The sequence below is a fragment of the Danio aesculapii genome, chromosome 19 (assembly GCF_903798145.1).
Source record: "Danio aesculapii chromosome 19, fDanAes4.1, whole genome shotgun sequence".
Classification (NCBI taxonomy): Eukaryota; Metazoa; Chordata; class Actinopteri; order Cypriniformes; family Danionidae; genus Danio; species Danio aesculapii.
Genome location: NC_079453.1, coordinates 43,614,024 through 43,686,112, shown reverse-complemented (window position 1 = coordinate 43,686,112; position 72,089 = coordinate 43,614,024). Strand labels below are relative to the sequence as shown.

Genomic DNA, 72,089 nt, shown 5'->3' with positions numbered 1-72,089 from the left:
TGTGTTCAAACAGGCACTGAGTGCTCCCGTGATGTAGACATGATGAAACAAGAGGTGAAAGGTCTTAATGATATCTGACCGTAAGTGGCCACCAGAGACACATTTGAATGCATGTTAATACCTAGTGGAATCTGGGCCGTAGTGGAAAACAGTTTTAGCATTACTCCCCAGATGAGACACATCAATACTTGTGGCGGGTAAACTACAGTTCAATCTTAATTTAACAAAGTCTGGAGTCAGTTATATTTAAATTTAACATAGAATAGAACAGAACAGAATCTTTATTGTTACTGTACAGAAATTCATTCATTTTCCTTCAACTTAGTCCCTTATGTATCAGGGGTCGCCACAGCAGAATGAACTGCCAACTATTCCAGCATATGTTTTACGCAGTGGATGCCCTCCCAGCTGCAACCCAGTACTAGGAAACACCCATGCACTCTCACATTCACACACATTCATATGCTACAGACAATTTATTTTCTTCAATTCACCTATAGCGCATGTCTGTGAACTGTGGGGGAAACCGGAGCACTCGAAGAAAACCCACGCCAACACGAAGAGAACATGCAGACAGAAATGCCAACTGGCTTAATCAGGACTCAAAACCTTTTTGCTGTGAGGCGATAGTGCTAACCACTGAGCCACCATGCCGCCTCATTGAACAGAAATATTATGTGCAAAGATTGAAGAATTGTATAGTAAAAACACAAGACAAGACATACCATTGTTAAAATTAGCTGAAAAACACAAAGTACCTGGACTTAAATTATTTTATTTTAATTCTTAATAGTTTTTATAGAGTTTTTTCTCTCTTTCTCTCTCTCTCTCTCTTTATAAATAAAAAGATATGAGTATGCAATGATAATTGGATGAATATATATATAGCGAATTAATAATTTTGGGCTTTACTGTGTGTGTGTGTGTGTGTGTGTATATATATATATATATATATATATATATATATATATATATATATATATATATATATATATATGATGAATTAAGTGAATCCTCAAAATTGAAGGTTCCTTTTCAGATAAATGCACCCTAAAAAGTCGGGCTGCACAATATGTCGTATTAGCATCGATATTGCAATGTGTGAATTTTTAATAGTCACATTGCAGGATCAGCAATGTTAAATTGGAATTATAGTCGATCAGCGTCACAGTTCAGAGCGTGATGTTTGGGGTCATCGCAAAGTTTAAGCCTATAATAGATCGAAAGATTTTCATTTGGATGTGTATTTACTGTAAGACCTGTGACTGCGTTTGATGTGTATTTTAAGTGTTTTTAGGGCCTGTGCTTGTGTAAGATTTAAGACAACATAAACCAATAAGTTCTAAAGGTATATAAACAAAAATTAATTGCATTTAATTACTCTAAAATATACAGTGTTATTTTATATATTATTATTGAATTTTGGTACCTTATACTGGTAGATTCCACAAAAACCATAAAAATTATTTGCATCTCTGTAATCATTTGTAATAATGTTATGCAGATACTCCTCTACAAAACAATCCCAATGAATATAAAATCATGAATTCATTACAAATTGAGTTATGTCATATTGTGAAATTCTTTTCATTTTGCAATATATAATCGTAGACAAACTAAATATTGCAACGTCAGTTTTGTCCAATATCGTGCAGCTCTAGAACAAAGTATAAACAGCTTGTCATGACTTTAAGGAATAATCAGTTTATTAATTATTTAAACCAGTTAATGTTACCACATAAAGCACATTTAAAGGTAAGTCGACAACAACCTTTTCCACAGAAAAGCAATAACAAAAAGGTTAACGGTCTTGTCAATGTTGATTTTTTCCGGGATTAAAGAAATCATTACTTCTTAAATGTAGCATGCTAATACGTTCATTAGGCATTCACAATTTACTTACCCAGCATACAGAAATATGCACAATTGCATTGGTGAATTAAGTAGACAGACAAATGTATAAGAATTTCACAAAATGATTAATAAAACAAACATTTATAAAAACATTTCTCATCATCTAACACTAAGAATCCTGGTGTTTGAAGCAAGAAACTGAGCAGATGTCTTCATTGTTTCATATGTCCGCTACAGTAATGGGTCACCAGCACTGATGACACAACAGACACTTTATTAACGAGCCGAAGAGAAATATCATCTGCCATTTCTGCTGAGCACAAGCTTTGGGAGAAATGCCAGACTGAATGAATCAGCCAGTGGCTACGCACTGTCAGAGGATGCATATTTTTTCCCATGAGCCTCTGAAAGGCCACTAAACACATCTACCAATAATTGGAGCCATAAATAGCTTCTAATACAGGCTGGGTGACGGCTGAAATTAACGCCGATGGGTCACAGCACTGATAATTTTTTTATGTATGAAGACAAGCCCTTGGCAGCATTGCCCTCATAACCTGCAGCGGACAAAAAAATTGCAACTTCATGTCGTATATTAATCAATATAAAACTGCAATAGAGAGCGCTTTGGTTGCAAAAGTCAACATGTGGTGCATAAAAACACAAACTAATATTCAAGGCACAACAGAGAGTGCGATACTGCATTTATACAACTGTTCAAACAATATTTGTGCTGCTTGTTCAAAGTGCTTACTTAAAATGAGCCGAAACAACACAATTCTTGAGATTTTTGGGGGACAACTTCATTGTTTTATGTTCAATCCACTTAAATTTATTAAGTTAACTTAGGGAGTACTCACACTATGCAATCCGAACCATGCCCAGGCCCATTTTCTGGATCATTTGAGACGTGTGAGAGCTCTGAATCGGGCTCAGGCATGGTTCAGTTAGCCGGCCCTGACCCGGTTGGAAGAGGTGTGCCAGAGCGCGGTTCACTTGGGCTCAGGTGCGGTATGCTTGTGAGTGCAAAGCACGCCTGAGCCCGAAACTGAAGACGAGATGTGACTTTTACGGGATGGTTTCATATTACTGTTCAATGAACGCAAACTGTCATAGATTAATAAAGACGCAAACCGCTCACTGCACAACAGCTGCACCTTTAGCAAACCTCCTAATTCCTGCAGCACAAGGACTTTATGATTGTTTACGAGCGTCAAAAGATCCGTTCAGAGAAATTTGACTGTGTGTCACTGCATCCTAAATGGCCAAAACAATATAACTAAAGAAATCTCCACTGTGCTGAGCGAGAGCGCTTACTGAACAGTGCATCATCGATGACGTAAGCGTGTTCAGGCCCGAATGTAATGTGAGTGAGGGCCGTCGGAAGAGACGGGAGGGGGGACAAGCGTGCTTCGGCCTGGTTCAAGGCATCTGTAGTGTAGTACACCCTTAAGGTGCTTTCACACCTGTAGATTGATTGTTTTGTTTCGAAATAGGCATTAAAATGGTTACAATGTTTATTTTTGTTCTTGGAGCGGTTCGCTTTCACACTGCAAACTTTCTAGAAGTAGTAGACGAGTCTTTTTATTGATTTTTTAATTGAAAAAACTGTTTAACCGTCATAACAAACTGAAGATCTTAACACAGCAACGCAAACGTATACAAGAACAAAGTACATGAAAAAGCAGTAGATAATACAAGGTGAAATAATATTAAATAAATAATAAAATAAATAAGGAAGGGGGAGCTTACAATTCAAGTATTTGGAATAAATCGGTCCTCAAAATATGACAGGAATGGTCTCTAAACTATGAGAATCTATTATTTGAGCCTTGGGTGCAATATTAGAGTTTTTCTAGCTTTAGATATGCATTTTCTACCCATTTAGTATGTGTTGGTGGTTTAGTTGACTTCCACAGCAGAAGTTTAAGCCTTCGGGACAACAAAGAAGAAAAAGCTAGTGCATTTCATTGACCTGCTGGTAGTGCAAAGTTTTCAGGTGTCACACCAAATATTGCTATTACTGGATCTGGTTGTATCTCGTTTTCACATATATAAGAAAAAGTCTCAAACACAGCAGACCAAAATGGTCCTGGGGATGGACACTAGGGTTGGGCCGATAGACGATACCATTGTCTATCGCCGATGGCCGATAAACTTCACGATGCTGAGCCGGCATCTCGATCCATCGCCCCGCCCCACATTCATATTGATTTACAACTTATTATTTGCATGTCATCTTAATAGCAATAACGGTCTTTTCATGAGCTGTTAAATTTTACATTTAGCTGCCGCTTGCACGGCTGACAGCATAGTGAGGATTAAATGAAGGATTATACAGTACTTCTCGCACTTAAAATATGTAGATTGAGTGGCAAAAGCTGTTACCTGCAAACCCCGGTCCACAGTTATTTTCATAGCAGACTTAAAGCCACTGGAAGTCTTTTATCATCGACTGAGTGATTGACAGCTGATATTAACCAATCCATTTGCGCTTAGTTCTAGAGCAGTGGGCCAATAAGAAGTGCATTGCGGGCTTTTTTTTACTTCAGCAAGTTCACATAACAACTGTTTTAATCTGTTCCCGAGCGCTGCGTTTGGCGTTTTTAGATGCAAAGAGGCATTCTGCAGAAATGTCTTCTAAATCCGTCCACGCGATAAGGATTTTGCAGTGAAAACAGGCACGACAACAATTTATGCACTCGCACAAATGCTTCCAAATATATTTTTAGGTCACATATAGATACAATTTCAGGCACATATGCAACCAAAACAGTCGAGTCCTAGCATCTTTACTTGTTATTATTTCCTCATGACAATAATAATAAATTAAGGAAGTTATCATCAATCACAATACAAATTAAAGTGAACTCCAAACAACCTCTCGTCTCCTTCACCAGCTGTGGGAAAAAGCCATTATAACAACACAGATCACTCTGCCTATTCATGCCAGAGTCCCGCAGAAAAAAGTGATTGACAGGTGGTAATTTGTGTGTAACTTTATTTATTTATGATCACAGACATGTTTCTATGACAAAATGCAACTGAGAATCACAACTTTTGCTGAATTGCAATTTCAATTTCTTTCAATTAATTGAGCAGCCCTAGAGTTAACACCCTTGCTGCATATGGTACCGTTTTTGTATATACTCAACACCATCATACAGCACGTAAGAGTCAGGATAAAGTTTAAAACTACTCCCACTGTGTTCATCTAAAAAAAGCAAGTTATATACACTGCGGACAGCTCCAATGTGTGTAAATTATGGGGTCATTTTTATTTAAGCCTTTAAGTATAAATAGTGCAATTATTATGTTGTTTTAACACTGAAAAATAAAACTTATAAAACCCTAATCCTAATCAAAAAAACTAAAATATAGAATATTGAACACTTGATGCACTTCACAGTCAAAAGGGGTTGATTTCACTGAAATGCTATCAGCACAGCAAAAGTAAATGCTTTTCTTACTTAGAGTTTTGTCTTGTTTCTAGTCCAAAATCTCTAGCAATTCTTAAAACAGGAAGAAAAGCAAAAAATACTCTCTTTTTTCAGAAATAAAATGTCAAAATGAAGCGAGTTTTTCCTTAAAACAAGCAAAATAATTTGACTATGATGAAATCAAAATAATCTTGCTTTGAAGTAAGTTTATTTTTCCATTGGCAGATTATTTAGCTTTTTTGAACGAAAAACTCACTTAGTTTTGACACATTATTTCTGAAAACAACACAACATGATTTTCTTGTCTAGAAAATGATTTAAGAATTCTTAGAAAAGTGGACTAGAAACGAGACAAAAACTCTAAGCGTTCTATTATAATGATCTAGGCGCAAAGTCTAAAGCGCACGACGCAAAAGCATTAAGGGCGTGTCCGAATCCACTTCTGCTATTTTATGGATGGAAAAATACGGGTCGCGCCACGACGCATGGTCTAACAGTAGAGTGCGTACAGAGTAAAAGTAAAGAGGTTGAATGGAGAAGCCTCTTTATCCTCGCGGAGATGGTCTGTTTAACTGTTCTCTCGCTAGAGAAGTGTTCAGTTTTTCCACTTTCAAAGTCCGCCATGTAAATGGTAAATGCGCCATGATGCGACACAACTGACTCTTAAAGGAAATGGGAGATAAGACTCTGATTGGTTTAATGCACGTTATGCTCAAAACACACCCATAACTCATTAAGAGAATAAGCACACACACATATATATATATATATATATATATATACATATATACATATATATATATATATATATATATATATATATATATATATATATATATATATACTAATATATAACTAATTAGTCTACATATTTAATTTCGCTAATTTAAAAGCGCAAACAATTGGTTCAAATCTATTTATAATTTCAGTTCTAATTTCCAGCAAATTAAGTTATATCCAAACACACATCCTATTCTTATGCCCCATGTGGTGATGCATACGTCTCCAAACTCGACAGGTTGACAAATCTAAATTTGTTTTTAATAAAACAATATAAATATGCATTTAATGAATAATAATAATAATAATAATTGTAATAATAATAATAATAATAATAATACTATTATACAAATGTAAAATGTCATTAATAAACTGAAAAAAGCCCCCCAGACATGATGAAGGCATGAAGGTAGTGTTTTTTAATGTAGTAAATAATATATATATATTTTTTTTTTTGTTCATATGTAAAGAAATTTGTGTATTGCTGTACATCCTATGTGTATTAAGTGGTTGAACCTGCATAGGTGCATAACTAACAAGCTCTGCGCTGGACTTCAAACCAGCTTTTACTTTGTAAATGGCGTGGTCTTTTTCTGTTTCTCAAAATAGCAATGCGCCAGCAATGCGCCTTAACACACCTCCTTTATAGACCGGAACACCCATGAGTCCACAAAGTGGCGCAAATGAATTTTCTATTTAAACAACATGGTGCAAAATGTGAAAATTAGGGTAGCGCTGGACTGAAAATAGCAACAAATCATGCCAAACATGTCTTGCGCTTTATTGCACCGGTGTATGATAGGGCCCAAAGTAAAGCATTTTATGCATTGAGACCATATTATATTATTTGTGAAAAATAACCTTGAACTTCATATATGGTTAAGTGCATGTAACACAAAAGTGTGTTATTTGAACTTCAACTATAGTGTAAAACACAAAACAGTGCATTTAAGTGGTTTATGTTCATTTGTTTGTGCATTGGTGTGACTAAAGCGCTACTGCTGCATTGGTCTAAGCCATAAGTATGGGTTTGTGTATTTAAGGGACTAAAGGAGACACAAAGGAACTCCACAATGTGACCACAAATGAAGGCATGTGGGAGTATCTTAAGTGGTCTGTGTACTTCAACAGTTTCACCTCATATATTACATTACCCAGCAGCTGCTGCTGTTTTTCTAAAAAAAAAAAGATGTTCTCATTAGCAGAACGGCTTCGTGACAAGTGATGTGTCTTCCTCAGAGAAATAATTGCAGTTCAATCTATGGACGCTCAAGGACAGAGCCATTTTGAACTTATGAAGGGGAAAGGACAACAAAGACTCATACGGGAACTGTGTGAACCAATGCAGGAAACACTGATATCGCAGTATGTGGGAAATGAATGTGGAGGATGCTGCATCTGGAGTGATGAGAACACAATGCACGTATCACATTGGGTGTAATGCAAAAAACACAGACATTGGTAAACTAATAACCTACAATTATGGCTGTTGTATATGGAATATCTGTCAAATCAGCAACCAGAGACTGACAGAAATGACAAATAAGAAATAAAAATAAATTTAACACTACTAATGAAACTTAATTTTGATTTACTAATTGATTTACTGCCTTAACTCTCCCTCCGGGCTTTGATTTTCAATTGACTGAGGTTTTGTGCTAATCTCTAACTGATTTTATCTGTACTAGAAAATCCTTTTTATGTTGAATTTTTTCTACTCATTTATCTGCACTGAGATCTGACAGCACTGGCAGGACACATCTGGATGAGTCTTTCTGATTATATTATTTTCAAAAAGCAGTATATTCAGCCATCTAATACGGAACAAAATGAGTAAACCACATGGGATACTAAATGGAAATAAAAACACTAATATGATATTATTTGGTTATTCAGTGGTGCAGTAGGTAGTGCTGTCATCTCACAGCAAGAAGGTCGCTGGTTCGAGCCAAGGCTGGGTCAGTTGGCGTTTCTGTGTGGAGTTTGCATGTTCTCCCTGCACTGAAAAAAGTGTTGCATGCAAAACTGTTGCAAACAATTTATTTGTGTTGGATTTAAACAAACAAATTAAATTGAGCAATGTTCAACTTAATTTGTTTGTTTAAATTCAGCCCAAATAAATTGTTTACAACCCCTTAACGTAAAAGAATTTAGTAAATCCAAGGAATCATCTTTGAATAATTTTTTTCAGTGTGCGTTCGCGTGGGTTTCCTCAGAGTGCTCCGCTTTCCCCCACAGTCCAAAGACAAGCGGTACAGGTGAATTGGGTAGGCTAAATTGTCCGTAGTGTATGAGTGTGAATGAGTATGTATGGATGTTTCCCAGAGATGGGTTGCGGCTGGAGGGGCATCTGGTGCGTAAAAACGTGCTGGATAAGTTGGCGGTTCATTCCGCTGTGGCGACCCCAGATTAATAAATGGACTAAGCCAAAAAGAAAATGAATGAATGAATGAATGAATGATATTATTGTTAGGTAAGTATTTTGGTATTTCATGAAGTAATTTTGTAAAAACTCATGTGATTGTTTGGTTGATGTTTTTGAGGTCCAAAATTTCTCTCTAAAATTGATAGTTTTCTTTAAATGCATCACTTTTAATAATGAAAATTTGAATATCCAAATGTTTGGCCCAAATTTGGGGATAACAAATTTGATGATACATTTTTTTTAAATGCAAAGTAAATAAATAAATTAATAAAGGAAGAAAAAACTGCATCTGCTTTAAGACCCCCTATATACTTGTATGAATATTGCCTTTTCCCCATATGTAACACACTTTTCAACTTACTTTATTTAATAAACATATACTGTAAATGCAAGTAAATTCTTTTTTTTTTTTTTTTTTAACTTCTCAGAGACATATTTCTATTGTGCAGAAGGTGTTTTGGTATGAATAAATATATATTTTTCATAAATTTGGGTTGATTTTGAGCAGTCATATGTGTACTGGGAATCTACTGAGATTTTCACGCACAACCATCTCTAGGGTTTACAGAGAATGTTCTGAAAAAGAGAAAATATCCTGCAAGCAGCAGTTCTGTGGGTGCAAATGCCTTGTTGATGCCAGAGGTCAGAGGAGAATGGCCAGACTGGTTCCAGCTGATAGAAAGGCAACAGTAACTCAAATAACCACTCGTTACAACCGAGGTCTGCAGAAGAGCATCTCTGACCGCACAACACGTCCAACCTGGAGGCGGATGGGCTACAGCAGCAGAAGACCACACCGGGTACCACTCCTGTCAGCTAAGAACAGGAAACTGAGACTATAATTCACACAGGCTCACCAAAATTGGAGAATAGAAGATTGGAAAAACGTTGCCTGGTGTAATGAGTCTCGATTTCTGCTGTGATATTCAGATGGTAGGGTCAGAATTTGGCGTCAACAGCATGAAAGCATGGATCCATCCTGCCTTGTATCAACGGTTCATGATGGTGGTGATGTGTGTGTGTGTGTGTATGTAAATAAAAATTTCAGGTCAAAATGGACAAATAAAGTAAACTGTTATTATCAGTCAGTGCATAGCAAATCCAAATTGTTGTTTGTTGTTTATGTGGCTTTATGTAAATTATACAGGCCTGGAATGGCACAAGGCTGAGCAAACAACAACCGAATTTTGCATTTCTGCATGAACTATAGGAGGTAAAAATGACATTACAATGACGAGATGCTGAACATTTCCTGAAATAACTAAAACACATGACAGGCATGAGGTGAGGCGACACAAGATAGACAGCATGAGTGCAAACAACAGAAAAAAAGAGAGTGATCAGATGGAGGAGAGCTGAAAGCATGCCAAAAAAAACCCTGCAGTTTCGTAAATAATAAAAAAAGACAAAGATCCACTTGGCAGTTTGCTGCATCTTAAGACAGCTTACCAGAACAGCCTGCTTGATCTCTGTATAAACATGAGTGTAATTACAGCACAGGGGCTCATTATAAGAAGAGAAAGCGTGTGTGTGTGTGTCTGTGGAAGACAGAGGATGATGATAAAAACCACTGCAGGACAGAGCAGACGGCAGCAGATCAGAAAGGGCAGAGGACACAAAGACAAAGATGATGTTTAGAGGTGAACTGGGAAAGATTCACAGAGAATGTCACATAACAGCAGGGCTAGAAGTCTGTGCCAAATGGAAAAAGATAAAGAGAATTAAATTGGAGAGTGCATGCTTACTCAGACATAAAATGCAAAAAAAAAATAATAAATAAATAAATAAAAAAGGTGCAGAATAAAACATGATGCCAGAATGGTGCTATATACAAACCCTCCCCATCACACACACAATACACTCCTCACACTCTTCTCTAGTGCTTTTTTATTTCTTATGAGGTGTTCATAAGGACATTTAGAGATGCGTCATTGATTTATTCCTCAGAGATAACCATTGTCATTGTGGATCAAACGATATGGATGTTATTCTCTGACCTGAGGCAGCCATTCTAGTAATGCTGCATATATAGTAGTTTGTGTTTATGTTTCTGTATTATTCATATTGTGCTGATGGGGTTATTTTCTGTCTGACCGATAAGATTAAGTAAATAAAGCAAAAAATAAATCAAATCAAATATGGCAAAACACTGCACATGATTGTAAATTGAAAAGTATCTTTAAAGATGGTTTTCATTTAGAAATGCCACAATATACAGTACAGTGTGTTATACAGAATTCAGTTTCTGGAAGGTTTTTTTTTTATTCTGAAAGCCTTTAATGAAAAACCTGCTACATAGTTGTAATTGCATTTTCACAGTTGATTACAACAGCTTTTGGCACAATATAAGGTGATAATAATCATTTAATTATTAAGTAATTTATTTTGTCTTTGACATGATGACAGTACATAACACTTTACTTTTTTTTTTTTTTTTCGCAAAATACTAGTATTCAGCTTCAAGTGCAAATTAAAGGTTTAACTAGGTTAAGTAGTTTAACTAAGACAAGTTAGGGTAATTATAGGCAAATTATTGGACAACCGTGGCTTGTTCTGTAGCCAATCGAAAAAAAATCAATAAACACACAAAGCATTTGTTAAGTGGGCTAACAATATTGACCTTAAAATTTATTTAAAAATTGCTTTTATTGCGGACAAACAAAACTAAATATGATTTTGCCAGAAGAAATATTATGAGAAATACTGGTAAAATATCCTCACTGTCTAACACAGCACTTTGAATTTTCTTCAAACTGGGTATGCAAATTTTCCATTACACTTGATATGGGATGGGGATGGATGGATGGATGTTTCCACAATGCAAACACATTAATAAAACATGCTGCATTTTCTCACAACACACAAAAAAAAAACAGAACACAACAGAAATGTTTAAAGGGGACCCAAAAATGTGACAGAAGCTGCTGTGTGTGACTATTGCTCAGTGAATCTTTGAAAGGTGAGTTTTTTTGTTGGTTTATTTTAATATCCAGATTTCCGTGTCTTTAATATTTATTAGCCTACATAACCATAACCTAAACAGCCACGTCCATCATATTTTAGGGTCTCCTTGAAATATTTCCATTGTGTTGTGAGAAAATGCAGCGCTTTTTCTTAAAATGTTAGGGTTGTGAGAAAATGCAGCGTGTTTTATTAATTGTTTGCGTGGTGTGAAAGTGCTGTGCATTTATTAAAAATGTGTTTGCTTTGTAAGGATTTGCAGCAAGTGTGCTGTTAAACTGATGAAGATCTTTTCCCAATTTGTTGCCGTTTTTTGTAACTGCACGTGTTTTCTTAAATTGTAGCACGTTAAGCTCTCTCAGCCACAGTATTGATGGATGGATGGATGGATGGATGGATAGAAAAGAAAAACAAACAAATAGTGCAATCTGTCAGATGTAACACAGTGCTCATTCAGTAAAGGCACAGCTGAAAAGTTGCAGTCAATCAGATTTATTTCAATGCTTTAACAAAAACTTTTTAAAAGTCCCTATGCAAAAATTAATTACCTCCAGAACTAGCACAGTTGAAAAAATAGGAATCATTTTACACTGTCCTTTATAGTGTTCATAAGCAATGTGAATTTTAATGTATTAAATCAATGCAGGTATAACAAAAAACAGGCAAAAGAGGACAAAGGGCTTACTATTGATTTGGGCAGGGAAACTGTACAGCAAGCAATATATCAGGAGCTGAAGAACAGGAACCCCATTCATCAGTTCAACACCAGAACGCCATAAAATGCAATAGAAATCCAGTCAAACGCAGCTGTTTTATATGCACCTCTATTGCAGCTTGTACAGTATCCCTCGTGCTGAAGTCAAGCCTAAATTTACACTGAAATAAGTTCAAACTTGAATAGTTTGGTCCAAATCCAAAATATATCAAGTAGTTTTAATTTGATATGTACAGCAATATAATAGCCACAATCCAAAGAATTTTTTTTTTGCTCATTTACAAAAAAAACTTATCTTATTTACAGAAATATTCATTCATTCATTCGTTCGTTTTCCTTCAGTTTATACTCCCTTATTTATCAGGGGTCACCTCTGCAACACCTCCTCTACTCGATTTGGTATCACTCTGAGGGGGTTCTACAGAATTTGGCTATACTGATTAACACTCTCTTGAAACAAAATAATATCAAGTGTAAACTTATATTTTCCACGTGTGTATGGATTTATCATCAAATAAACAAAAAAAAAAACATCAATCACAACAAAAAATAAACAAGGTATGCCAAAGTCAGAACTAAATAGTCTTTCTGAAAAAAAGGTCAGTCAACACTTAACATTTAGAGCACTTGAGAGCGATGCAATAATTACTTATGATGTCCTGTGACTCCTTAGAAGAGAGGTGGCTGTTTGTAGGAAAGCAGTCAATTTGCCTTGTTTAAGTGAGTTTGTGTTGCTCCCCAAGAAACTGGATGAACTTGGTATATCCCAGTTAGAACAGCAAACAAACAGACGCACAAGGATAGCAACATAAAAACAGTCCTTTCTAAAACAAGCAAACAAAAATGACATAAATAACTGTTTACACATAACACATCAAATAAAAGACATATATATACTCACAATTGAGTGATAACTTCAATAGTTCTCAAAACATTGGACTGAATTTGAAGGCCGGTAGCAAAAGGGATGCATGTGGTGTCCACTCTACCAAACACTCCTATTTACTCTATGGTAAGTGGCTCTTTAAAAGGGTGCAAATCAACCTAGTGCCCCTGAAGGTCGGAAGCAGTATTGCATGTCAACATGCCAGACAATACACCATGCAAAAAATAAATAAATAAATAAATCAAAAAATAATAATAGTAACATTTAACATGTTACACCACAGTGGAATGGACCGCCAAATATTCCAGCATTGGTTTTACGCAGCCCTTCCAGCCGCAACCCAGTACTGGAAAACACCTATACACTCTCACATTCCCACACACTCATACACTACAGCAAATTTAGCTCATCCAATTCACTTATAGCGCGTGTGTTTGGACAGTGGGGGGAAACTGGAGCACCTGGAGGAATCCCACGCCAACACCGGGAGAAAATGCAAACTCTACACAGCAATGCCAACTGGCTCAGCCGGGACTCGAATCAGTGACCTTCTTGCTGTGAGGCGAGAGTGCTAACCACTGAGCCACCATGCTGCATTTTCAGAAACAATATACCTAAATTATGTGAGTTTTTCCTTAAAACAAGCTAAATAATCTGCCAATGGGGTAATAAAAATGATCATGTTTTTCATTTTGACATGAGATTATTAGCTTACCCCATTGGTGGATTATTTAGCTTGTTTTAAGTAAAAACTGACTTTGTTTTGACATATTATTTTTGACTAAGAAAATTCTTCTTGATTTAGGAATCGTTTGATATTTGGACAAGAAACAAAACAAAAAAAATCTAAGTAAGGAAAGATTTTTTTTGCAATGCGAGTAGTCAGAAAACTTTACCAGACCGAAACAACCAAACAGCAGCACTCTTACAAAATCTAAACCCTCATCTTTCTCTCTCTCTCTTTTTCTCAAGCAGATGCATTCAGAGAAAATGGGACTCTTGAGATGAAATTGGATTTTAAAAATGCCACTTGATTTTGGATGGAAGCTTTCACAGACAAACAAACACACGCTCGTTGGGAGAAGGTTTAATCTATTTCTGTGCTGTTCCTCGACATCAAAATAATATTTGCTTCAATGTCTGTAATAAAGCAATAAACCTGGATAATATACTTGTATGAGCTGAGCTTTTGAATCATATTTCTACCAAACCTATTGAAGAGTGGAAGAAAATGAAAGGTGGATCGACTTTTGAAGTCAGAATTAAAGCACACAAAAAACATTCCTATCATAAAAAATATTTGGAAAACTTCTTCATTTTTACTTTAAAGGTGCAGTATGTAAGTTTGACACCCAGTGATTGAACTAGGCATTGCACATTTGGTTCAAAACAAATACAAGTTGCCAGATTGATGACACCAACAGAAGTGTGCCTGAAGACTGTCGAGCCTAAAGGCTGATTTAAATCTTGTTCTCAATAAACGCAACAGCACACAATAGAAGGAATATTTTCCATATTAAATGGAGTTTTTGTCCTAACCAAAACCAGAAATATATATATTAGAAACTGCTATTTCTCACAGGTGAACAACAGAAAACTACAATCACTTCAGGTACACCTCACGTGCCTAATTCAGTGTTAAATGCTAATAATGTGAGTTGAATGCCATTTTACATGATATTTATTGCCATACTACTGAAAGCAGCAGCAGATCTTGAAAATAAAATAAACCATTTGAAATTGAACTTTAGAACTGTGACTCAAAACCAGCACATATCAGTGATTGGGCATCTACATTTACTAATGTTAAAGAGGTTTATTATGTATTAATTAGATTATACACCTTACCATTTCATTGGAGTGCAATAAGTGTACATATATTCTGTGCTTCTGAATGGCTGTATTTAAATTTATATCACTGCAAATCTTATCACGAAGCATGTTGTTAGGACACCGGGTTACAATGTAACCTGCTCACCTAATGTTTAAGTTCATAATATTTATATTATTTGCTAATTATTAACCACCTCATGTGGAACTGAATCTGCGTCTCGTTTTGGAGTCTGCTACTGTCCACCGGAGGTTGCATTTCGGTCACAGACGCATACTTTCAGAGCCTTCCTGACTGAATGAATGAATGAAATATGTGGTTTTCCACCAAGGCAGCCCAGGGTGCTGAAATATGATTGGCTAAACTGGCAGTGGGCAGGTTAAAAGAACCAAAACTAAGACAGATGTTCAAAGCAGAATATCTGACTTCAGCATTGTTTTTCAGATAAACAAGTATGTTCACTTAGCATGTTTCTTAAATATCTGCGAACATATTATGGTATTTTTATGCTTCAGAAGAGTCAAACACTTACATACATAAGGTCCAATAAAATTAAAATAAAGTTTTTTAAACATTAGCATTAGTATTGTTAGTTTTTAAGATTTCTATAAGTTAATGTGCTCCAAAACATTTAGAAGATATTAAACTGATATGAACATGTCAAGCTTGTATTTTGACACTTCCATCTAAATGGATCAATGGTCACTTTATACTACAGTTTCTCATGAAATAATAACCATTCATTCATTCATTTTTTTGTCGGCTTAGTCCCTTTATTAATCTGGGGTCGCCACAGCGGAATGAACCGCCAACTCATCCAGCATTTGTTTTATGCAGCGGATGCCCTTTCAGCTGCAACCCATCACCGGGAAACACATACGCACTCATTCACACACACATACACCACGGACAATTTAGACTACCCAATTAACCTGTACCACATGTCTTTGGACTGTGGGGGAAACCGGAGCACCCGGAGGAAACCCACGCGAACGCAGGGAGAACATGCAAGCTCCACACAGAAACGCCAACTGACCCAGCCGAGGCTTGAATCAGCGACCTTCTTGCTGTGAGGCGACAGCACTACCTACTGCGCCACTGCATTGCCCCGAAATAATAACCAATCAAATGCTTTTTATTATCTGACATGCCCCGGCCCCTTCAAAACGCTTCTCATTTGCTTTTCATTTGATCCGCTTGAGCTGAACTACTCTCAATGGCAGAGCTGTTAGAAAACAAAACGCTATTGGGTGATTTTTTTAAAGGGAGGAGCTACACTATGCCCCACCCTCTCTTCGTGTTTCAGTTGACATTACTTCAAACCTCAAATAAAAATGCATATTTCAAAGCACTTCACGGGACCATTAAAAGCAATGATACAGTAAATATATATACTGTATACAGTTGTGCTCAAAAGTTTACACACCCCTTGAAGAATGTTAATATTATGAACAAAATAAGACAACATATACAAAATGCATGTTTTTTGTTTGTTTGTTTTTGTTATCCTGAGTATATTTTACATAAAAATGTTTCTTTGAAAAAATTTTGCTTTGTGATTGTTGTTTATGAGTCTGCACAACTGTATTCCATTACACACACACACTTGTACAGTCATCTCTATAGGGACTTCTCATAGATAGGATATTTCTTTACTGTACTGCATTTTTACAATTTCAGTTGCACACGGGGACCAGAAAATGTACTTTACACAACATTTACTGCCATTGTTATAACAAAATACACAAAACATAGGGAATACAAGGTACACACACAAACACACACACAAACAGAGAGTGCGAGAAAGAGAGAAGGGGAGAGAAAGGGATACATAGCCCTTTCTTTTATTCAAATATTTTATGTTTATTTTGTTGTATATTGCATATTGTGTTTGATGAATGCAAATGGTTTGTATGTGCTCCACATTTCAATCATTTGATTTGTGATAACAGAGTAAACATGATTACTGAGGAATGTGCTGGTGTTATGGCGGCTAATTAAATACAAAAGGCAACCATTCATTCATTCATTTTCTTTTCGGCTCAATCCCTTTATTAATCAGGGGTCGCCATAGCGGAACAAACTGCTAACTTATCCTGCATATGTTTTACGCAGCGCATGCCTTTCCAGCTGCAACCCAGTACTGGGAAACACCCATACACTCTCGCATTTACACCCACACATATACACTATGGCCAATTTAGTTTATTTAATTCACCGTGGTGCATGTCTGTGGACTGTGGGGGAAACCGGAGCCCCCGGAGAAAACCCACGTCAACACTGGAAGAACATGCAAACACAGAAATGCCACCTGACCCAGCCGGGACTCGAACCAGTGACCTTCTTGCTGTAAGGCAAAAGAGCTACCCACTGCACATCCTGTGAGTAGTCTGCATTTGTTAATAATTTTCAGTTCAGTGTTTTCCTTCTTCCAATTTGACATTTTGTCATATTGAAAAATGGTACATATTCACTCATTTTCCTTTGGACTAGTCTCTGATTTATCAGGGGTCGCCACAGCGGAATGAACCGCCAACTATTCCAGCATATGTTTTACACAGTGGATGCCCTTTTAGTAGCAACCCAGTACTGAGAAACGGAGGAAACCCAGGCCAACACGGGGAGAACATGCAAACTCCACATAGAAATTCCAACCGGTCCAGCCTGGACTCGAACCAGTGACCCTCTTGCTGTGAGGTGACAGTGCTAACCACTGAGCCACCGTGGCGCCAATTGTAAAATACTTTGGTTTTATAGTTTAATTAAATTGTGAGGTTCAATAAAAATTAAACTGGTGAATTCAAATAAAAACAGTGAGAATGTAAAATTGGAAAATTACTTTTTCAAACTACTATATCAAATTTTATATGTATTAATTATATGTTAATTAATTATAGGGGGTAATGGTACAAGTATTTGCACTAAAATTTGTTTCATTTGAGTGTTTCTTACTCCTAAAAGCATTAACAGTTTGGCATTAACAGAGATCATCACTAATGGGCGGGGCTTTCCCCCTCTGATGACACTTATAACAGGAGAATGTCGGTCAAAATGTTTCTGGAGACTGTTTTTAAGAAGTGTGATTATTAAAAATAAAATGTAGAAATTTTTATCATCGGAAGCTGGTTTATGTGTTACCATCAGAAGCTGGAAACTGTGTTTAAACCTCTTACAAAAGTGATTTTTAAATAATAGGTCCCCTTTAATATTACTGCAAGTAGGCCTCCCTATACAGTTTACAGCAGTATTATACACATATGTGACCCTGGACCACAAAACCTAAAGTCTTATGTTGCACAGGTATATTTTTGCCAACAGTCAAAATTATTGCTAATACTTTTATGACTCACTGGAATATTATAAATATACACATATACATATATATATATATATATATATATATATATATATATATATATATATACACACACACATATATATATATATACACACATATACATATATATATATATATATACACACACACACATATACACACATATACATATATATATATATATATATATATATATATATATATATATATATATATATATATATATATATATATATATATATATATATATATACACACACACACATATATATATATATATACACACATATACATATATATATATATAAATAATGTATTGTATTGTATGTATTGTAAATTTATTACAGTAAACATTTTAAAACTTAATATTTGATTAGCAACATGCATTATGATGCACTTTATTTAGACAACTTTAGGCAGTTTTCTTGGTATTTAGATTTTGTTGAACCCTCAGATTGCAGATACTCAAATAGTTTTATCTCAGCCAAATACTGTCCTATCCCAACAAACCACACATCAATAAAATCTTAATAATTCACATTTTAGGTGATGTATAAATAATTTTTTCCAAAGATTATAACTTTGTTTTGTGGTCCAAGGTCACATATAAAGAGCTGATATTGTGATACTAATAATCGCAATGCTTGGTTTAGAGCGCAGGCTTTCAGAAGCCATGCTGCTATTAATTATTTGATAAGATGTTAATTGGGTCTTGGTTAAACGACTATTAATCTAATCTCCTCTAGATGCTCTATTCATTGCTCCGAAACGGACACACCGTGTGATCATCTGAAGCCTCTTAATGGTTTATTGTGGAGTGTGAGGCCTAACACATCACCTCTATGTCTGACGCATGTAAAAAGATTCATTAAATACATTTCTGAGGGCTTGATGTTGATGCAGGATCAGCTTGTTCATCATTTAACACAGACCCTGTGGCTCTACAACTCTACAATGTGAAACAAAAAAACAATCACAGACAGCGCTGACCAGGCTGGAGACAAGACGAACACAGAGAGATTTCGAAATAGACACTGTCTGCACAAATAAATACCGGAAGCAATAATAAACTGCAATATAATAATGGGCACAAATTAATGTACGAGTAACATTGAAAGCAACATAATGATTTGTTGCATCAATTCAAAACTGGGATATTATGAACTGCTGCTATTTATATCACGTATCCAAGAATAAAATAAAAATGGGAGGTAAATCTTTTCCTAATAGGTCTCTGGCGGGAAGAAGAAAAAAACGTGGTGTCACATAAGAGACATCTCCAGGGTGGAGACAGGACGGGTTAGCAGGGCGAGGTTTCCATGGCAACAGCAAAAAGGGTCGAGAGACTTTGTATGTGTGTTTGAATGTGTGTGAGAGCAGGTTCAAAAGCACATTACACTTATCTGTCAATCAATCTCCAAACTATTTCATCATTCGACTGGAACAATCACATCAGACCAAAAAATAAATATGAATTAGAAAAGTGATATAAAAATGTAGTCTGAGGTTAAATATTGTTCAATAGAGTTAAAAAATCAGAAACACACACTTCATCGAACACCTGGGCCCGCTTTTTCAAAAGTAATCCACTAGGATTTTTGATAACTGATTGGATCAAATCTTGAAAATGGGTTTTTCAAAAGAAAAAACGGATTACATAATTGGATTAGATCATGTAATCCAATCTTGGTTTTGATCCAGATCAAACCTTTAGTTTGGGTTTTTCAGACCTTTTTTTGTAGGATTTGGATCACTTTGATCCAAAAATCTGGATTAAATTGATCCCATCAGGGCCCAGTTTTTCAAAGCAACACCGGATTGGATCAATCTGATCCGGATAGGAACTTTTCAGGATCACTAAATCTGGATAACCAGTGCTCAAACAGGATAGGAAATCACAATGTAGAACTATAGATATGTAAAGAGCAACAAGTAGCCAGTGTGCCAACTTTATTTTTATTTGAAATAAAAAAAACACACATTTAAAAAAACTAAAATCAAGAAAAATCCCACCCCATCCTCTTCCAGCAGTCCGCTCATCTGTGATCTACAACACAAACACTGTACATTGAGGATATTTATAACACGTTTCAAATAAAGATGTATTGAATTTAAAAAAAAACTTAATGTCAAAAACTCCACAATAATTTCTTCCTCATCTGATGTGGAGAGATGCTGAAGCCATCGTTCTGATGGGATCAGTTTAATCCAGATTTTTTGGATCAAAGTGATCCAAATCCTACAAAAATGGTCTGAAAAACCAAAACTAATGGTTTGATCTGGATAAAAAGCAAGATTGGATCAAGTGATCTAATCCAGTTATGTAATCCGTTTTTTCTTTTGAAAAACCCATTTTCAAGATTTGATCCAATCCGTTATCCAAAATCCTAGTGGATTACTTTTGAAAAACCGGGCCCAGAAGGGTGGATTCAGTGTGGATTTCATGCCCAAAATGTAATGAAAACTTTTTAGTAGAAAGAGTTTGGCCTCATAAAATAATCCCCCAAACAGCTGTTAAAATTGACCAAAAACAATACATTTTATTCTGTCACTAATTGATATATTCATCACAATGGAAAATATTTTTGCTTTTAAAATATGTATTAGTGATGCATGCAATGATTACAGAATAACCAAAAAATGCAAAGAATGGCAATCACAGACTTTTAAAATCATTTTTAACAATTGCAAAAAGAGACTGAACAGGCAGAAGCACCGCTTCATCTGGCAGAGGAACAACTGACCAAACTGCAGCAAACCAAGGCTAGACTTGAGATCCGCCTCCTAAAGGCTACGCTCAGACAAGCTGGTCTCTCCACATCAGTGAGATTTTGACATTAAGTCTTTTTTTATTCAATACATCTATATTTGAAACGTGTTATAAATATCCTCAATGTACAGTTTGTGTTGTAGGTCTCAGATGAGCGGACTGCTGGAAGAGGATGGGGTGGGATTTTTCTTGTTTTTAGTTTTTTTTAAATGTGTGTTTTCATTTCATATAAAAATAAAGTTATATTGACCCCACACTGGCTATTCTACTCTTTACATATCTATAGTTCTACACTGTGATTTCCTATCCTGTTTGAGCACTGGTTATCCAGATTTAGTGATCCTGAAAAGTTCCTATCCGGATCAGATTGATCCAATCCGGTGTTGCTTTGAAAAACTGTCTTGAAAAGTAAACTGGATTACGTGATCACGGATTGCAAAGACAGGATTACTAAATCCAGATCAATTTTATCTGGGTTAAACCTTTTGAAAAACCGGGCCCTGATGATAATTTATTTATCCTTAAGAACAACTTATATAGTCATTTAATCCAGAGTAAGTGATTTGTACGGTTTATTTACCGTCCTAAAGATCTTCTGGTGTGTCCTTCAGGTATCACGCAAAGGGCTGATATGCTGCGATGTGTAGCCTTGGGAATTGGATAAGAAGGTGTCAGATTTTTTGGTGAGGTTTCACATCTTGCTCCACCTCATGATCATCTTCACTGAATAATGAGGACATCCATATGCTAGCTTAAAAAAAAGCTAAATTCGTTTATAGCTGCTAGACACAGTGGCATATATTTGCTGATTTTAGCATATTTAATGTCAGATGCTACAGATCTCTGAAAATGTTGGCCTAAAAACGTTTTTTCCTCCCTTAGGACATATCTAAAATCCACACACCTACAAAAACCTTCACATCTAGATGGATGTTGCGTTTTGAATAAATTTTTGTTTATACTTATTGTCTTAATCCTTCACATTTTAATTATTGTATGCATGTTTGTACCTGGAACTCCAGAAGAAAATACGTTTTATATTTATGTACACACTGAGGTTTTGTTGTGCTGTGAGGACCTACTTTATTCGGTTTGTGCTGTCTGTCTGCAACAGTCCTGCCTACAGTTTGTAAGAAAATACATCAGCAAACTATATGTAAGTTTCAAACATGATATCTGAATAGACATTGCTTGACTTACCCCACTGGAAATTACCCCATTCTCGGCCGCAATAGAAAAGGTTTTCCGCGAATAACCAGTCGAAAAACATAAACTAGCTAACATTACACAAAAAAAAGTAAACAGGAAATTTCGACGAAGCTTATCTTTCCACTTACGCTCGCGAAAGATTCCTAGTGCGCATGCGCGAAATACGAAGGCGTCCCCAAATTAGAGTAAATAAATATTATAAATAAATGTTTTGTCAGCGCGTTTCCGAAAAAAAAATCTGAAGGGAGCGATATAAACTTAGAGTTGAGAGATATAATCTCAGAAGTCATACTCGCAATTACACTTTTGAAGTAAAAACTGATGAAAATCGTACTTTTTTCCCCTCACTCAGCTGTATGTAGTATGGGCTATATGCACAGCTGGAGTTTTAAAGCCCATGATAAACTTCCGGAGACAGCTTAATGTGAATATTTTCAATTTCACAAGTTTGTTTTTACAGCATCGATGTTGTAATGTAATTACAATACATTCAGTTAAATAGACTTAAGCATTCATTTAGTTGCTCAAGCGTAAAACAAGATGAAAGACCGGTGTAACTACTAGCGCCGTCAGCAACAGGCTAGCGCAGAAACTCCATTGAAAATACAGGGGTAAAATAAACTGTCATATTTTAAAGACATGGCGGTGGGAAATGGAATTTAATGCAGTGCTTCCTGTCCGAACCGAGACTTACTTCAAAACGTATAATAAAAACATTATTTATATATGTATCCAGGGCTTGACATGTACACCCTCCAACCCACCAAATGCGGGTAGATTTCAGTAGTGGCGGGTAAGACAGACACTCCCACTAGCCACTTTGGCTGGTTGAAAATACTTTTTCAGAATAATAATTCTTAAAAACAGGGTTCGACAATAAGGATGGTCCAATATGCATGCAAACGTGATCTTAGAATTAAGAAGCAAAACGACAAAAATAACTGTTCGCAAAGCAGATGAATACTGAATGAGGGGATAATCATTCGCGCTAACAGCTGAGGTGATGTGCGCGACTGTTTAAAACGCGTGTGCGCTCCTATTCCCTTGCGTGAAGCAACTGTGTCTAGAAACACAACTGATACGATCAGTTCTCTTTCAAATAGACTAGACAAAAAGTGATGAACATGTGCCCACAGTCTTGCTGCTGAACTATTCTTTGAACAGATTATTTATGGGTCAAACGGTAACCACGTGTGTCATCATCCTTTCATTATCACACGGTATGTTTTGTTTTTTTACCTGCTTTCTTTTCGTTAATATGGTTTAATTATCTTCTTTTTTTTTTTTTACAATTACATTGCTTTAATGGGAGATGAACTCCCCATTTATGTGTTAACTGGTGACCTTTAGCCAGAACAGATTACTGTGCATATGTTTTGTTAAATAAAAAGTATAGTATACAGCTATATTTTGCTTAAATAAAAATAAAAAAAAAGTTTAAAAATTTGAGGCTAAGAAATAATTAATTGTTTATGTTTGATGTGGTCAGAGATAAATTTTGAGCTTTGAAAATTATGTTAAATAAAAACTAATTGTAATGCTATGAAACCATGACCGCTTTTCTCATGATTATTGAGCAAGCTCATACTCAACATACAATGAGTAAAATGAATGAGCAGGCATGTGGAGAAAACGCAAAATCTAAATCAAGCAATTTTAGCATGTCAAAGTCATTTATATACATGTATAAAATATATTTTCTCCACAATAAAATTGTGGCTAGTGAAAATGGCGAGTGGCTAGTAATGTTGGAAAACTACTAGCCACAGTGGCTGGTGATCAATAAAGTTCATGTCAAGCCCTGTATGTAGCTCATATATAGCAGCAGTCATATCCATCAAACAGCTAACAAAACACTAGTTCTGCTTGTACGCTGCACACTTAACTAGGCTGTTACTGATGGAGCATGATGATATACTGTAGGGCCTGTTTAATATGAGTAGTGCAGTGGTAAAAGTAGGGTCATATTTCCTTTTATTCATGAGGCATGAAGCAGTGAAGGATCGGGCAGTTTTCTTAACTGGACTCCTATTTATTGCTGGTTATTTAGAATGGCAGGAAGCATTTGGGCTTGAAAAAAAGCAGGCATCACCCAATGACCTAAACGGAGATAAAGAGGGATTTTGTGAAAAGGTCGTTCTTATCCAGGTTACCGAATTGATTTGGAGGTTATAGGTGAAGTCATTGTGGTTATCATTGCTTCGTGACTATTAACCCAATAGATGAGTTTCGATTCCGCTGGACAATAGATTTCAGTCCCTCTTTCAGTCAAATGTCTACAGTTCACATGTGTATCTGATTATTTAAAATCAGTAAAATAATTATTTTAAATCAGCTTTGTCACTATACGTTAAGTTGGAAAGTAACACACACAAACATATTCTTGTTCTTTGTTTTTATTTGGTTTCAGGCGCTCTGGAATTTGAACAAATCAGAAAAAAAGCCGAGACTGTGCAATTACAATAGTCACCCCAATCAAGAGCTCAGCAGCGAAATCTCGAGACATTTCTAAAGACATTCCCATTGGTTGCCAGCAAATGGCAGACATCAATAACTCCCCCAATAGGTCTGGAATTTATCAGAGCACATCCTTGAGAATTCAATCACTACGCGATGCAATGATGACACCAGAAGGAGTTTCGTGAAGAGACAAAGACCGGCATGCCAATTTGAGAAATGCCAAAGAGCAACATGATCAATGTGAGTCCTGCAAACAGCTTCACTCTACACACAGATCCATTATAGAGGACGCGGTCTGTATATTAAGCTGTTAAACTGCAATACGGTAAATGTGAACAAATATCAAGTTTGGTCCATTTACTATCGCGCATTCATCGCAAGGTCTCTTGTAATTGTCCACTCACTGGACACCAATCTCTGTTTTTCCAAGGAACACTACACTTTTTATTTGGAAATAGGCTCTTTAATAAGTAACCTGGAATTAAACGTGTTTTACCATTTTTTTATCCATTCCGCCAATCTTCACATCTGGTGGGAGCACTTTTAGCTTAGCTTAGCATAATGCGTTAAATCAAATTAGACCATTAGCCTCTCATCCAAAACAAATTTTAATTAAAAATCAAAAAGGAGTCAAGCTTTAAACTGGAAAACTATTTAAACTTGATTTTTTTTTAACATTTTTTTGTGAGATGCTAATGGTCTAATCCGATTCAATGATTTATGCTAAGCTAAGCTACGAGTGTTCCCACCCGACCCGGAAATTAGCTGAATAGATTTAAGAAAGGTAAAACTCAACTGTTTAACACTACAGGACTTCTAAAAAGAGCCTCTTTTCAAAAAAACTGGAGTGTACCTTTAATCTTTTTTGGTTGGAGACATCAGTCTCAAAGTGTTTAAAGCTTTTGGGTTTTCAGGTTCAAATAACTCAAAAGGAAGTACACGTTAAAGCATTGTTTTCCTCATTGGTTCTAGCCCTTAAACTCTAGTTCTCAACTATTTTTTTTCTAACCAGTGAGTCATAATCCAAACAGATGGTTGATTCACTCAGTTATTCAATCTGCCTTGATGTTAAAAGGGATGGTTTACCTAAAAATAAAAATTCATTTACTCCCCCTCCTCTTGTTTCAAACATGAGTTTCTTTCTTTCGATGAACACAAAAGAAGATATTTAAAAGAATGTTGGAAACTGGTAACCATTGACTTCTATGAAATTTGGAAGTCACTAGTTAACAGTTTTCAGCATTCTTCCAAATATAGGCATCACTTTATTTTGATGGTCCCTTTAACATATTTTGTTGAATTTAAGTTACATTGCATCTAAATACCAACTAATTCTTAATAGATTATAAGTAGACTGTTAGGTTGGGGTTATGGTAGTGTAAGTTGACATGCACTTGCTAAGTTTCTTATAGTCAGTTAAATGTCTGTGGAAGGAGCAGTATCAGCAGATATTAAGCAGACAGTCTACTAATATTCAAATGAGAATGAATTGGCAGGTAGTTGCAATGTAAGTTTTAGTCAACAAAATGTGAAATACGGACCATCGAAATAAAGTGTTACCCAAATATCTTCATCGAAAAAAGAAACTCATAAAGGTTTGAAACCACTTTAGGCTGAGTAAATCTTAATTTTCAGGTGAACAAGTAAAAAATTGTGAATCCCAAATCGTATCTTAGCCCACCTGTTGCATTTGACCCACTGTTTTTTAGGTTTCTAACAAACACTTTCAAATTCTCTTTCATCTGCTACAGAGAAATGAACAAACAGGCGTTTATCAAAATGGACATAGAACAAAAAGCAATAACATTAATTAAAATATTAATAATAATAATAATAACAACATTACAAAAACAAAATGAAAATGCCATCTTTCCAAACCAAGGTAGGTACCGTGACAACTTTGTGAAAGAGAGTAGAAAAAAAGTTCTGCAAAAAGAACCAAATATTGTGTTTAAAATGTCAGTCATCTAATGTTTACCACGCTACAAATCACGCTATACAGCTACAAATCTAAAATCCTCCCATTTTGCTTCTGAAACACTTCAGTTCTTTCAAATTCAACATGAGGATGGAAGTTTTAGGCTATGGAGGGGCTGTCTGAACAGCAGTGATCATTGGTAAACAGTTCACACTCATTGTGTTCAAAAGGTCAACCTGGGGAATAGAAGAGTATCTTCACGAAAGCAGATTTCTTTGGATGTGTTCACACTTGTAAATCAGTTCTAAATGTATTAAGAAAATTATGCTATTTGTGGTTGCATCTTTGGTCCATGCTGTGTTCATGTTTCAGTAAAATGGCACCAGAGTTTTTGGGCTGAATTTCAATTTGAGTTTGTTTAAAGGGGTCATGAACTAAGAAAGCAAACTTCCCTTGATCTTTTAACATATAAGCGCTTGTAGTACTATAAAAACATCCTGTATGTTTCAGAACTCAACACTTTATGGTTGCTCTAAAATATTCTTAATTTGAAGGCTATCTGACAAAACAACAAGTTCTGTAATGTTCTGCTCTATGATGTAATAGACTGGATAAACTCCGCCTCCACAGAAGATCAACACCTACTTCTACTGCACTGCTTCTTTAGTTCTGTTAATATGCAAAACTGTCAGCCAATCAGAGCTGTGGGTGTGAGTCTACAATTGGCCACGCCCATTCAAAAAGGGTGTTCTTATGAGGATTAAAAACAGCACATAAAATAGTCAGTTGCTTTAAAATTATGATGGATTTTGATGTTAAAATTCTGGAATGTTCTGCTCTATGATGTAATAGGATGGATAAGCTACTGCACTGCCTGTTTAGCTTTGTTATAAACTGTCTAATCAGAGGACTGGGTGTGATTCTACAACTGGCCACGCCCATTCAAAACGAGTGTCCTTATAAGGGTTAAAAACAGCAGATAAATTAGTCAGTTACTTCAAAATAATGATGGATTTTGATGTTAAAATTCTGGAATGTTCCAAGTAGGTATCGCTGCAGTGCGGAGACATCCAAGTGGGAGGGATTACACCGCAAGTAGTTTGGGTGACCTACAAGAGGGATGGACTTACGCAAGTGGGTTGGGTATTGGTGGTGTTGGTGGAGTAGACATTAATAAAACACATCAGGTTACTGTGAGGTTGGGTTTAGGGTTGTAGATGTTAATAAAACACATCAGGTTACTGTAAGGTTGGGTTTAAGGTTGGGGTAGGTGTAGCCATTCATAAAGCAAAATATTGTGCTCTGTGTCATGTACAAGACATTAAATAAAAACTCCAGGTTAGTACAGCCCACTTGGAGCTCAGGTCCCACCCACTTGGAGCTGGTTCCAACCTCCATTTATACCCTTCTTGAATGTTCTGCTCTATAATGTAATATGGTGGATAAGCTCCGCCTCCACAGAAGAGCGACACCTACTTCTACTGCACTACCTGTTTAGCTCTGTTGTTATGCAAAACTGTCAGCCAATCAGAGCACTGGGTGTCAGCCTACAACTGACCACGCCCATTCAGAAAGAGTTTCCTTATGAGGGTTAAAAACAGCACATAAAATAGTCAGTGGCTTCAAAATTATGATGGATTTTGATGTTAAAATTCTGGAATGTTCCAAGTAGGTATCGCTGCAGCCCGGAGACCTCCAAGTGGGAGGGATTACACCGCGAGTAGTTTGGGTGACCTCCAAGTGGGAGGGACTTACGCCACAAGTAGGTTGTTTTTAGGTGGTGTAGACATTGATAAAACACATCAGGTTACTGTGAGGTTGGGTTTAGGGTTGGGGTAGGCGTAGACATTCATAAAGCACAAGACATTAAATAAATAAAAACTCCAGGTTTGTACAGCCCACTTGGAGCTCAAGTCCCAACCACTTGGAGCTGGCTCCGACCTCCGTTTATACCCTTTTTCGAATGTTCTGCTCTATGATATAATCGGATGGATAAGCCCCGCCTCCATGCAAAACTATAATCCAATCAGAACACTGGGTGTGAGTCTGCAATTGGCCACGCCCATTCAAAAAGAGTGTTCTTAAGATGGTTAAAAACAGCACATAAAATAGACAGTTGCTTAAAAATTATGTTGGATTTTGATGTTACATTTTTGATTACATTATAAGCGGACCTCAGAGAACACTACAAAATAAAGGTACTTCATGACACCTTTAAATCGAACAAGTGTGAACACACCCTAAATCTTAGATAGATCTTCACAGCTCAAAACTCCTTCGCTTTCTTGATGAGCATCAGTAAACAAGTCAAGTTCTTTGGTTCCATTCATATGTTACTGTATAGACATAGCTCCCTTGACTCTTTCTGAAAGGACATCTTTGATTTCTTCTGACCCCAGGTTTGACCCACCGTTAGCCAATCACAAAAAATGCTCACATTTACGCATGAATTCATACAAACACTCACGTACGTTCCTGTGCTTTGGTAATGAAGTGTTACAAAAGATAAAGGTTATGAATGTTAAATATGAAAGAGGTATTTGGTATTCATTCTACTATTTGGCAAATTCAACTCTATAATCATAGAAAGGACACAAACGGTCCTTCTCTCACATATAAAATCTCCTTGAAAATATATCCCATTTTCATTTGGTTATTATTTAAACGTTAAAAGGTTCTCAAACAAAAAACAAACCTTGACAGTTCAGTGTTAAAAGAGGGAAGACGTTTGACTATTAAAGCTTATAATGTGTGGAAAGGGTTTGTCGTTGAGTCCATTTTAAAGTAATTTCCCTCTTTGACATGAACTGCGAAAACGTAAAAACACGACGGCTTAGGACATGAATATGAAAACCTTAAAAAATGTACATCTTTGGATATCATAAAGCTTGGTTTTTCATATCAAAAACATTTTTGGATAATCTGCTGCCATGCCTGTTTTTGTTTGGGAGGGTGGGGGGTGGGGAGAACATGGTGGTTTTCCCAGTAAACCCAAAACCAACCATCATCTCGCAGCTCCTTCAGGTTCCCATGGCAACCGATTTGGCATCTGGAGAAAAGACCAGCTGGTTTGGCTGAAAACAATCCCTTTGGATAAACATCCTCACATATTCCTTGGTTGGGAAGCAGAGTAATCCTAAGCTTTTGGTTTAACAGGCGGCATCCGCGCGGAAAGGCCCGATAGTATCCCATAAGGGTCCATACTTTCCATGCTAAAATATCCGAACAAAATGAATCCCCCTCTATGCCTGCTGTTTCATGTTTTCTTTGGAGTTCAGCAGCATCAGAGCAGATCCAAATCATCACATCCGACATTTATGATGAATGGACTTGGAAACATTCGCATTAAAGGTGTTTCTGAAGCAGTGATGAAGGAGGGAGGGTTTCTCAGACAGCGTTTGTCTGCTAAGGCAATATCTGGAGGATGAGCAGCCGCGGTCGCACTCTCCATGGCAGTCGACCAGATGGGCGCCTGAACGCAGGCTCTGGAGACTTTGGCACAGGCACTGGCAGTTAGGAGGAGAAGCAGGTAACTGGACTTTTTTTTGGCTGAGGTAGGCATGCTTTATCAGCAAGAGGCTAATGTTAGCCCTGAACAACATTCTGAGGTAGCTATCTTTGGAGTTATACAGCTTTTGGTGGGTATTATAAAGAATGGGATAAGGGGATAGGTTGGTAAGAATCCATCACTTTTATGGTTCCTCTGGGTTAGCCTGCCTCGAGGCATGACGGTGAAAAACACAACAATCTATTTACTTGAACTCGCACACAACCACAAGCGAAGGCAAAAGCAAGGCCACATTATTTATCATGGTTTATCCGAGTTAAGGCTAACAAACGGAACAAAATAATGCTCCATGTAATAATTTCAGTGGTGAGTTTTGTAAATTACATCATTCATTATATCAGAGAGGTATTTATATTTGGCATCGACAATGTAAGGTTACACTTTATTACCAGAGGACGCATTGCAAAAGGACGTTTTGGTTATAGCAGAAAGCCCTTTGGTAATAAAATATAAAGCAGGTTTGTTTTCTTTTGCTTCCATTGTGTAGTTATCCATACTATCCAACTATTTTTCTTCTAAGGCTATCGTTTCTTGTGCAGACACATCGGCATATGGATTTTAAAGAGACAGTTCACCCAAAACTGAAAATTCTCTCATCATTTACTCACCCTTCACTTCTCACAAACTTGTTTAAGTTTCTTTCTTCGGATGAACAAATAAAGAAGCTATTCAAAAGAAACTGGTAAACATTGCTTTTTCTTTCTACTATAGGAGGTCAATAGTTACTAGTTTCCTTTTAAGTTCAGCAGAAGAAAAAAACGAAGATTTGGAACCAATTGAGGGTAATTAGAGAGTATTTTGGCGTGAACGATCCCTTTAAAGCAGTCAAGCTTTGGATCTAAAGGGAGGGAGAAATGCTAAACTCTCTATATGCATTTTTGTAGTTATAACATGCTCTTTAACACCCTTAAACAGTAGCAGCGGTTTAGAGAGCATGAATATGGGGTTTTGGTGGGCAGGCTGGGCAGAGGAACCACAATGAGCGATGTAACTGAGGTAATGCTAGTGCTAGCCAGTGCCTGTGCCTGTGCCCGTGCCTGGCAGATTGGACGAGTGCTGCTCAATAAGAACCTGGCACTGGGTCTGATCTTTATTATGACCCTGAAAATAGAGAAAACAGACGTTAATATGATTAACCACGTTTTTAAAAACGCTGACAATCAAAGTATAAGTTTGGGCAGGAGTTTCAAATGAACTCAGTGAAATGCTAAAGCAGAATTTTTGTTACTGAATACAGTTATGAAGCTACATAAAGCTAGACCTAAAGCACTAGTCTTACCTGAGGAACTAATTCAATGCCTTGAGCAGGTTGTGTTATTCCCTGTTTAGGGAGTCCGTTACCCTGAACTTGATGCCCTCCATCTTCACCATGTGGCACAGACCAGCTGTCCTGGGTCCCCTTCCTACAGAGGAAACTGAGACAAAATTGACATCTATTATACTTCAGATATCCATCGAATGTTGCAAATTGCTTAATATTACTTTTGTATTATTCATTGATTTAAAAGCAATGGCTAGAATGTGAAAAAAGTGTGAAGATAAAGATATACTGATACTAAAATTATTATTCATATTATTAATATAATCATATTTATACTAAACCTGGCTCTTAATGTATTTATTAACATTTCAGCACTTTTAAAATATATAAATAGCTTTTACTTGTGTTTATTTATAGTGTATAATGAATGTTGTAATTAAATGTTGCACTATGACTAAAGCAATTTATCCAAAAATATATTTTTAAAAATTATAATAAATTTAGCATTTAACAATTTATCAAAAAATGTAAAATAAAAGAAATAAAAAATGTAAAATATTACTGATACTGTCTCTATATTAAAAGTGCATCTCAGTTTATAGAATATATTATTGTATTTTATTTGTATCCGTATGAAAAGGTTTTATGTTTTAGATATGTATTTTCCTTTGTATATTCATATACAACTATATATAGTATAGTTATGTGTATATAGACCATTTCAATGTGGCAATGTAATTGGCCCATGAACATTTCCTGCTTGTTATCAAACTATTTCATAACTGTAACAAGAGGCAATCCAATCATAGCTTAATGTTAAAACAGCTTTCATAACATTATTTATCAATATGTGGCTCTTTTTGGATTCTCGGAAGCTACAGAAATTAAAAATGTAAAACAGGAAATACATTGGGACCATTGTTTTCGTTTACATCCCTTAACATGGTCTATATGTGTATATACAGTTGAAGTCAGAATTATTAGCCCCCTTTGATTTTTTTTTTTTTTTTTTATTATTTCACAAATGATGTTTTACAGAGCAAGTAAATTTTCACAGTATGTCTGATAATATTTTTTCTTATAGAAAAAGTCTTATTTGTTTTATTTCGGCTAGAAGAAAAGCAGTTTTAAATTTTTTATTAACCATTTTAAGGTCAAAATTATTAGCCCCTTTAAGCAAGTTTATTTTCCACTGTCTACAGAACAAACCATCAGTAACTTGCCAAATTACCCTATCGCCTAGTTAACCTAGTTAACCTGACAAAGATAAAATAAATCAGCGATTAAAAATGAGTTATTAAAACTATTATGTTTAGAAATGTGTGAATCTTCTCTCCGTTAAACAGAAATTGGGGGAAAAATAAACATGGGGGCTAATAATTCAGGGGGGCTAATAATTCTGACTTCTGACTATATATATATATATATATATATATATATATATATATATGCACACACACACACACACATAGATATACTGTAAATATATTGTAACAAAAAAATGATTAAAAATATTATCAATATTAATATATTTAAATATTTTTTAAGGTGCATCTTCATATGTTTATCAGCAATATAGAAATACGCTTTATACTATTAATATTTATTTATAACACTATTCATATATTTATTATATTGTATTTCTAAAATATATAATGATTTACAATTTTATATCTGTGAAGTCTATAATATAGTATATTTTAAACTATTTATAAGATTTCTACATAGAGATTCCTCTAAATGTTCCATTACCTGCGCCGATATCCGAACATGAGGAAGAGCACGCAGAAAATGATGCAGGCCATTCCAATGTGGATGCCGACCACAATGCTGCTCACTGAGCTCTCCACACCCCTGCAGTTACATTGAGCTTCCTCTCCTGCACAACAGAACATGATTATCATTCAGTCCACTAAAAAATAATAACCACCCAGAGTACGTGTGTCAAAGCAAAAGCTCATTTACCTGCTCTGGTTTTAGCACTAGTGCCATCCTCGGCCAGTGATACAAGCTTCTTTGAACAGTCACTCTCTCCATTACCGTTGTAGGCCACCAGTTTGACTTCATACACAGCGCCGGCGTCTATGGAGAAAGTGGAAGTGGTCAGTATCACACACACACACACCGCAAATCAATCATGGATACTCGAGCATTCGCCTCACACATATACACTGCGCTGCTTTTGTTGACTTTGCAGTCGCAGTATTGATCAGCTAAGGTGAACAAACTCCTAGATATTATGTCTTTCTTTTACTCTGGCTTTTTCTTTGTACGTGATGCAAGATGTGTTTTCAGCCATACTGCAATTTTCACACTCTTTTCCAAATTCTCTGAAATTCACGTACAGTATGTCAAGTACAAGTAGAAGTGCTTATTGCTCAGATATACAGTAGTATATCATGTCTGTTTAGTTCAAGGATGCATTTAGTTCACACAAAAATAGAAGTGGTCCCATATAAATCTGATAAAGGCAATACCTGTTTACAAATGACGGAAGTTCATATTTGGATTTCACAGACGTAAAATATATGTCATTTATGCAACATAATAAATATATAATTCAAAATACTGCACATATTGCAGTGTAGAGATATATAAATGTTCATTTTTGCAATATTTTGAAATATGTGTTATATATATATGACATATTTTTATATATGTGAAATCCAAATATGAACTTGGATGTCATATGTGAGAATTGCATATTTTCCACATGTCAGATTTCTATATGCGGTTCGAAACTTTTCAGAATTTCTTTCCTCTGTTGAACACAATGAAGATATTTTGAAGAAGGTTAGAAAGAAGCAGCTATATTAGACACAAACAAAAAAATCTATGGAAGCTAATGAATGTTTTTTCCAACATTCTTCAGCTTATCTTCCTTTGTGTTTAACAGAGGAGAGAAGTTCATCCAGGATTGGAACAAGTAGAGGATGAGTAAATGATGACACTTTTGGGCGAACTGTCTTTTTAAGGTGGGCTGAGCAGAGGGATATTTCAGCTGTCACTGACTGTACAGACATAATGGCTTCTACAGAGCTGATATAAAGGTGAGAGAGTATTTCAGTATAAAACACCAGAATAAGCAGAGCTGGATGGAATCTGATGGCGTGCTGTGCTGAGATTGTGAGAATATACAGTAAATGTGGTCCTTTGTATAGCCCCTAAAAGTATTTATACTTAATACTAAATGCCAACGATCTCCTAATGGATTCTGAGAGTAATATTTATGTTGTTTAATTAGAAATAAACATGTAGAATTTTTGAGTAATGAACTTTTGAAATGAATAGACTGAAATTTCTTTGAATAGAAAAACAGTACGAGCTTAAGAAAACTTCAGAACAAATGATGACAAAAAGTCCTGACAACAAATGTTTTTGTAAGTTGATCAGATTTTAACTAAATTCTTTAAGCTATACAAAGTTTAACTTAAAATGTTTTTCATTTTGATTGATGCAAGTTGAGATGACTAAAAAAGGTCATTTAATTCAACAAAAAAACTCTTTTTACAGTGTATTTCTTTCTAATAATAACATTTCTCAGTAATATTGAAAAATGCATACATATTTTTTTTAGTCATTGTTTTTGGAGTGGTTTAACTTTTAAAAAAAGTATATATATATATATATATATATATATATATATATATATATATATATATATATATACACATATATATATATATATATATCTATCTATTTATCTATCTATCTATATATATATATATATATAATGAAAAGCGTAAAAAAAATCAAAATGTTGAGAAAATCACCTTTAATTTGTCCAAATTAAGCTCTTAGCAATGGACAATACTAATTATAAATTAAGTTTTTATATATTTATGGTAGGAAATGTACAAAATATCTTCACAGAACATGATTGTTGTCATAAAATATTAAGAATATTGATTCATGCAGTGTATTATTGGTTATTCCTAAAAATATACCCATGCAACATGACACTGGTTTTGTGGTCCAGGCTCACATACAATTGAAGTCAGAATTATTAGCCCTCCTGAATTATTAACCCCTTTATATTTTTCCCCAACTTCTGTTTAACAGAGAGAGATTTTTTTCAACACATTTTAAACATTACAGTTTTAATAATTCAACATAATACTTGACTAAATATTATTCAAGATACTAGTACTCAGCTTAAAGTGACATTTAAAGGCTTAACTAGGTTAATTAGGGTAATTAGGCAAATCATTGTCAAAAAATATTGCTTAGGGGGGCTAATAATATTGACCCTAAAAATATTTTAAAAATTAAAAACGTCTTTTATTCTAGTCGAAATAAAATAAATAAGATTTTCTTTTTCAGAAGAAAAAATATTGTAGGAAATACTGTGAAAAATTCCTTGCTCTGTTAAACGTAATATGGGGAATATTTGAATAAGAAGAAAAATAAATAAATAAATCACAGGAGGGTGAATAATTTGGATTTCAGCTGTATATATTGCACATTTTGTCTATTGCTGCATCATATAATTTCTACAAACAACCAATTTTCCCTCACCAAGATGTGAGATGATGTGAGCGTTAACATGGCAAGGCAACTGAATGGGCCCCTGCATCTCTCCATGGGGGACCCTGCGGTAGGTCAGTCGGAAACCCTCCGCTTTTCCAGGCTTATTGGGAAGCTCCCACAGGACCTGGACCGCTGTGGCGTTTATAGCCTTAGTGAAAAATGTAGGTGGACTGGGCACTAAAGAAAGAGAAAAAAAAATCATAATGAGCTCACAGGAGCAAGAAACACTGTCAAAGTTCATTCTGTTCAAGCAAAAAACATAAGGCGGATGAGGAAAAAAGGTCATGCAATGACTGAAACAGATGCTCAGACATCTGTGCTGAAGCAAATCTGATCAGAGGGAGTTAAAAATGCTGACAATGGACAGAGAGGAGATTTAGAAAAATATAGTGACCCATGCAAAGTCAACCAGCATGCAGTGTGTGTTCTGTGTGCAGCTACATACCGCCCCCTAGTGTTGTGGAAACCACTGTGCTGGACTGTTGACTGGCCCCCAGCGGAGAATAGGCCTTCAGGTAAACAGAGTAGGTGGTCGCAGGTTCCAGGTTTGTGAGGTCATGCTGAAATGTTGTCTTGCTCACGGCCTCCTGTAGCTCTTTACTCTCAGACTCTGCAAACACAATGCAAATTATGTAGTGATTTACTAGAAAAACATCCATAGGTTAAGCTTCTATTAATAGGTCAGTGATTCAAACCTGCAAAGCCCCTTCATGTTAAAAAGTAATCTTATTTTAGGTATTGGTTATAAACAGGCTGACAAACAATCTGTGCACACAGGTATATACAGTGATGAAGCAGTGGCGCAGTAGTTAGTACTGTCGCCTCACAGCAAGAAGGTCGCTGGTTCGAGCCTCAGCTGGGTCAGTTGGCATCTCTCTGTGGAGTTTGCATGTTCTCCCTGTGTTCGCGTGGGTTTCCTCCGGGAGCTGCGGTTTCCCCCACAAGTCCAAAGACATGCGGTACAGGTGAATTAGGTTAAATAATCCGTAGAGTATGTGTGTGAATGAGTGTGCATAGATGTTTACCAGAGATGGGTAATTGGTTGCAGCTGGAAGGACAACATATGCTGAATAAGTTGGTGGTTCATTCCACTGTGGAGACCCCTGATTAATAAAGGGACTAAGCCGATAAGAAAATGAATAAATGAATGAAATTTGAACATAGGTGTATATTTTCCTTGATTAAAGAATAAATACAAGCAAATATTTGTATAATATTTGAAATATTTATTGCAAATATGACATATATATGAAATCTAAATATAAACTTGTGTGTAAATGGATATAGTTTAATATATCAAACGTAAATAAAGGACTGTTCTTAAAATATATTTGATATCAGAAAAATCTCTTGTTATTGTTTTGTATGTTTTGAGATGTGCGGTGGCCTATGTTTGGCTTGTGTGCCTTTTGTGTGATGGAACTGAAAAAAAGGGAAAAAAAGATTATATTTCTTCAATTAAAAAATGTTAAGAGACCCTCACCGCCATATTTGCGGATGTGCAGCACGTATCCGATGATGCCGTCTGTGACTTCGGCCGGCGGCTGTGTCCAGGAGAGCTGCAGGGATGTTTTGGACAGAGCCGTGGCCTTCAGGCCCTCAGGAGAGTCGGGCAGCTCTTTGGCCAGAGACACCGCCAGACGAGCGCTGGCCTGATTCGTGCCCGCAGTGTTTTCAGCAATGCACTGATATATGGCTTCATCCTCCGAGGTGATACGAGTCACGGCCAGAGTACTGAACACATTTAAAAAGAATGTTTGCGCTCTTAATTTAAGCCAGCCTTGCTCATTTTGCATTTACTGATTTTGGCATATAGAAAAAATTAAATGTAGATGGAAACTAATACCTTTTCAGATTTTGATAATAATGCAGTGATGTACAATTTGCTTTAAAACAATAATTATTGTGAAAAGCGCTATACAAATGATTTTGTATTGAATTTAACTGAATTAATCAACACTGACATCTAGCGGACAGAGGTTGGTAATGCATCCACAAAATGTATGATAGGCAGGACTAAAGCAGCTACTGTAATATTGCGCTCATTTAAAATATATATAATTATTATTTAATACTCATAAAATTATGTCACAGGAAATATTACAAAAACAATTGCACATTTTAACAAAAATTAAAGTTCACATTTTTTGGGATTTTTATATAGCAAATAAAATAATATTTTTAATATTTATAAAAAATAATTATTGTTTAACTTTACTAAAACAAATAGATAAATAAATAAAAATAAATAATTTTTAAAAATAACAAATAAAATTTGAAATAAATACAAACAAATAAAATAACACACTACTAAATTAATAATATTTTAAAGATTTTATAATTTTATTTATATAATTATATATAAAAAAATATAATTCGGTTAAATTATTTAAATTATAATAGTCCCTTAATGATGTTAAATTAACACCAGGGTTAGTATGCTTAGATAAAATCAAATGAAAGTGAAACAATTATTTTTACTTATTGATATTAAGTAAATTTTAACTGAAAAGAATTTTAAAAGAACCATTAAGCTAAAAAAAAGTTATCTAAGGTTTTCTGAGGGTTGTGTGGTAGTCTTTGTGAGTCTATAGTTTATTTGTGAGTGTGTGTGTGTGTGTGTGTACCTGTTGTTGTTGGTGAGTTTGACATTATCACCAGGCGTGAGTATCTTTCCGTTCTTCAGCCATATAATGTGCGGCTCCGGAACCCCCTGAGCGACACAGGTGAACACCGCACTGCCCCCTGCCGGCTTCGACACGGACTGCGGCCACTGAATGAACTCTGGAGGAGCTGAGGACAGACAACACAGTTATTATGGTTTACTCAAATAATTAAACAAATAATTACTACAAATACAAAGAATTTAACTTAAATAAGACTAGAATAGGCATTCCAGGTCCACTTTTTGAGAACAAAGAACCACCTTTTTCACCATGCCGGCTACAGGCCAGTATTATTAATGTTGAAAATGGGTTTTCAATCCATCAATATTTCTGCAGAAACTATAATACTTGATTAAAAGTATTAATAATTTCTTTAATAAAAAACTACTTTAAATATGTATTTACAGTTAGTAATAATAATAATATGAATTTGATACTCATAATATGAATAATATGTAATAATATGAACAACTTCAAAATGATTTACCTGTTTTGATCATCCAAAAAAGAAATATTCATTAAGCTAATTTTTTCTCTCAAGTGGGTCCCAGATACATTTATTACATTAATAATAACATTAGTTATTGTACATTAGTTAATGTATTTACTAACAAATTATGAACAATACATTTATTACAATATTAATTCATCTTTGTTAACGTTAGACACCAGTATTGTTCATTATTAGTTACATGAACTAATGAAACCTTATTGTAAAGTGTGACTCATTCTCATTTATTTAACAGCAAAACAAAATTGGGATCTTGAACTTAAACTCTGCTCTTATAAGCGTTAATCGGCGCAGAGGCAGGTTCACGGTTCCGCTTGACACCCTTTCAATGTCCACACAATGACCATGCATATATGTAGAGCTCTCCACAGTCTAGGACTCATGCATCTCATTGATCTGTGACACCCAAAAAAACAGCCCCACAAGAGCCCCTTCTCCCTGGGAAGAGGGTCCGAGGTGTGGGAGGTCAAGGGTCAAAGGGAGCCCGATTTCAATGGAGGGCTATTAATCAATGCAGACGCAGATCTTTAAAACAGCGCAGCTTCCTCTTCGAATGAGGTCAAAATATTTCAAACCGTCCCACAAAATATGGATTGGGCAGATCAATATGAGGCACAGTGAGGGGCTTTAATTGGGTTTCACAGATTATTGTTGTGTTTTTCATCATTGTGTGCTAAATAGTAAGAGTAGAGATACCTAAAAATGAAAGGATTATTAATGAAATCTACTTCAGAATCAATGTGGAGTCAAATTAGGATCATTTAATAATATTAAGGTCATTCATTTAATTATAAAGGAGAATATGAAATAAATAAGAGCATTTAATTGTGTTTTGCAGATTATTGTGGTGTTTTTCATCATTCTGTGCTAAATAGTAAGAGTAGAGATAACTAAAAATGAAATGATTATTTATGAAATCTACTTCTGAATCAATGTGGAGTCAAATTAGGATCATTCAATTAAATCATTAACTTCATTCATTTCATAATAAAGAAGGATATGAGATTAAAAATCAAATTTAATTGGGTTTTGCAGATTTCTGTTGTGTATTTCATTACAGTAAGTGTAGAGATCCCTAAAAATGAAATGATTATTAATGAAATCTACTTCAGAATCAATGTGGAGTCAAATTAAGGTGTATTAAAATGTAATTAACATCATTCGTTTAATAATAAAGGAGAATAGGAAATAAATAAAAGCATTGAATTGTGTTTTTGCAGATTATTGTGGTGTTTTTCATCATTCTGTGCTAAATGGTAAGAGTAGAGATCCCTAAAAATGAAATAATTATAAATGAAATCTACTTCAGAATCAATGTGGAGTCATATTAGGGTGTATTAAAAATTTAATTAACATAATTTATTTAATAATAAAGGAGAATATTAAATAAATAAGAACATTTATTTGTGTTTTGCAGATTATTGTGGTGTTTTTTATCATTCTGTGCTAAATAGTAAGAGCAGAGAAACCTAAAAATAAGAGGATTATTAATGAAATCTACTTCAGAATCAATGTGTAGTCAAATTGGGATCGTTTAATTAAATCATTAATGTTATTTATCGAATAATAAAGGAGAATATGAAATAAATAAGAGCATTTAATTGGGTTTTGCAGATTATTGTGGTGTTTTTCATCATTCTGTGCTAAATAGTAAGAGTAGAGATAACTAAAAATGAAATGATTATTAATGAATCAATGTGTAATCAAATTAGGACCATTTAATAATATCGTTTACGTCATTCATTTAATACTAAAGGAGAATATGAAATAGCTAAGAGCATTTTGTTAATAGGATTTCAACTACAATATATATTTAGTCAGTTTGATCGTTATAAGTTAAGATGACAAAAAGTTTGAATCAACTAAAAAATGTAAGAGAGCTAGACTTTTTTAATATCACAATTCAGAGTTTACATCTCGCCAACTACAGTATGACTAAATTATCTCCATTTCTGAAACTTTATTTCAAATGTGTATTGGCTCTCCCACAATTCTGACTTTATTTGAATTCGATTTCTTGTTTGTATTTAGCCAACAGAGTGAATCATTTAGGCAGATGAAACATGTTCTTCCTTATTTAGTTCCTCCTCGGTTTAAATCATTTCTCTTCAAGTCTGTTCAACAACAGTTCTACTCGGGTTCAAGTGTGAATAAAGAATGAACGACACACACACCGTTCATTCTGTGTGAAGTGACCTCAGTCTTATTGTGTCCTGCTATAGTTTCATTAAACACACACCCGTCCAGCCCCCCTCCCTCCACTGTGACCCCAAACCCTGAGCTGAACACTCAAAGCATTTCATAAGCAGAATCAGGATTTTTGAGTTTTCCTACTTCTATAGCTTTTGAATGTTGAATATCAACTTTTCACAAATGATTAAGCAGCCAAAATCCTCTACTGAAGCATCAAATCAGCAGATTAAAATGATTTCTGAAGGATCGTGTGACCCTGTAGACTGGGATAATGATGCTGATTACAATTTAAAATGATGAGTTATTTTAAATTGTAATAATATTTCACAATATTCCAGTTTTTATTCCAATTCTGCGCAAATAAATGCAGCCTTAATGAGCAAAAGAGACTTATAAAATCTTATAAATAAAACTCTTATCTTATAAATCCTATAAAAATATATAAAAACTTAATTATGAAAAAATATTCAAAACTTTTGAACTATTATGACTATCATAATTTACAAAAAGGGTTTGTCTTTGCACTATAAATAATAAAAACATGATTTATATTCATGCAGCTTTACACTCTCAGAAAAAAAAGGTAGTGGTACAAATAATGTTCCTTAAGTTTTGTACTTTTGTGAAAGTTTTACCTTACATGGTTCAGAAAAGACCTCTTATGATACTATTCTGTAACTTTTAAGGTACAGTTGAAATGAAGCTACACAATTGCTCTCATAAAAAGGTACATAAGTGTTGGACAACTCCTGTATTATAATATCTATGAAAATAAATATTACTGGAAAGGTAAAATGATTTTATGAATAATTTCCGTATTAAAACATGAAGCATCATTTTAAAGCATGTTTAAAGAAACTCATAAACATTAATTCTATAATAAGTAGTAGTAATAATAAGTTCTATAAAACAAAACAACTGGTAAAACAAAACTATAGGTATTGTAAACTAAACATTTAGGGAATTTTTAATAAACATTTGTTAAGCTTTTTCTTATAAATACATTTTTATTATTGATATCCGCACCTTTTGGCGTTTGCTTTCCACTACACACGTGAGCTGGCAAAAGTCCTGCATATGCAAAGTGTTCATGCAGACATTTTAGTATTGTAAAACTAATCAAACATTGTGCATATCTTGTTACAATACTTCTGCATAATTCTAATTCTGTTTGTAAATCAAATACATTTTTTATGTGATTACAAATGTATTTTTTATATTGTACATGGGAGGATGCATTTCTGTTCCATTTTTGTGAAGTGTTGTGAAATGTTTAGAAAAAATAAAAAGTATTTTTAGTAAGTAAAATATAGTAAGTATTTTTTACTCTTTATTGTAAATGGAAAAGGTGCATTTACACAAAGAAACTTTTTAAAAAACATTGTTTAAAAATGTATTTGATGTTTTATATTTACTGAAGTAAATTGACACATTTTGGTTAAAGCCTTTAAATAGTTCTTGAAGGGACACATTTGACACTGTTAAGGTACAAAGTGTCTTGTCACTGTAGTGGTACCTTCATGGATCAGATTTGTAGCTTTGATGAAGGTATAATATTGTATCTGCAGGCTTTAAAAACCAAAGGTATATTTTGGTTTCCCATGGTACAAATCATATCCTTAAAAGGTACAAACTGCAATGGTACAAATTAGTTTCCTTGTGGTACAATTCTGTTCTATAAAAAGGTACATTGGTACTACTTTATACCATTTTTTGTGAGCGTTTTGTGTAGATAGTTTTGTGTTCAAATTATAGAATCTGTGTATAATGTAGAGCAGGGATGGGCAAACTCGATCCTGGAGGGCCGGTGTCCCTCCATAGTTTTGCTCCAACCCTAATCAAACACACCTGCTTTAGCTTTCTAGTGATCACTCTGGACGCCTCACACCCAGCACACTACCTGTTCGAACTGTTACCATCTGGTCGGCGCTTCAGAGCACCAAGCACAAAAACAGCCAGACACAGGAGAAGTTTCTTTCCTCAGGCTATCTACCTCATGAACAGTTAAATATTCCCCTACTGTGCAATAAACATGTGCAATACTTTCTCATACGCACTTGTACACAGCACCTTATATCAATATACAATGCAATACTTTCTACATTCGCACTTGTACACAGCACCTTATAACCTGTATATTTATAACAATCTGTACATACAACTCAACATCCAGGTTTCTTCACTAACCGCATCTGTTTAATGTTCATCATTTTTTATTATTATTATTTTATTTTTTCAGATTTATTTTGTGTTGTCACTTGTCACTTTATGTACACTGGAAGCTTCTGTAGCCAAAACAAATTCCTTGTGTGTGTGAAGCACACTTGGCAATAAAACTGATTCTGATTCTGATTCTGATCTTAAAGACACTAATTAGGGTGTTCAGGTGTGTTTGATTAGTGTTGGAGCAAAACTCTGCAGGGACACCGGCCCTCGAGGATCAAGTTTGCCCATGCCTGATGTGGAGGCATGAGACGATAACCGGTTTCAAGGTTTGCCACGGTTTGGAAAAGTCAAAGTTTTCTGTTTTTTACCCACATATTTAAAAATAACTTTTTTGGAGGAGTTATCACAATACCGTGATCCCGTCCCATACAGTCAGAATCTTATACTGGCCCATATACCTAAATGTAAACAATTATATAATAAAAAGTCATTACAACATATGGTTTTTGATGTTAATTATAACTTATTAAACTAAGTTAATAATGTTTTTAAACTTATTTCTTAAGTTATACCAGCTGTATAATGTAATTTAAGTTAAAATGAAAATAAAAAATATATATTTACAGTACAGTGATCGCTTCAAAAAGAATATTGAAAACTGCACTGTTCAATTAGTCCCAATAAAGCCTTGATTGATGTCATTTTAAAAAGGCAAATTGGCGTTTATAAGTACATAATCGTATAGTAAAATCAGCTATTAATAGAGCACGCACACACATAAAACACATGCGCATGGCTGACTCACATGCATGGATTTATAATTTTAACACACGCAATTTCCCCTGTAGCAAAGAGGAAGCAATCGGAGCACAATTAAATAACAGCATCAGCTTTTTTTGGGAGGGGGTCTGTTTTCCACTCCAGCAACTAACCAGCTGTGTCTTTACAAGCAGTTTCAACTGACAGTGTCCAATCCATCTCATGTATTGATCAGTTATTCTTTTAGCAGGGTCTCAGATCCTGACCTTGAATCTGATCAGGTGGCTATTGCTCTTTCTGCTGTGTGTGTGTGTGTGTGTGGATCAATTAATATTATTGAAAACAGGGGCCACCTCCTGATGTGGGTCAAAGATGAAATGGGGTTTTCAAAAGCATCAAAAACAATTGTAATTGTTATAGAGTTGTATTATTTTATTTTAGTACGATTTCTGTAGGGAGATGCGGTAGCACAGTAGGTAGTGCTGTCGCCTCACAGCAAGAATATCGCTGGTTCGAGCCTCAGCTGGGTTAGTTGGCATTTCTGTGTGGAGTTTACATGTTCTCCCTGCGGTCGCGTGGGTTTCCTCCGGGTGCTCCGGTTTCCCTCACAATTCAAAGACATGCGGTACAGGTGAATTGGGTAAGCTAAATTGTCCATAGTGTATGTGTGTGAATGAGTGTGTATGTATGTTTCCCAGAGATGGGTATTGAAGGCCTGGGCTGGAAGGGCATCCGCTGTGTAAAACATGTGCTGGATAAGTTGGCGGCTCATTCCACTGTGGCGAACCGGGATTAATAAAAGGACTAAGCCGAAAAGAAAATGAATGAATGATTTCTGTGTATTAGAATTTGTCCTATTCATTATCATTTTTACCCTGATTTATAGAAGACACTTACTAAAATATTATTTAGTGTAACAACATTTACAAACCAGAAAGTCTTGCCCTGCATATTGGATTAGAAATCATTTGATAACACATTAAAAGATTAAGGATGAGAAAAAAACATGATTTTTAAAATTTATTTATTTATTTATTTATTTATTTATTTATTACTACTATCTTCCAGACTCATGATTTCAACATGGTTTTAATCATTTAAAATATATGAAACATTAACGATCACTTATAGTCTATATTTTGAAATCAGTCCCTTCAGGATTTTACGAGTCCGAATTGTTCGTAAGATTAAAAAAAAGACAAATATTACAAGATTTTACTGTATTTTCATAACAACACACAATAACTGAGTAATAATAAATGAATAATAAATTGTGAATAATAAGTTGTGAGAAAAAATCATTACAAAAATCTGTCATTTTTAGGCCACAGATATTTTAAAAATGTCCCTGCAAAATCCTGGAGAGATTTTTTAAAAATATCTAAATATGTGTAATTTAATAATAAATAAATAATAATAAACAAATAATAAATAAATACGTTGTGAGAAAAATCGTCACAAAATCTGTCATTTTTAGGCCAAAGATATTTAAAAAGCCTCCTGGAGTGATTTAAAAAAAAAATCTAAATATGAATATGTGTAATTTAATAACAAATAAACAATAAATAAATAATTTGTGAGGAAAATCATCACAAAATACGTAATTTTTAGGCCAAATATATTTTAAAAAGTCTTAAATATCTTATATGAATATGGGTAATTTAATAGTAAATTAATAATAATAAATAAATAATAAATAAATTAGTTTTGAGAAAAATCATCACAAAATCAGTCATTTTTAGGCCAAAGGTATTAAAAAAGTCCCTGCAAAATCCTGGAGGGACTTTTTAAAAACATCTAACTATGAATATGTGTAATTTAATTATAAATAAATAATAATAAATAATTAAGTTGTGAGAAAAAGCATTTCAAAATCAGCCATTTTTAGGCCACAGATATAAAAGAAAGTCCCTGCAAAATCCTGAAGGGGCTGTTTAATAATATCTAGATATTATAATGTATAATGTATATTTATTTTTACATAATTATATCTGTTACACTGAATAAAAATACATTATTTTATCCATATCTTGATATTTTAATTTCCCTTGCATTTAATTAGCTTTATAAATACATGTAATAACCCATCTTTTTTTGTATATTTTAATTTCTTGTGAATCTGCTCCATTTTAAGCTCCATTATTAAATATAAAGAGCAATTTCAGCACCTGCTACATATACGCCATACATTTTTACACAAATGTAGTTAAATTGTAACTTCTACTTAAGGCAAACCCTTCAGCTGAACCAGATGCCAGTATAATTTGTCATATTAAAAACAGCCCAGGGTGAAAATAAAGGAAGGGTTTCCCCCAACACAAAGCTGTAATATATGGCCACATAAACCCCCCTCTTGAACTTCGTCACCCTCCGCCTGACCGCCAGCTGGGGCAAGAACAACTGCCCTCATATCGTTATGGAAACTCTGGGGGAGGGGCCACCGAACGCCATCCATTCTGCTAACCCCTCCCCCTCAGCCTCATCACCTGTCCGTCACAGCAGACTCCACCCCCTCTGCTCACTCTCCCCTTAAAAGCTTCCTAGGCCAGTGTCAAAGGTGAAAAATGAGAGGGCAGAGGTGAGACGGCATTTCTCGCTCCTCCTAAAACATACACACAAGGAAAACTGCTCTTTGCCTGTCTATCTGGCCTTTTGCTCTCTATTGTCCGAAAATCTGGCTCAGCATCTGTCTCAACCTTCATCATGACTGTGTGAAAAACTCACATCCACAGTCAAGGAGCATAACATGACAGAATATCAGTATTGAACTTGACTGACATTCTGGTTTTTGCTTTATAACTGGCTGACAGAGCTTTCAGCTGCTTCTATACTTGTCCATCACAGCACATTTAAATCAGCAGTAAAATGACACCTTGCTATAAGTTCAATTCATTAACATCAGGATGGATTTGGGATTATTACCTCACATTTACCAATACTACAGCAGCATTCATTCATCTACATTAATGTTAATTGTTTCATGTTATAAAAAAGGATTTAAAAAATTCTGCATAATTATTCCAGTATTTAGTGATACATGATGATTATTACATACTGATCTGATTATCACAATGCATCTTATTATCAATATTGAAAACATTTTAGTGGAAAAATGCATCTGTATGTGATACTGATACTGAAGTTTAATTAAAAAAATCTATAAATGTCATATTATTATACATTTTTTACTGTCACTTTTAATCATTTTAATGCATCATTGCTGAATTATAGTATTAGGATGAACCCAAATGTTAAAACATGGTGTAAAGTATTGTATAACAATTTATTTTCAATCTTAATTTGACATGATTAACACAATTCATACCCATTTTTCAACCCAATTTTAAGCAAAATGTGGCAATAAAACAGTGTATGGGATATTTTTTAATGTTATTTATAGGACCAAATTTGACCAAACATTAAGGTTTGTCCATACATGGTAAAAAAAATCTGGGTTCGTCCTAACTTAATTGTTTTGAGACAACAAGAAGGAATTAAGTTAACCTACTAGTTTTTTCAAATTTAAGTGAATTGAACAGAAAACAATCAAGTCGTCCCCCAAAACACTCTTGTGTTGTTTCAGCTCAATTTAAATAAGTAGTTTGAACAAACAACAAATGTCATTTTTTGTGTGTATTTTACCCAGTTTGAGTTGAAATAACCCATCTTTTAGAGTGTATTTATTCATAATACCTGAATGAAGATTAACAAATGTCCAAGACAATAGTTCACTGTCAGTCATGACAACCAGAATACTGTTGGGTTGTTTTAACTCTGTGCTGGGTCAAATATGGACAGACCCAACACTTGGGTGATAAAACTTGATTTTAATTGAATTTTTTTTTTAACCCAACATTGAATTGGTCCAGCATTTTTTACAGCATACATTCACAAATATTAACAATCTGGAGCTTATTGTAGAAAATAACTGAACCTTAAGTGTCAATTACAGAACATATCCTTGATCAATTCCTGAATTTAATTTCTGCCTCATTACCCTAAATTTCACTTTGCTTCACTTGATCTGAATGACAAAATGAGGCTTTCTATTTTGAAAAAATAATCTAACCAATATTTTTTTATATTTATTTAATTCATAGGACCAAATTTAACTAAACATTTAGGTTTGTTTATGCACTGCAAAAATGCTGGGCTCCACCCAATCAATTTGTATTGGGACAACATTTAAGGAATTAAGTTAACTTATTAGTTTTTACAAATTTAAGGGAACTGAACATAAAACAATGAAGTTGTCCACAAAAAAACTCAAGAATTGTGTTGTCTAAGCTCAATTTAAATAAGTATTTGAGTGTATTTTACCCAATTTGGGTTAAAAAAAAACCCAGGATTTTTTAGAGTGTGTTTATTCATAATACCTGAAAGAAGATTAATACATGTCCAAAACTCTAGTTTACTGTCAGTCATGACAACCAAAACCAAAACGTTAGGTTGTGCTTACACCGCGCAGTGTCAAATATGGACAAACCATATTTGCTTGGGTTAAAAAGAACTTTATTTTAATTGAATTAAAAAATTAACCCAACATTGGGTTTGTCCAGCATTTTTTAAGAGCGCACATTTACAAATATTAACAATTTGAACCTTTTTGTATAAAAATAACTGAACCTGAAGTATCAATTACAAAAACATATCCTTGATCAATTCCTGAATTAAATTTCTGCCTCATTACCCTAAATTTCACTTTGCTTCACTTGATCTGAATGACAAAACGAGGCTTTGTTGGGAATCCTTTGGGTTTCTATTTTGGAGAAATAACCTAACCTAATCTCTTTGTTCCCATCTAACACACACACAAAAAAAAAACTGGATCAATAAATAAATCAATGCATTCAAGATTACCTCCCCTGAATGGCTTCGCTGCCAATTCGGTTGTAAAAAGACTGATAGGGGTTGACTATTGATTGATCAGGCTTAAGCTGGACTTTTGGGACACAAGACAGAGAAAGCACACCTGGGTGCAATTCACAACAACAGTTTAACAAATGCACGGATGCATAAAGTGAAAAACACAAGCCCATAATCTGCATTATCCCAGCAGATATTTAATGTGCATCGATTACGCCAAATATCAGACTCTTAGCCACGTAGGTTTAGTCTCATGTTCAGGTTTATGACCTATGTGCTACACCTCTCATGGATGTTTTGTTTTGTTCTCATCATGTTCTTCCCTAAACACCCCCAGTGCGCAGCCTCTTTGAAGAAGGCCAAAGAAAGAAGTATATATACCTCAGGGATATATGATCAGGCTGAATGTACAGACAGTAGCAGAATGATGGATGAGCAGTGTCACTGGGGTGTTGAAGGGGGATATTTCCCAACAGCTGACTTCATTACACAAGCTATTCCTCTCAAACCCAGCTGGACAGCACCAGCAGGCCTTTATTACCATAATGCTAGTCAGAGTCTCACACCACCAAAAAAACCTAGGAAGGGCAAAGGTGAGAAAAGGGAGGGTCTGGATATTGACTTCTCTTGCTGTGCTGACCGGTCAACTTCTATAGGTCATGTTCAAAACCAATTCTGCTTGACGTCTGGTCATCACAGGCACCCGAGGGATAATTCATACCCTCATGTAAACACAAACAAATGTACACACAATATAATAGGCTTCTATTGTTGTGTTCAGTGAAGTGGGCAAATCATAGAGTTACTGTAATAGTGGAGCTGTGAGAACTACTGTCACATCAAATCAGGATTAAGCAGTGTGGGGTCAGCTATTATCTGAGCCATTTGTGAAACACTGAAGCGATTTTCTGATTCAGTATTATTTCTGTGCACTTTTATTTAACGATAATGAATTCCGTTGATCAAAAGTGATATTTATAATGCTACAAAATATTTTATTTAAAAAAAAAATTATAGTTTAAGTCAAAATTATTTGCCCTCTTGTGGATTATTTTTTCTTTTTCGATTATTTTACAAATTATGTTTAACAGAGCAAGGGATTTTCACAGTATTCATTCATTCATTCATTCATTTTCCTTTGGCTTAGTCCCATTATTCATCAGGGGTCGCCACAGCGGAATGAACCGCCAACTTATCCAGCATATGTTTTACACAGCGGATGCCCTTTCAGATGCAAACCATTACTGGGAAACACCCATACACATTCACAGTCTCACACACTCACACATTAAGGGGAAATTAGTTTATTCAATTCACCTATAGCGCATGTGTTTGGACTATTGGGGAAATTGGAGCACCCGGAGGAAACCCACACTGACACTGGGAGAACATGAAAACTCCACAGAGAAATGCCAACTGGCCCAGCTGGGGCTCGAACCAGTGACCTTCTTGCTGTGAGGCAACAATGCTAACCACTGAGCCACTATGCCGCCTGGTTTTTCACAGTTTTTCCTATAATATTTTTTCTATCAATAAAATATTAATTGCATTGAAGATTGATAATTATAAGAACATGCATCACGAAGACATGATTTCTGAAGGATCACATGCCGCTGAAGACTGAAGTCAAATATTAAAATTTAATATATATTAAAGTAGGAAGCAAATCATTTTAAATCATAATAACAATTCACACACAAAAAAAAAATGTATGCACAAAGCAGCATTTGGTTAAATTCATAGTATTACCAATTCTGGATTATGGACATTTAATTTACAGATCAGCTTCAAAAACTCTCCTTCACAAACTGGATGTTATTTACCATGCAGCAATTGGTTTTTGTTACCGGTGCGCCATTTAATACTCATCACTGTCAACTGTATTCTTTATTGAATTGGCCTTCTCTTTAATCACGTCGACATATTTATTAGTTTCTGTTCATTTACAAAACTCTTATTGGAAAAACTCCACTATATTTACAGTCATTTCTTAACATTCAGGAAACACGTCGAAAATCTGCGCTCTAGTAGTTTTATTAACCTTTGCATACCCAAAGTTCGCACTTCATTTGGTCGCTACTCTTTTCAGTTTTCTGCTGCTGATGCTTGGAATCATCTGCAGCAGACCCTAAAGCTCAGCACTTTCATTCCACTATCATCTTTTGAAAATGTAATCCAGTCAATAGTTCAAGATCACTGTGCTTGTTTTTAGTTTTTCCTTGGTTTTTGTATGTTATTATCTGCATTTGTGAAATTGTTATTGTATTGTGTCCCTGCTGCTTTGTACTGAATCTGCTTTTTATGTTGCCTCTTGGCCAGGTCGTCATTATAAATGAGAACTGGTTCTCAGTTGACTTACCTGGGTAAATAAAGGTATTTTACTGTATTTTTGATCAAATAATGAGCATAGGAGACATAGGTGTCAAAAATATTTTCAAAACCGTACCTAAACCCATTAATGTATATACTGTAACAAGACACTCTAAATCAGTGGTTCTCAAACTTTTAAACCAGCGACCCCCAATGTAAGATCGTCAAGAACTCGCGAACCCCCTACTACCAAAGCACATACAAACAATAAAAATAGCTTTTTTTTAAGCTGTTCACAATATTTTAACTATAATTACTACACATTACAGGGCTCGAAATTAACATTTTTCTGTCAGTGTTGTTTTTATTCTCATCTTCAGAGCTTTACATTTTCGCGGTTGTAGCTCCTGTCATCTGAAGACAGGAGGCGTTGACTGAGTGACTGACAGCTGATTTTAACCAATCATTCTTGTTCAGTTCTTATAGCAGTGGGCCAATAAGAAGAGTGCGAAGGCGGGGCAAGCGTCAAAGACTTTGTTTACTGCGGCAAGTTGACACGACAAGTTTTTAACCTTTCCTGAGCACTGCGTTTCAAGTGCAAAGATGCATTCTGCCTGAATGTGTCCTAAATACTTTATGAATCAGTAATATATTTTAAAAAATCTGAAAATATTAGCTTTCATTTGTAATACTGAAAAATATTTATTATAATCACTGAAAATTACACAATTTTTAAATCACTCTCACGACCCCTTGAAATTATTCTGCGACCCCCAGTTTGAGAACCACTGCTCTAAATGATCCATTACCTAAAATAATAGGCCAGCAACGCTTTGTGTTTATGGTCTGTTTTATGGACAGATTTATGGTATGATTTTCCTTGTTTTTTTCCCTATTGTTTTGTTCCTGTGTTATTTTTTTCCTAGTCACCAGTTTGTTGACATAGTTATCAGTACAATTACAATACACTCCCATGTATTGCTGTTGGATTTAGTGCTCTCTTATCATAATGTTTGTTCATTTGAGTTAATAAAAGTAATTGCAGCAAATATAAAGCTGATTTCAGGATCAACTAATAAGAAAAACGGTCAAAATCTGCTCTGCTCTTAAGGTCTTTGTTTAAGTAATCTTAAAGTAACCCTTGTAAATGCAAAACGCTTCAATGCTTTTCCTTTTTTCTTCTATCTTCTCTCACTTTTTTATGTGGTTATTGTTATTTCTACTGTTCCTTATTGTACTGTTCTTTTTATCAATGTCACTTATTGATTTATATTGTATTTTATGTTTTATGTACTGTTATGTATGTTCCTGTATTCAGCAATAATAAAAAAAAGAGGTAAATGCGGCAGTAATAGCACAAAATAATTTCTTTAGATTGCAGCGGTAATCCAGTAGTCTTACCTTGAACTACCAGCCTGCCCAGTGCGGTACGCCTCATCCTTGTCCCAGGCCGGTTGGCAGCGCACACATACACTCCAGAGTGCTGAAGAGAGACGTCTGAGATCATCAGGTTACCAGTGCCAAGCACTTGAATGCCCTCCACTCCAATGGATCTGCCATCTGATGGAAGTGAATTATGAAAACGAAGTTATAAGGAGTTCAGAACAAGTCAAGTGAATAAAGCTTGAAGTTTACTTGCACTGTTTTCAAAGTATACTCCAAGGTGAGCATGCACAAGCGCTTTTGGTCCTGTATCAGTGTCTGACTATTTCTGTCCAGAAAGCATAAACTAAAATTGTCTCTAAAAATTGTTTAAACTTGTTTATCTTTCAACAATGGGATCTGCTGTTTTTGCAATCTTGAGTAGACGTTGTTCTTGTTCTCATTTCTCAACAGCCCATGCCAGTATTGCCACCTTGTGAGAAAAAATAATTATTGCAAGAAATATAATTGTACTGGATGTGCAAGCTGCGCATAAAAACCATATAAACACTGACATACAGTTAAGCCCGAAATTATTCATACCCCCTGGAAAATTCTGACTTATTTCCCTACAATGACACCTCTTATACATCGTCTTATTATCTTTTGGGAGAAGTCTGTATCATTTCTGGTCAAAAAAACCTCTCTGGTTGAATAAAAGTAATTTTAAGTCAGAATTTGCCAGGGGAATGAATAACTTCGGGCTTGACTGGACCATGTTGGAATGGTCAACCTGTCTTCACTCCAATAAACAGGCTCGGATTATAAAACAAAAGTAGCTGAGATTTAATCTCCAGAACATTTGTGATATACAATCACAGGTTAGAATGTGTTGGTTCACATTTTAATTACATTAATGCAACATTACAGTTTATAAACTACGGTAACCTTTAATGGCATGTTAGCTTGCTATATGTTGTACAAGTTTTAAAAAAATCAATCAGCTAAATTACTGTAAGTCTTTTCCAGATATTGACATTCATTAGGGTGTCAAAATAATTGTTTCTTCAGTGCACCTCGATGCCAATGCGGACAATTCGGTATTGGTTCAATAATAACGTGGTGAAGTTTTTTCCTCACCGCTGTCGCCACTGGCTTGCATGGTTCGGGATCTGTCGAGCTGCGCATTGATGGATTTGCTCTTCAGTGTTTGGACACACAGTAGTGATTATTAAACCACACTGAACTGAGCTAAACTGAACTGAACTTAAACACTGAAAACTGAACTACACTGTTTCAGTTTACTATGATGTTCAATGTAAAGCTGCTTTGACACAATCTACATTGTAAAAGCTCTATACAAATAAGGGTGAATTGAACTGAATTGAATTAATAATCATAACCGGTTATTATGTACTGACGTCATTTATCTCATTTGCGCTATATTGCAGTAGCTTACTATGGCGAGGGCGAGTATTTAAAACACTCCAACTACTTAAAAGCTCAGTGTTTGATATACAGTTTTTTTTACTGACAGCTACAGCAGAAGCCTGTTTCACTGTTATGTAGAAACTGAAAGTAAACTAAACTTCTCTCTCTCTCTTACTGTGGACCTTTGACCTGCTGTCATGAGGTAACTTTTCCTCTCCTCTCGGCTATTACAGCGATACTTCTAGATACAGACATGAGCGCATGTCTGCAGAGCGAGTTTTGTCCACCGCGTCCACGACTATCATAGATCAGCTGTGATCACCACTGCCGTTTATCGGTGTAACTCATTGGTGGACAGTGCCAGAGCGTTACAGCCAATAGCAGCTCTGTTAAGCGCATGACCAATCATAGGGGTGTAAGAAAGAACTCGAAAGACAAGGCTCAGAAAGCGATCGGGGGCATTTAAATTTGTTTGTTTACTATAAATGCTCATGTTGTTCTGTGCATTTATTTGAGTTTTTAAAGGTACAGTTCATATATCTGACTGCTTGTATTAAAGGACAAAATTGTATAACAAATAATATATAAATGTATTTACACATTTTGATACAAGCATTGCTTTGCTGTTAAGTAAAAAACTGTTATTGGAAAGCAATGCACCATGATGGACCGAGATATCGAATTGAATCCAATCGAAGGCATGATAATCATAACCGAACCAAACCGTGAGACCAGTGTAGATTCACACCTCTAACATTCATACATGGAAATAGCTTGCTTTCCAGTTTGTCCAGGTTTTGACCTTTCCAATATGGCAGACAGTTCACATACAGCGGGTCATAACACATTATTGAGCCCTCTATGTATTGACAGAAAAAAATACTTTTGCTGCTTGTTCAAACTACTTAATTCTAGTAAGCTAAAACAACACAATTCTAGAGGGATTTTGTTGGATAACCTAATTGTTTTATGTTTAATCAAAGTAAATTTGTAAAACAAGTTAACTTAATCCATTTGTCTTGAGACAACATGAAGGAATTGTGGAACCTTGCATTTTTTTTACAGTGCACAAGAGCTTAACTCGCACTGTATTCACAATACATACACTATGCAAAGATCATTGCGTACACAAAGTATACCCGAGTTATCTTAAGGTATTAGAATACAGGTATTCCTACCAAGTCTACTCCAAGACACAATGGGACGAGGGTTCCCGGTGGCGATGCACTCCAGGATGGCGGTCTGATGGACGGTGATGGTGAGGTTTTGTGGACCAGACAGGATGACTGGCTCCTTATAGGTGCGAGGAACTCCTCCTGAGAACAGAAAGACAAATAAACAGAGCTAAAACACAGATCACTAATATAAGGACGACATTTGACACCATGACATTTCAAGATATTTGCTTTTACAACAGCATCAATATGAAACGTATCCCTGGATGAACAGAGCTTATGTTTACAAGGTTATATACACGTTTGGCAGATCAAGAATGTGTACTGACCGGTTACGTTCAGATGAGCTTCGTGGCTGTAACGGGTGTTGGCGATATTACTGGCAACGCATCGGTAGATTCCAGCATCTGCTTTCTTAACTCCTGTAATCTGCAGGATTCCCATTGGGAGAAGTGTGTACCTGTGATGGTGAAAAAGACAATGAAACATCCATCTTAATAAACATACATAGATACTGATCCTTGAAAGTGCTTGAATTTTTTTTGTGCAAGAAGTTTTCTGAAATAAAGTTTCTATAATATTTCTGCTGGTCTGCTACCTTGTTGTTTCGCCGACATATTGTGGCCTCGGATCACTATCTTGCTTCATTCATTCATTCCTTCATTTTCTTTTCGGCTTAGTCCCTTTATTAATCCGGGGTCGCCACAGCGGAATGAACCGCCAACTTATCCAGCATATGTTTTACGCAGCGGATGCCCTTCCAGCTGCAACCCATCACTAGGAAACATCCATACACTCTCATTCACACACATACACTACGGACAATTTAGCCTTCCCAATTCACCTGTACCACATGTCTTTGTACTGTGGGGGAAACCGGAGCACCCGGAGGAAACCCACACGAACGCAGGGAGAACATGCAAGCTCCACACAGAAACGCCAACTGACCCAGCCGAGGCTTGAACCAGCGACCTTCTTGCTGTGAGGCGACAGTACTACCTAATTTAATTTACCTTAGATATGTGCATTTATGCAACATGTTAAATGTTTCCCATGTGAAGTGCTTTGTCTTGTTTTGTGTTGACATTCATGCGTACTTGAAATTTGCTGATAATCTGTAGCACAAATACTTTATTTAATGCAACGTTGAATTGCTTTACTTATGAGGATAATGAGCAAGAAAAAATCATATATCTTAAAACTTCTGGTTACATAAGTCTATGCTCTTTTCAATACAATCCATGCAAAAGTTAACATCAGATCACTTTACAACACAGCATAGGGTGTACTAAATATTCTTCACTTTTATAAAGAATACTGCATTTTTATAATATTTTTTCCCAGCTTTTCACAATTAATACAAACATTTTCTCTTCCTGGTACTCATTTCTTTAGATACTTGCAACTTAGAAGCTTTGTTAAGCACTCAAATCCAGATTTTCCGAACCTTCCACCAAAATCTCAACTTGACCAAATTTTTGAAGCACCCTTAGATAAAAGAAGTATACTGTCTATTTACTACAGGCTGATCTCCTCTTTCTCTGCTACCTCTCTTTATTTTATTAAACAACAGTGGGAGTCAGACCTCAATCTTACATTTGAGGACGAGACGTGGGACCAGATTTTGTCCCGCGTTCATACCTCCTCTATCTGTGCATGGACAAAAAATCTACTGGACAAAAGTGAGGTTGGCAAAAATAACTCAAGACTTGGACCCTATATGTGATCGCTGTAATCAAGCACCTGCAGACTTAATACATATGTTTTGGCTTTGTCCATCAATCACTTCTTTTTGGATATCAATTTTCTAGTGTTTCTCTTCTGTGACAATGATACACATCGAACCGTGTCCCCTTATTGCACTTTTTGGACTTTCTCAAAATATAGCAGGGTTATCGAGCTGTACTGCAAACGCCCTTGTATTTCTGACACTGTTAGCAAGACAATGTATTCTGTTATTATGGAAACAAAGATTTCCTCCAAGTTTTGACAACTGGTTGCGAGATGCAATGAGCTTCATCCATTTGGAAAAAATCAGGTTTACAATAAATGGCTTTTTCTGAAACATGGGACCCATTTAGAATTTTCTTTTCTGAGCATGTCAGTTTCTCTACAAACTGACAATCTAATTCTTAGGGCCATTCAATTGCAAAGCAAACATAATTAGGTATTTTGTACAAATTTTTGTAGAATTGGGTTATCAAGGTATTGTGTGTTTTCTGTACAGATGTTATTTTTTATTTTTATTTTATTTATTTATTATCATTAGTATTATTTTATTTCTTTTCTTTAACATAAATGTCATTTCAACTTGTTTAGAGGGTAGCGGTGGGATAATATTTGTTTAAATGTCTCTGTAAAATTACTTTGTTATATCTGTAAAAGATTAATAAACAGATAAAACATACAAAGTAAAAAAAGAATACTGCATTTTTACATGGGTGTTTTGACACGTGAAAACTGTAACAATGTTTATTACAAAAAAACAATACATAACTTTGCTCTGACTGAACTATGTCTCCATATGAAATACTTGAATTTGAAGATAATGGACCTGGAAAGTCCTTAAAAGATTCTTGAATGTGAAGTTAATGAAAATGACTGTAAGACCTGTAGTTACCTGTCATCAGATGTACCGAGCACAACATGGTCCTTCTCCCAAGTGATGCTGGCTTCAGGAATACCATTGACCTGACACTGGAAACGTGCAACGCCTCCATCATCTACTGACATTGACTCAGGGTGAGTGTGAAATTTGGGAAGAGCTGTGGGACATAGAAATTTCAGTGAGATGGTGTAATAAAATAATAAAAAATGCTGTGTAAAAATGTGCATAAAATACGCACTAAAACAAACACTGGGTTAAAAAAAAGTAACCGATAGATGGGTTTGTTCATATTTCATACAATATTTGAGTTGAATCAACACAGAATTTTTTTTGGTAATTTGTTTACAGTTTTGTACGATTGCTTAAGCATAACTTTGAAATGAAGGCTCATTTTGTCAAAACACAACACACAGTTTCCTCATCCACACACACAAACAGCAGAACACATCAGTTCTTTTGCAAAATGAAACACTTCATTCAAAACTTTACAACAGTAAAACAAAACACAATTTGGACACCGTACGGTACACACACACTTCATTCAAGATAAATCTGTTTGCTTCATTTACACACTGCTGTAATCAATCTTAAATCAATCTTGTTTCAGAGATATTGCTATAAGGTACATGAACATACTAAATTCACCAAACAGTGACAGACTGATAGCTAAATGTTGCCCTATGCTAACAAATCATGCAACAATGTAAAGCTTACTTATTTCGCTTTCTGGTGATGTTTACATTTCAATTTAAAAAAAATCTCCCCCATCCTGTCTCCTGTTTACCAATCTTCCTCCCTTTTGTGCTTCCTCTTTTTTACTGCGACCCTGCCTTCCATATTTATTGAAGACTAATATTTATAACTATACTGCTGTAAACATATTTATTGAAGACTAATATTTACAGCTATACTACTGTAAACATTTATTGAAGACTAATATTTATAGCTATACTACTGTAAACATGTTTATTGAAGACTAATATTTACAGCTATACTACTGTAAACATTTATTGAAGACTAATATTTATAGCTATACTACTGTAAACATGTTTATTGAAGACTAATATTTACAGCTATACTACTGTAAACATTTATTGAAGACTAATATTTATAGCTATACTACTGTAAACATGTTTATTGAAGACTAATATTTACAGCTATACTACTGTAAACATTTATTGAAGACTAATATTTACAGCTATACTACTGTAAACATTTATTGAAGACTAATATTTATAGCTATACTACTGTAAACATTTATTGAAGACTAATATTTATAGCTATACTACTGTAAACATTTATTGAAGACTAATATTTATAGCTATACTACTGTAAACATATTTATTGAAGACTAATATTTACAGCTATGCTACTGTAAACATGTTTATTGAAGACTAATATTTATAGCTATACTACTGTAAACATATTTATTGAAGACTAATATTTACAGCTATACTACTGTAAACATATTTATTGAAGACTAATATTTACAGCTATACTACTGTAAACATATTTATTGAAGACTAATATTTACAGCTATGCTACTGTAAACATGTTTATTGAAGACTAATATTTATAGCTATACTACTTTAAACATGTTTATTGAAGACTAATATTTATAGCTATACTACTGTAAACATATTTATTGAAGACTAATATTTACAGCTATGCTACTGTAAACATGTTTATTGAAGACTAATATTTATAGCTATACTACTGTAAACATGTTTATTGAAGACTAATATTTACAGCTATACTACTGTAAACATATTTATTGAAGACTAATATTTATAGCTATACTACTGTAAACATATTTATTGAAGACTAATATTTATAACTATACTACTGTAAACATGTTTATTGAAGACTAATATTTATAACTATACTACTGTAAACATGTTTATTGAAGACTAATATTTATAGCTGTACTACTGTAAACATGTTTATTGAAGACTAATATTTATAGCTATACTACTGTAAACATGTTTATTGAAGACTAATATTTACAGCTATACTACTGTAAACATATTTATTGAAGACTAATATTTATAGCTATACTACTTTAAACATGTTTATTGAAGACTAATATTTACAGCTATACTACTGTAAACATGTTTATTGAAGACTAATATTTATAGCTATACTACTGTAAACATATTTATTGAAGACTAATATTTACAGCTATGCTACTGTAAACATTTATTGAAGACTAATATTTATAGCTATACTACTGTAAACATGTTTATTGAAGACTAATATTTACAGCTATACTACTGTAAACATATTTATTGAAGACTAATATTTATAGCTATACTACTGTAAACATGTTTATTGAAGACTAATATTTATAGCTATACTACTGTAAACATGTTTATTGAAGACTAATATTTATAGCTATACTACTGTAAACATGTTTATTGAAGACTAATATTTATAGCTATACTACTGTAAATATGTTTATTGAAGACTAATATTTATAGCTATACTACTTTAAACATGTTTATTGAAGACTAATATTTATAGCTATACTACTGTAAACATGTTTATTGAAGACTAATATTTACAGCTATACTACTGTAAACATATTTATTGAAGACTAATATTTATAGCTATGCTACTGTAAACATATTTATTGAAGACTAATATTTATAGCTATACTACTGTAAACATGTTTATTGAAGACTAATATTTATAGCTATACTACTTTAAACATGTTTATTGAAGACTAATATTTATAGCTATACTACTGTAAACATGTTTATTGAAGACTAATATTTATAGCTATACTACTGTAAACATGTTTATTGAAGACTAATATTTATAGCTATACTACTGTAAACATGTTTATTGAAGACTAATATTTATAGCTATACTACTGTAAACATATTTATTGAAGGCTAATATTTACAGCTATGCTGCTGTAAACATGTTTATTGAAGACTAATATTTACAGCTATACTACTGTAAACATATTTATTGAAGACTAATATTTACAGCTATGCTGCTGTAAACATGTTTACTGAAGACTAATATTTATAGCTATACTACTGTAAACATATTTATTGAAGACTAATATTTACAGCTATGCTGCTGTAAACATGTTTATTGAAGACTAATATTTACAGCTATACTACTGTAAACATATTTATTGAAGACTAATATTTACAGCTATGCTGCTGTAAACATGTTTATTGAAGACTAATATTTATAGCTATACTACTGTAAACATATTTATTGAAGACTAATATTTATAGCTATACTACTGTAAACATATTTATTGAAGACTAATATTTATAGCTATACTACTGTAAACATGTTTATTGAAGACTAATATTTACAGCTATACTACTGTAAACATATTTATTGAAGACTAATATTTACAGCTATGCTGCTGTAAACATGTTTATTGAAGACTAATATTTACAGCTATACTACTGTAAACATATTTATTGAAGACTAATATTTACAGCTATGCTGCTGTAAACATGTTTATTGAAGACTAATATTTATAGCTATACTACTGTAAACATATTTATTGAAGACTAATATTTACAGCTATGCTGCTGTAAACATGTTTACTGAAGACTAATATTTATAGCTATACTACTGTAAACATATTTATTGAAGACTAATATTTACAGCTATGCTGCTGTAAACATGTTTATTGAAGACTAATATTTACAGCTATACTACTGTAAACATATTTATTGAAGACTAATATTTACAGCTATGCTGCTGTAAACATGTTTATTGAAGACTAATATTTATAGCTATGCTACTGTAAACATATTTATTGAAGACTAATATTTATAGCTATACTACTGTAAACATATTTATTGAAGACTAGTGAAGTTTATACCTATTGATTTTTATTGTGGTTCCAGCTGAATGGTGTGTCTACAGTTTTGCACCAGTGTGCCTGCACACTGTTTTTAACCAATTGTTTCATGTCTGTTCATTTGAAAGCCTTTGCTTTGAAATTGCAAGGAAATTCTATTATAAAAGCTTTTTGTCAAAAGCATCTAAGTGTGTTTATTTATTATTATTATTATTATTATTATTATTTCCTTTATTTAGCTAGGAGATCACATTGAGACAGCTCTGTCTCTTCTTCCAGTGAGACTTGGTCAACCAGTAAGAGCCGATTAGTGATCTGCAAATCACTGTGTGTAATGTTTTGCAAAAAGTATGAAGTGTTTTGTGTTTTGCTCCCTGACTGTAAGGTTTTGGTAGTTGTGGTAAACGTTTAATTTTAGTGTGTAAGCAATCATAAAAAACTGTAAAAGTAATATTAGTTGATTGCATAAAGATAATCCAAATATATACTGTAGATAAGAGGGTCATCATGTGATGTTTTATTTAAAATAAAAGCAGTTCTTTTGTTCATTTTGTTCAATACATTGAAAAATCATTAAAAAATCAGATTTTTCTGATGTTGATAATTAAAAAGTAATGTTTCTTGAGACGCTAATCAGTACATTTAAATAATTTCTCAATAATCAGGAGACACTGAAGATTAAAGAAATTGCCATCAAATAAATAAGTTATGATTTTTTATTACTTTTTAACAGGTTTTAAATTATTATTATATTATATATTATAATAACAAGTTATTAAATTACTTTTTAAAAGTTTATAAGTTACTTTTTTTAGTGTACGAATGATTAAACAGGGCAGCGCGGTGGCGCAGTGGGTAGCGATGTCACCTCACAGCAAGAAGGTCGCTGATTCGAGCCTTGGCTGGTTCAGTTGGCGTTTCTGTGTGGAGTTTGCATGTTCTCCCCATGTTGGCATGGGTTTCCTCCGGGTGCTCCGGAAGGTGAATTGGGTAAGCTAAATTGTCCGTAGTGTATGAGTGTGAATGAGTATGTATGGGTGTTTCCTAGTGATGGGTTGCAGCTGGAAGGGCATCCGCTGCGTAAAACATATGCTGGATAAGTTGGCGGTTCATTCCGCTGTGGCGACCCTAGATTAATAAAGGGACTAAGCCGAAAAGAAAATGAAACGATTAAACATGCATCCTGACTATATATATACATATATATATACGCATTCATTCTACATATTTATCACAAAATTAAATGGATTTAATTAGATTTAGCTACATTATAGTTAGCATTATTGTGAAATCCATACAAATACTTTTATATATTTTTTGTGAGTTTAATTTCTTCTGATGGATGATGATAAAAAAATGAGTACAATTGATTTCTAGACATTACTAAAAACAGTTTAGAGTATAATATGTAAAAATAATTGTGAATTCCATGTGCTCCATCAACAACAACTCTTTCTATTCACTATGATAACTTGATCCTGTCATCTAAAATGTTGCTTTTTTTTGGCTGGGGATGTTGCCTGCGCTGTCCAGAGCATTGTGTGGTCTAAATGGCCTGGTCATTCATATAATCAATAGTTAGGGGTTTTAGGAGAAGGGGCTCCCAAGGAGAGTTCATTGCCATGGTAACATCGCTGCTTCTGGGGAAGCATGTAGTGACAACTATAATTCTGTAGGATTATCACCCATCCTACTGCTTTTATAGGACCAAAGGGAGAAGATGAGGAAGAAAAGAGGAAAAGCTGCGACTAAGAGACACAAGTGGAGTCTGCTGCGTTTCTCACTAAGTCGAGACACTGCCGGGAGATCAGATTTTTCATACACTTGTCAATTTGGAGATTTTAGGCTTTTTGGCTTTACATAAAGAGTTTTTTTAGTCTAATCTACACTAAAAAAAATGATTTATGCAAAATTGTTGCAACTAATTTATATGGGTTGAATTTTTTTATTTTATTTATTTATTGAATTATTTTACCAGGAATGTCCCATTGAGATACAATATCTCTTCTACCAAGGAGTTCTGATCAAGACAGGCAGCTTAGGACAAAATTACAATAAAAATAAAATAAAATAAAATAAAATAAAATAAAATAAAATAAATATAAAATAAAATAAAATAAAATAAAATAAAATAAAATAAAATAAAATAAAATAAAATAAAATAAAATAAAATAAAATAAAATAAAATAAAAATACATGTCACAAAACACACATACAAATATATACAAAAATAGTAGAAACCATAATCAATTGTTAAAACATGTGCACTGTTCTAAATTGAGAGTCTTTAATATATTTTTAAATATAGCAATAGATGGTACGGATTTCATATGTAGTATATGTTGAAGCTCATTCCATACATTTGGAGCACACTTGGAGAATGCAGATCGACCTAATTCTGTGTGAAAAAATGGCATCTTAAATAAGAGTATATCTGCTGATCTGGTATTGTAAGTATTTGAACAGTACTCCAACAAATTAGCTATATACTGTGGTAATTTACCAACTAAAGCTTTAAAAAGGAAAACTAAAATAATAAACAAATTCAATTTAATATTGTTCAATTTAATTTTTTGTTTAAATTCAGCCCAAATAAATTGTTTACAACCATTTAACTTTAAAAAATCCCGTAAATTCAAGGAATCATCTTTGAATTATTTTGTTCAGTGAAAGAAAATCACCCACAAATACCTTTAAATGCTTCTTTTTTCAAAATGAGATTTTTTTTCTTCTGTACTGAGCCATACATCTCCACTTCTGCAGCCCTTTTACTCAGTTGTAGGCTATTCATATCTGAATTTTGAAGATTTTTAGAAAGCTATATTTGTAGAAAATTTGCCTGACTGTATACAATTTATTCTACTAAAAGTTGATCTATTTTATAGGGGGTTATTTGAAGTGTTTTTTGAATTCACTAATAAAAGGATATCAATCCCTTCTGCAAATAAATGTGATTCTAACATGTAAAAAAATAAATAAATACATTTTGTAACTTGACTTCATTCATTGTTCACATTTTTGTGCTAGTAATGTACGCAAATTTGTGCATATTTATAAAAATAGTGACTCATTTGCATATTTAAATATAACATATTACAACATTTGATACACAAAGGTTTGCTGTTCTTAATGTAATCAATCAGCTAGGAAAATACTTATTATACTTATTATTTTCATCAGCGGTGCCTTAAAGCAGTGTTTCCCAACCCTGTTCCTGAAGGCACACCAACAGTACACATTTTCAATGTCTCCCTAATCAAACACGCCTGAATCACCTAATTAGAACATAAGAAGAGACTCCAAAACCTGAAGTTAATTAGTCAGGTAAGGGAGACATCCAAAATATGTACTGTTGGTGTGCCTCCAGGAAAAGGGTTGGGAAACACTGCCTTAAAGGAACACTCCACTTTTTTGAAAATAGGCTTATTTTCATTCATTCATTCATTTTCCTTTGGCTTCGTCCCTTATTTATGAGAGGTCACCACAGTGGAATGAACCAACTTTTCTGGCATAGGATTTATGCAGCGGATGCCTTTTCAGCTGCAACCCAGTACTGGGAAACATCCATCCATTCTTGCATTCACACACACTCATACACTACAGCCAAATTTGTTTACCCAATTCACCTATAGCATATGTCTTTGAACTTTGGGGAAACCGGAGCACCTGGAGGAAACCCACACCAACATGGGGAGAACATGCAAACTCCACACAGAAATGCCAACTGGCTCAGCCGGGACTCAAACCAGCGACCTTCTTGCTGTGAAGCGACAGTGCCAACCACTGAGCCACCGTGCACCTTGGCTTATTTTATGACTGCTAATTTTATGAGATGCTAATGGTCTAATCCAAAGCAACTATCTATGCTAAGCTAAGATAAAAGTGCTTCAGCCAGACCTGGAGATGCTCTAAGCGGTTTCTATAATGGTAAAACTCAACAATTTAACTCTGCGAATTTGTAAAATAAAAAAGTGGCCAAAACCATGCGAGGTTCAATGTGAATATGTTTCTGATGGGTTGCTTACATGCGAGCTGCACACGGGCTTTACGGCTGACCAGCATGCCGTAGTGGTTCTGTGCAGCGCAGTAATATTCTCCAGCATCGGTCGCATCTCCATCCCGTCTCTTCTGGAAGCTGCGGATGAGGAGCGTACCATTGGACAGGATCTTCGCTCGACTGCCAATGGTAGCAGGCAGCGGCGCTCCGTTTTTGTGCCACGTCACTGTGATTGGACCTTCACCTTCCACCCTGCAGTCCAGCATCAGCGGCCTGTCCCGTACAGCGATCACATCACTGGGCTCTATGAGAAAAGCCAGCTCTGATCCATTACACAAACCTGAGAGAGAGAAGAGGAGGTTTTAATTTTTGTAGCTATTTATTTAATAGATTGTTTCAAAGTTTTAGCAGGAAACGATCAAAATCAATAATGCAAACTTAAAAAATTTTGGCAAATTTACAATGTGCAACAAAGCAGATGTAGCAAAACAATAGTATCATTATTAAGCTTAATGGTAATTCAATATAAACAAGCTCACGTTGAACAAGTCGATGTTAACAATTGATAGTAAAAGTCTTTTAGGCTTAAACTAAGCCACCCAAATGTGACACACACTGACACACACTGACACACACACACACACACACACACACACACACACACACACACACACACGCACACACACACACACACACACACACACACACACACACACACACACACACACACACACACACACACACACTCAGAGACATATCCAGGATTCCTATATCATAAAAAGGTTTTGTACTTTCAACTTCTAATAGCTTGGATTGTGTTAAAAAAAAAACTTTGACGGATTTAAACAGTTCAAGTATTAATGTATTAATGAAGTATTAATACTTATTTTTTTCCACCCTCCCCCAAGTCGAAGTATGTTTTTTTATGTATACTTTATATATTTGATGTATTGGATGGCTTAATTTACTTTAAGATTAATATCTTAACTAAGTATCTTAAAGTATCTTAAATAACTAACCAGCTGACTAATTAACTAACTATCTGACCAACCAATTGACTAACTAACCAACTGACTAACTAGCTAACTAACCAATTGACTAACTAATTAACTAACCAACTAAATAACCAACTGACTAACTAACTAAGCAACTGACAGAAATAGGGTTATAATTATGTTTAAACTTTGAAAATTGCTTATAATCCACCAACTAAGAGAGATGTTCTGGATATTAACAATTATAGTTAAATCAGTTTCGATTGGCACTGATTCTGCATTAAACTGGATCAAATCAACACTTGAACTGACTTCTGTAACACTCATTATAGCTTATTTCAGAACTCAAGCATGTTAATTGCAAGTCAAGTAATTATATTAATGTATCAAATATCGCATATACTCATAAATAATAATAACTGAAATTATTAATGAAATAGTTGATGAGTGTAAAAGTCTTATTTTCATGTACAACATAAAACAAACTCATTAAAAATAAAGTTAATTAATATTGCGGTTCCACTTTAATTCTCAAATACAGTGTTTAAAAATGAAATTAAAAGTTTTTTTGCTATATAAACAATTGTTACACTGTGTGTCTTCTGTATATCATGGCTAAAAATACATATAGTCATTATATTTATATTCATAAAAATATCCGACTAAACCAGACACATTGTAACATGCATCAAAAACTTAAAGCTCTATTGCACTTTTATTGTTTTGATGCTTGAAAACCCTTTAGCTCTTTGGGTTTGTTGTGTTCAAACACTTCAAGACTCAAACAAAACCCCAAACGCCATTGAAAGTGACCCCTCCGAGGGCAAACTTTCCATATCCAAAAAAAAAAAAAAAAACTGCAATTGTGTCTCATGAGCGATGTCATTGTGCGCTCCGCCATCTAAGCATATCTCCCTATTTACTCTGTATCACCAAACCAAACCTGAAGGCCACAATAGAGACAAACGCAATGCAACCAGTGAACCATAGAGGGCTCCGACAAAGCCAGAGACGAAGGGATGGAGAATCAGGGTGAGTTATGGGGTCAAGTTAAAGGAATCTCTTTTGAGTGAACCCACCCTGATGACAATAGGCCTGTGACGACACCCCAAAAAAACAACTCTCAGCAACCACCAGGAGCCTTATAGCACCTCTCTAAGTCTGGACCATCTGCCCCCAACTTATACAGACCCCCACCGTCTCAAACCCCCATTTTCCATTCAGTCTGATTCTAGGGTGACTTTCCCATGCCACGGGCTCACCCTGGTCCTCTCTCATTGTCAACCCACTACATGGCCGATCTACAATCTCCTGCGCTTTTCATATGGAGAACTCCAGACCTAAAGCCAGGCTGAACGTGACCTCCGGAGATGGCCGCTGTCTCCGGCAGCTGTTATGGTAAAGAGCACAAGTCTGGGCTTGAACTTGCACTAGATGAGATGTGAAGTACCTTCTGCATCTGTTAGATATAACCTCCTTCCACCCCCCATTCAATATGCACTTGTGTTCTGCTGTTTGCTAAAATATTCTCATTTCTGACCATTGGGTCCTCGAAGGCCACCTGCACTTGGTCATGATAGAGATTTATGTATTTATGTTTTAATGCCATATCAGCAGCATTGGCTATGTTCATGGCAAAACCTATACAACATGCAATATATAACATGCAATCATATCGGTTTCTTAATAAACATTCATTGTACAAAAAAACATACAACTAACAACAACACTGAAAAGAGTCATATATAATCTTTTGGTTTCATTAATGATTAATATTCTAAAATTCCTCCAGAAGACACCTTTTTAAACATTTCCCTTAAAATATTACCAGAATAAAAAGGTCCTCTAATATCATCTAAAAATACACATTTTATTAAAATATGTTTTATCGTCAAAGTCTTACACAAGTCGGTCTTGATAGAGACTGTTCAGCCAAAAATGTGCATATTAAAAATGTCTAGGTAGTTTTCTTTTTATATTGGCATCTAAAATGTTGATTTTCATTGAGGATATACAGTTGAAGTCAGAATTATTAGCCCCCCTGAATTATTAGCCCCCCCATGTTTATTTTTTCCCCCAATTTCTGTTTAACGGAGAGAAGATTTTTTTCATCACATTTCCTAAACATAATAGTTTTAATAACTCATTTCTAATAACTGATTTATTTTATCTTTGCCATGATGACAGTAAATATTATTTGACTAGATATTTTTCAAGACACTTCTATACAGCTTAAAGTGACATTTAAAGGCTCAACTAGGTTAATTAGGTTAACTAGGCAGGTTAGGGTAATTAGGCAAGTTATTGTATAATGATGGTCTGTTCTGTAGGCAATCAAAAAAAAAATTCTTAATGGGGCTAATCATTTTGACCTTAAAATGGCTCATAAAAAAATGAAAAACTGCTTTTTTTCTAGCCGAAATAAAACAAATAAGACTTTCTCCAGAAGAAAAAATATTATCAGACATACTGTGAATTTTTTTTTTCTCTGTTAAACATCATTTGGGAAATAAATAAAAAAGGGAAAAAATTCAAAGGGGGGCTAATAATTCTGACTTCGACTGTAGATTGAGGTGCCAAGAGCATTGTGGTTATTCATAAAATCAACAAGTTATTAAGATTAGGTTTTATAATAAATAAACTTTAAAACACTTAATTTAAGGAGATAGTTCATCCAAAATGAAAATTCTGTTGTAATTTACCCATCCTCGACTTGATATCACCCGATTTCAGTTTCTTTCTTCTGCTGAACACAAAACAAGATATTCTGAAGAAAGGCTGTTTTTTTCACCAACATTCTTCAGAATATCTTCCTTTGTTTTCAAAATTCATATAAATCTAGAACAATGGTCTCAAACTCAATTCCTGGAGGGCCGCAGCTCTGCATAGTTTTGCTCCAACCAGCTCCAACGCACACCTGCTTAACAGTCTCTAGTAGTATTGAACACCTTGATTAGTTGGATCAGCTGTGTTTGATAAGAGTTGGAGCAAAACTGTACAGATCTGCGGCCCTCCAGGAATCCAGTTTGAGACCAATGATCTAGATCCACTTGAGTGTGAGTACACTTTCATTTTTGAGTGAACTATCACATGTCAATTCTAAAACACTAATTAAATGCATTTAAAAATCTTCACAGTTTAATACTTTATACTGTTTATCATCATCACTATCATTCAATCCACTAGATTTGACCTGTTTGCCAGAGAGACGTGGTTCTTGATTTAATTTGAAATATAATAAAAGTCAGTATGATCACTGATTCATTAATTTAATGTGCTGAAAGACAATGGCAAATCATTCCACACATATTTAACCTTCTTCTTTAAATATAGATTGATGTGCCAAGAACATTGTGGTTATTCATATAATCATTCACTTAAACATTTACCCCTCTAAGCTCTTACAATATGTAGTATTATGCTTAAATATAAGGACGAAACATATATGTGTAGTATTTAGAAGTATATATTAATAAAATACAGGACATCCTATTAGGTTTACAAAAGGGAAATGTTAAAATATGAATGAAATAATGTTGTCATTCAGAGTAACAGAATTATTTAGGTAAAAAGGAAACTAAATACTGACAAGGTATTTTGATATGCTTAAGGATGTCTTCTGTAAACCATGGTGAAATGATTAGATGCTGTCTTTAACTACTGAAAATAAATTATTGCTCCAAAATATGACTGCAGAAATGGTTAGTACTCCAACACCTTGAACAATATCTGGATCAGCTGTGTTTGATAAGAGTTGGAGCACCTTGTGGAACCAACACCTTGTGGAACCAACATCACTACTTGCTATACACTTTTATACACTTATTTAACCACACACTTACATGCCAATTTGCATATAACAGCTGCACATATAACGTTGTATATAGTAACAAACACGTACATACACTTGTCAATCTGTATATTTGCACTCACTACTATTTTTTTTATATATATTTATTATCTGTTTTTTGTCCTGTCTCTGTTATCCTGTTGCACTGTAGAAGCTCTGTCACGAAAACAAATTCCTCATATGTGTGAACATACCTGGCAATAAAGCTCTTTCTGATGCTGATTCTGATTCTGAACAATATCAATACCAGTGTGCATAAATATATGTAACAGGATCATTTCAAGTATATTGATTTCCCTATATTTTCCTCCTGTTTAGTGACTGTTCATTTAAAAATGTTTTGTGTTCACAATATAAATGTAAAAAGAGTGTGTAAAGTGACAGTGGTTTCACCTCTTCTCCCCCTTGGGGTTAACATTAAGATGGTATAGTCCAAGCAGCCATACCTGTTGCACAATTGTTTGAATGTTTTATTCCACCTTTTCCTTTTAACTAAAGAGTGTACATTTAATGGTATAAGCTGAAGCTGCCGATAAACATAATAACATTCTCTGTGCAGACTCAAAGTGGTGTCCTCTCGTCATTTACAACATAACGCAGAGTAAAAGACCGTACTCTCTTTTACTCTGTGTCATGTTGTAAGTGACAAGAGGACACCATTTTGAATTCCATATACACATATTATATATACACATATACATGCTACATATACACACTCTCATAAATAAATTTACCTCTGAAGGGTGCCATGTAGTGTTTTAAGTGTACATATTGCTACTACTACCTACATTATAAATGTGATTACCTTTGAAAAGGCACATTCCCAGAAAATGCTATCTTTCTGAGAGTTCAGGCCTATAGACTAAAGGGGATATCTGGGATGCTCCATTTGGTTAGGTCACAAGCTGAGCAGATGTAGATGGGACGAGTCTGTCTTTTCCTTTTTGGTTTTTTATGAGGGCTAACTTACATCTGACCCTTCCCTGGCGTACTCCACCCCAAGTGTTAATGAAATTCAGAGGTCCCCGGGGATGGGGGGTTATGTCACACAAGCTGCACTCACAGATACTGAGTATAACACATGGCTCTTAGAATTAAAGGTGTGGGTGCAGGAATACAGCTGAAGACAAAATGATTCGCCCTCCTGTGAAATTGTAGTTTTCGTTTTTATATTTCCCAAGTGCTGTTTAATGGAGAGTGTTTTTTCCTCAACGTAATAGTTTTAATAACTAAATACTAATAACTCATTTCTTTTGTCTTTGACATGATGACAATACATACTAGTAAGGTTTTAAAGATAAGATACTAGTAGTCGTGCTATTTAATTTAGTTTAGTTTATTTAGATTAGTTATTTAATTATTTAGTTAATAATTTAATGTAAGGGGACCACCAGAGTCCTGTATATAAATAGCATAA

General features: G+C 34.7%; 1 protein-coding gene across 1 annotated transcript; it reads right to left on the bottom strand.

The window, feature by feature from the left end:
- Positions 1-31,162: 31,162 nt before the first annotated feature.
- si:ch211-57n23.4 (immunoglobulin superfamily DCC subclass member 3) lies at positions 31,163-66,189 on the bottom strand (the record flags this gene model as incomplete). Its single annotated transcript, XM_056479203.1, has 13 exons — positions 31,163-31,255; positions 31,434-31,569; positions 33,168-33,294; positions 33,381-33,497; positions 35,934-36,122; positions 36,391-36,555; positions 37,429-37,679; positions 38,573-38,738; positions 52,818-52,976; positions 55,388-55,525; positions 55,714-55,844; positions 58,005-58,149; positions 65,856-66,189. Coding segments are annotated over 13 exons (2,151 nt in total), but the record flags the coding sequence as incomplete, so codon positions are not given.
- Positions 66,190-72,089: the final 5,900 nt, after the last annotated feature.